Source organism: Camellia sinensis, chromosome 13 (assembly GCF_055761805.1).
Source record: "Camellia sinensis isolate YWXY chromosome 13, ASM5576180v1, whole genome shotgun sequence".
NCBI lineage: Eukaryota > Viridiplantae > Streptophyta > Magnoliopsida > Ericales > Theaceae > Camellia > Camellia sinensis.
Window position 1 is genome coordinate 3,717,711 of NC_138973.1, and position 60,948 is coordinate 3,778,658.

Below are 60,948 nucleotides of genomic sequence, written 5' to 3' on the forward strand. Positions count from 1 at the left end.
GCTCTCCCGCTGCTCTTCTCTCTCTCTTGTCGATCTCAACGATGATCTCCTTTCCTAGATTTATCTCTCTGCTCCTCTTCTCTCATCTTCGACTTTTTATCGTTGCTGCCATCTCCATCATCGCCTCAGATCGCCACCACCATCATCGCCTATGATTGCGATCGTCGTCACCATCTCCATTATTATCTCCTATTCTTTCTTCTCCAGCCACCACCAGCGTCCCTCATTGCTACTGTCGTTACCATCGCAGCTCCGCCTCTGTCACCAATAAAGAAACATAAGAGTGGTGGTGGGAACAACTATTTTAGCCAGGCGAACCTCTCTTGGCTACGCTTACGTCAATTTCGGCTCTGCCCAAGATGGTTAGACTTTGGTTCCCATTTTCAAATTTTTATTTATTATTTTTTTTTATGATTTGTTTGTTTGTTCGATTGTTTGATCGGTTAAATTTTTATTCATTTTGATTTTAGTGAAACATCAAATACATACTAAAAATGTGTTTGGATTGAATTTCTCTGGCTTGGTCTAAATTTTCTTTGATTTATCTGGTTTGAATTGAATTTTCTTTGATTTGGATTGAATTTCTCTGGTTTGGACCAAAGAAATTTTCTGCCAATTAAACAATTACTGGAGACATAATAGGCATAAGTTCATCTGCCGTTTCTTGAACCCATTTCATTCCAAAAGTTGCTCAATATTTCAACAGTCCATATGTTTCATCTTCTTCCTTGTTGTTATCTCTCCCTAATCCTATTCTTGTGAATTGCAACTTGGTATCAGAGAAGAAAGACCATTCAGTGATTTCTTACTATTGTCTATGTGACGACCCCACTACGTATAATATTTTACATTTAATTAATCAAGGTGATTTGGATTTTAGTTAGGTATCATTCTGATTTAATTGTGAAAATGATGAATATTATTGGGTTTGATTCGTATATGATTTTATAAAAGAGTTATTTTAGAATTAGAAACTGAAAGCCTAGATGGCTTAAGAAGGTGAAATAGATGAGTTAAATTAGTTTAATTTCGAGTATTGGACCATATGGGAGTTTAATTAAATATTCGATGTAGTTTTGATTCAGTTTGGTAAAATTAAGATTTGATTAATTCGGTCCAAATTGGAATTAATTAAGCTAATATGATCGTGAGGAATAGTAATTGTAATTATTATGAACTAAATTTGCTTATGAGGTATTCGATTTGAATATGTAATTTATTGATGGAGATTTTGAATTTGATTTGAAATTGAAGGCCTTAATGATTTGTGGGACCAAAATTGATGATGGAAGTAGGTTTAATTTGATATTTGGAATATTTTGGGAGTGTTTTTGTATATTAGAACATGTCATACATGAAATTTGGAACTTTGAATGTGTGTTTGAAGCTCAAATAGAATTTTGAAAATTCCAAAAATTCGACAGACCGCTCGAGCGCACATTACGAGCATCCAATACTTTTACAAACTGAGGGGTTCGCTCGAGCGACCAATGTTGCGCTCGAGCGAAGAGCCCTCTTTCAGAAAATTTTGAAAAGCTGTTTCATGTTCCGATTTCTGTTCTCTTTTATTTCTCAGCACTCTTAGGTATATATTGAGCTTTATAAATGAGTTAAAAGAGTAAGAAAGAAGCCTAAGAGAATTAAACAAGTTAAGAACGGAATGAATTGTATTGTAACCCGATTTTTATATGTATTATGAATTGTGTAGGGTCATCTACAAAGATAAACCAGGCATCTGAACACTGTGAGTAATACTTTAGTAAAGATATGTTCATATATGTTATTTTTAAATACTACTCACGTGTAAGTTTTCTAAACTTGTGATTTTACATTACGAATGAGAAATCTACTGTTTGAATCACAAATGAATTTATGAATGTTTGTCAAGCATAAACTATACAAATGGGCCTGAGGCCGTTTGATATGAATGAATTGGGCCCGAGACCCTTTGAATATTATGATGGGTCAAAGGCCGTTTTAATATTATAATGGGCCAAAGGCCGCTAGAATATTACGATGGGCCAAAGGCTGTTTGAATATGAATGCGATGGGCCAAAGGCCATTTGAATATTATAATGGAACAAAGGCCGTTTGAATATTATGTTGGGCCAAAGGCCGTTTAAATATGAATGTGATGGGCCAAAGGTTGTTTAACTGTTATGATGGGCTAAAAGTCGTTTGAATATTATGTTGGGCCAAAGGCCATTTGAATATGAATGTGATGAGCCAAAGACCGTTTGAATATTATGATGGGCTGAAAGTCGTTTGAATGTTATGTTGGGCCAAATGCCGTTTGAATATGAATGTAATGGGCCAAAGGCCATTTGAATATTATGATTGGCCAAAAGTCGTTTGAATATGAATGTGATGAGCCAAAGGTCGTTGGAATAAAAATGTGTTCATAAATATGAATATGAATATACGCCTAGATATGACTATGGAAATAATGGACCTGAAGTCGTTCTAATTTGATTTACATGTAATATGTATTAATGCGATTTACTTGATTAAGAATCTCATTCATACAACCTCTTCACTTTGGTATTATTCACTAGGCGTTAGCTCACTCTTTATATATATATATATATATATGTAGGTGAGCAATTGGAGGATTAATGTTAGAGTTTGCCCTGTAGTCTGCCTATTTTTCAAGCCACCCAAGAAGTACCTCTGTGTAGAGGTTTTATTTTATTTTGTCAGGTTTGAGTTGGTCTTTGTATTTTGTTAAAAGTCCTTCATGAAGTATGTGAGATATGTTATAAAATATGTCTTCGTACATGTATATATAAGTGTGTTAAAACTATAGTTGATCATGTACGCACAACTCAATGGATATTATTATTTTTGTTTTGCTTCCGCTTCAGGCCCCAATTATACTTGAATATTTTGAATTTTGTCTTTGAGGCCGTAGGTAATCTTTGGATTATTGGCCGGTTATGACACTAAACCTTTAGGGGCGGGTTTGGGTCGTGAGTTTATATGGCTAGAATTCATAAGAATTAGCTTACCTCCACCTCGCTAAAAACCAAATTTTTTTTTGGGTAATTTATTCTAGATTTCTTGGTGCTCTATCCCAAATTTTTGAATGTGTTCAATAATGCTTAAAATCCAATGGTTGAAATTTGGAAGAATATAAATACATGATTAGTTGGTTTCCCAAGAAATTTGTAATATTGTCATAGTGTAGACACCCTATTTTTGACCGTTCTAAAGACTTAGACGTCATCGTTTGAACACTCGATGATCATCCATGTTCATGTTCGTTTTGAGTTCCCAAAGGTCTCGGCCGCGCGCCTTGCCTCAAGATCTCTTAACTTGCCTGTTCTGTGCTTGGTTGTGGACCAAGAACTTGTTTGTTTTTGCTTCTGAGGACAGAGAATGGCTTGTTGGTCATCCCCACACCTCACCAACCATGGCTTGAGGACACCGGCCTTGTTTTGTTGCTACCGGCCATTGGTGATGGTCGGTCAGCATTGTTTTTGGTCGGCCGGCCGTTTGTTTGGTCAATCGGCCATATTTTCTGGTCGGGGCTTATTTTTTGCCTTTTTTAGGCATTGTGCATGCCAGCTAGAGCACACATACCTGTCCTCCATACACATGTATGGAGGATTTGCACCCTTTGCACCCTTTTGCTCTAACTTCTTGAGGAAGCTTGACCCCTTTGCTCTAGCTTCCTCAAGAAGCTTGAACCTTTGTCCTAGTTTCCCCAAGAAGCTTGAACCTTTGTTCTAGCTTCTTGAGGAAGCTTGACCCCTTTGTTTTAGCTTTTCCAAGAAGCTTAGGCCCTTGTTTTGTTCTATAAAAGAGGGCCTCCCTTCTCCTTTAGAGGGGTTGAGCAAATCAAAGATATATATCAGAGATATATATGACATATATATCACTCCCTCTCTATATCTTCCTCTCTCTCTCCATTTGTGTGTGGAATAGTGTTTAAAAGGTGCTTTTGTTCTTAGTTTTGCACTAAAACACCTAGTGTTACACTATACTTCGGTTACTAAGGTGTTGAGGGACTGGTTTCAGAGTTTTTAAGTTGGTTTTGATCAGAAGAAGGGGCTGGGGTTGGTGTTATTAAAGTGTTCTTCAAGGGTGAGCACTATTACTTTATATTCTCTTTTTTTGTACAAGCTTTTAACCTATCTTGCATGCTGTTTTGAGCTTTATGTATAACTGATAAAAGTTCTGATCTTTCATATTTAAGATGTTTCATTAAGGTCTCTTTTGTGTTTGAGGTTGTCCACCCCCTCTTAGGCCTTGTTTGGCCTTTTTTTTGTGCCTTACTCTTTGAGCTTTGGGACCCCTTTATTTTGACCTTCTCACCACTGAAATCTAAATGATTTTCAGTGATGGAGAAGTGGTTTTGAGGTCATGTATAGGGGAGGGACACCCCTCTCCCTTTGTGTCTCATTTGCTTGTGTTTTTGGCTCATAAAGGTAGCATGCATGCTTAGTCGATTTTGGCTCCATCTCAGTGGGTATTTAGTGATATCTTGTCATGTTATACCTCTGTTTTAAGTTGGTTTAATGGCCTCTTGCATGCATCATGTGCTTGTCTTGTAATCCCATGTTTTGGCCTAACATGCATCATATTGTAAGGTGGCATTTTAGCATGATTTTGGTTTGGTTCCAAGAACATTTTAGCTCTATTTTGCCATGCTTAAGATCTGTTTGGTGTCCTTTTGGTCATGCTTACATCGCTTTGTATAGCCACCATGCATTCTAGTTTGTTAGCCTCGGGTGTGTGAGTCATTAGCATGCATTACTTTGACCTTTCTCATGATTTGGCATCACTTGAGATCATATTTCAGTCTATGCTTCATGCTCGTATGCTTGCATTCGCCACCCTTTCAATGCTTTGAAGAATTGTTGCCTTATGCTCCATGTTTGGGCCATTGTACATGCCTCCATGTTTAGATTATTTAGCTGCCATATCCGTAGGTTTTGGGGGTTATTTGGTCATGCTTGACCTCTGATTTTAGTCCCCTTCCCCCTTTAGAACTTGCCTCATGTTAGTCTCAAGTTTTGGGCTTCGTTGTGTGCCTTACTTGCATGATTTGAGAGGCTTGGTGTAACAACCCTCGTCACTGTTTACCGATTAACCACTGATTACTGTTAAACTGAGACTGATTATGATTGGTAACTGAATTGATTGAAGTACTGAACTGATTGACTGAAATCTGAGACTGAATTGACTAAGTATATCTGTTTAATTGTATGTCTATTTGTTGACTGTTTGATTATCTGTTCATGCCTTCGTGTTTAAATTGTGAATTGAAGGCCTTATGATTTGTGATCGTTAGAATTAATGTGATTTTATGGCATATTCAGTTAAAATGTGAATTGGTACGATTAAATTAGGTTGAATATTGATAAATTACATATATTGGCTCTAATTACCATTTTGCCACATGAGTGGCCCACTACCTAGACTACATTTGAGCCTCATAACACTTTAACAAAACATTTCATCAGCCATGTTGAGTGCATAACCGGCTAGAGAGTGAGGGAGAGTGAGAGAAGTGAGTTCAACTTGTTTTCATCTTGATTTTGCTTGGAGGCTTAGGGGAATTGAAAGCTTAAGTGCATAATTGAGCCTCTAGACTTGTAATTGAGGAACCTAGGTATGAATTTCATCCTCCTTATTGTGTATTTAAGTTCCTTCTAGCATGGATCATGGTAGTTTAAAGAGTTAAGTCAAGAATTGGTTCAATAGTGTTGAATTGAAGCTTAATTATTGCATGCATGGCATACTCTTGCATTTTAGAGCTTGTTCTTCATGAATTTGCCACATGCATGTCCATGTTTTGATCATAAACCATGTTTTCACATTGTCTTTGAAAAAATTGGCTCACTAGAGCATCAAATTGAAGCTTTGAAATGATTTGGATTTCATGTATGTCTTGGATGTAGCATGTTCATGAAAAATTGGTTTGAAATTGAGTTGTTTGAAACACCCTTGGGCTTTGATTTTAGAATTGAGCTTTGGAATCATGTTAAACTATGAGTTTTGGGATGTTTTCTGGAAAATTGGCCCAAGAGGATCGAAATTTATGTTTTAAAAGTTGAATTTGAGCTTGAGGTTCAAATCTGGGAATTCCAGATTTTGAACTCACGCTCGAGTAGGGTGACTGGCGCTCGAGCGTGAAATTCGTGCTCTCAATACTTTGCACTGTTTTGAAGTCCGCTCGAGCGGAATAATTGACACTCGAGCATGACGTTGTGTCTCATGCTCGAGCGGGTGTCGAGCGCCCAATCGAGCGTGATTTTCACCTATCCAGCACTTTTGACTATTTTGCAGAACGCTTGAGCGGGTAAGTCTACGCTTGAGCGGAAACCTTTGTCTGCATGTCCGCTCGAGCGGAGTAATCTACGCTCGAGCGTGACCCCTGTTTTCTGAAAATTCTAAAAATGCTTTTAAAATACATCTTTGCATCCTCATCCCATCCTAGGCATTCTTAGGCCTAGTTTAAGACATCTTAATGAGGATATAGATGTAGAATACACCGAGGCAAATTAGGGATTAAGTTATTATCTTTCCCAACTATGTAGCTTAGTGTGTGTTCAATCTGTAACTGTGTAGGGTTGGCGACTGGGGACGCGCTCTAGCTTTACTGTAGCCCAGAACTCTGTGAGTAACAACTGTGTAAAGATATGTTCAAAATGATTATTTTCTGAACAATTGAACTGTACTGCTTTCTGAACTGATACTGTTAATTGAATGAATGTATGTCCTATATTCTAAATTGTATTGTGGCATCCTTAGCAACTACTGTTTACTGTTACTGTTACAGAGATCTCTGTCGGTTCCCTTGGAACCACTACTGTTACTGATTGATGGCCATCATTTACTGTTCGATCTCTTAAGACTTACTATTTACTGCACTGTATGCTAATGGATGTACCACATATGACTGAATGACTGATATATTGAATTAACGAACTGTTTTCATTACTGTAAGGACATTCATTCTTAACCTCTTTACGCATTACGTTGTTCACTGGGCTTTAGCTCACTGCTCATATATATATGTAGGTGTACAGGCACCGGACCGTGGTTAGAAGCATCGGGATAAGCTCCAGTTTTGTCAAGCCAACCACTATGCCTCACTGCGAGGTTCCGAGCCCGTCAAGTTATGGCTTAGGGGTGTTTTAATTTCCCCGTATGTATCTGTATCTGTTTTGTATAACTGTATAGACTGTTACCGTACTGTTTAATAGGGATTAGGTCCCTGAACTGAATGATTGTATATATGTACATACTGTTTTGTCCGACTGTATATATTTGAATAAAAAGTCTTTTTGCATACAGACTGTCACAGCTTATTGGACATTGGCTAGTTACTGTTTTGGCTTCCGCTAGGCCCCTGTACTCTGTTTTACTGTATTACTGTTAAGCAGGCCTTCGGTAATCTCAGATTACTGGCCGGTTACGGTGCTAAACCCATAGGGGCGGGTTTGGGTCGTGACACTTGGCATCATCCTTTTGCATTTTTTTAGAGTTTAACATAATTGTCTAATGTCCATGTTTGTCATCTTTTAAGTGTCCTTGAAAGTTGCCCCTTCCATGCTTAGGTGATAGGCCTATTGGCATGCTTGTTTGTGTGCACATTTACCCATCATTTCCATTGCACTTTGGCCACTGTTTTGGGATTGGCTGAGGTCTTCCCATTTCAGTTTAAGCCCATCTTTGCATATAGTTGCATGTTTGACATTTTGCATTTGTGTGTTGTTGCATGCTTGCATCATACCATGTTTGCGTGTTTATTATATTGCATGTCATTTAGCTAGTTGCATCACATAACCTTGTTGCATACTTGGTGTGTTTGTGTTACATTAGCTTAGCTTGCATGTTAGGTCGCATTGCATTGCATCTTGCATGCTTAGCACATTGTACATTTGCATGTTTAGGTTGCATTGCATTTGACATGCTTTGCTAACTTAGCCTCATATTGCATACATGAGCCATTTTGCATATTTGAGCCATATTGCATACATGCATTGCATTGTGTTTGGTTTGGGGTGTCAAACCAAACATGAGGTATGAGGTGTGTTCGTACTTAAAGTGACGAAACACGCCTCAATCCTCGATCGCCGACACTCTTGATCTCAACATGATAGAGTGTGTAGCATTCATTTGTTTTCATTGCATTCATTTTACATTGATTTGCAAACTTGGCACCTTTGGCCATCATGCATCGAAATGCGTGATTGGTGACCCGAGGACCGAGAGCCATGCTCCCTTGAGTTCATTGCATGATAGGGAGAGTGGCTATGCACACATTATCTTGAAAATACCTTGCCATGCACTGTCTGTCCTCTGCTGCAGCAAAACTAGTGTTCTGCAGGAAGTAATGGCCGGTCGGCCACTTTCAGTGCCGGCCGGCTACCAAAGTCTAGCCGGTGGTTCCACTTTTGGTCAATAACTGTATTAAAGTGGTCGGTGGACTTGCATTATGGCCGATGACATCCCATGGTGCTATGGGAGTGTTCCAAAAGCATCACAAGTATTTTCACAGTTCTCAGAGGTGCAAAACAGTGCTAACAGAGGCAACAGTGGCATGGCGACGGGTTTCCGAGCGAAGCGTATCGAGCATACATCATCCAAGCATTCCGAGGCGGGGCTGCAGCGGCCTCCCTTTGTAACTAATTTGTTAATTAATTTAGGGTTTTGTAATATTTAATTAGCTAGAGTAGTTAATTATTTATTTGTTTTGTATTATTTATTCGGACCCCTTCCGAGAGAGGGTGAATTTTGTAATAAGCGTGCGTGTGTGTGATGCATGTCTTCCAACCCACGTCTTTCTCCCTTTTACTTACTTGCTGTAACACCCTCAAAATAAACCCAAAAATCATACATTCTTGATATGCTTAGACGAAAGAAAATAAAGCATAATTTCATAAATCAGAATATTCTTCACAAAATGTATTACATGTTGACAACAAAAGTAAATGCCCTATAGGCTTACAACTTTTTAAGTCAACACTTGGTTTCAAAAGGAGAGTACTAACTCTACACAAAATAAGCCCTTGGCTTGATATACATGTAATACAACAAAATAAAACAAAAAGAGTCTTTGACTCCCACTGCCATCCAAGCTAAGGCCTCGGAGGCGACATACTACCTGTACCTGAAAATAATATCCCATATAGGGTGGTGAGCCAACGCCCAGTAGAGATATGCTAAACATAACATGAGCAATAACTAAAACATTAGCACTTGATAAATGTTTAACTTAACAAAACTCAACTTATAAACATGGCTCAGAACCTGGCCAAATAACTAAAGTAAGACTACATCTCATGCCAATAATACTACATCTTGCCATTTTACGAAAATTGCGTCCGCGGGATTCGGCACCCATGTATTTTCATTCTCTTATGGCCATTTTACGGATATTTCATCCGCAGGACTCGGCACCCATGTATAGATACATTCGGATTGCCATTTTACGGAAATTGCGTCCGCGGGATTCGGCACCCATGTATAATTATATTCAAATGGCCATTTTACGAAAATTTCGTCCGCGAGATTCGGCACCCATGTATTCAAATACACAACTTGACTAGTTTCAATTTACCTAATCATCATGCAATGTCTACAACAATCAAGATTATCCTCCACCGATAGTCCAAAGCAGTTATTTCTAAACAGATAATAAATGCCTCAACAGATATATAATTGACATTTTCAAAAGTGAGCGATTTATAAATCCAACTCCATCATTCTATCTCTTAATGATCAAATTTCATTATCCCCAATTCAATTTCATAACAAATATCATTAATTACACTAATGACCCAAATATACCCAAATATGACATTTTTCCCTTTAAACTCAATATTGACCCAAAGGTCCAAATATTATCAATAACAACAATAATCTCTTTTTAAGACCCCAAATATATATATATATATATGAGCCAAAAAGACAAAACCCCTCTTCTTCAATATAATACATTACAAACCCTAACTCCCCAAATTTAAACCATTTATACAAAAGCTCCACATTTAGGTTAAAGATCATAAAAATGAGTAGGAATCCCTACCTCAAGTTTAGAAGGGGAAGAAGGAAGAAAAACCCAAAAGTCGATGGAGGAGAAACCAAGCTTTGCTCTAATCAAAATAAAGCCCTCGACAAGCTCTACACTTTATCTCAAATGAGCAAGGTGAGTAGAGGTCTTCAAACAATTAGATCTAAGGATCTTTGAGTGGAAAGTGCCTTGAGAGAGAGAGAGAAGGTGTTTCACGGTTTAGAGAGAGGAAATGGAAGAAAAAGTGAGAGAAAATGTCAAGTGAGGGCCTTTATATAGTACTAGGTCAAAATAGATATAAGCCCCAAAATCAACTCAAAATATCTAGTCAAAATATCCCCAAAAAGTAGGTCCAAACCGTGAGAAAAATCTGGGAAAAAGTCGCAGGTGTCGACCCCTGCAACAGTGGTGTCGACACCAAAGAGGAAAAAAAAATCTGGGAAAGCTTTGACTGCACTGCAGGTGTCGACACCACCCTAGACTGGTGTCTACCCTATCTTCCAGCAACCAACACACAGACAGAAAAGGGTCGACACCACCCCAAACTGGTGTCTACCCTATCTTCCAGCAACCAATACACAGACAGAAGAGGGTCGACACCACCCCAAACTGGTGTCTACCCTATGTTCCAGCAACACCTCCAGAACTTCATCAACAAGTAAGGGTCGACCCTAGGAAGGCTGGTGTCAACCCTAGAATGGAATTTCTAAGTCTCCAAAGAACTTTTGACAAGAATAAGTGTGAACAACCAATCCCAACAAGTTTAAATCAATTTGTACCCCTCCAAAACTAAAGTGCAACAACACCAAGGGTTCCCAAAATAGAATAAAGGGTTCAAATACATTTACCAAAAGCTTTAAAAGGCACAAGTGCTACACTTGCTTTCAATGGTTAGTCTTAGGGCACGTTTCAATTAGCATACTTATGATAGCATGTTTGCATACATTCATTCGTATTGCACGCACCGGGCTCAGCGCATCATACTAATTGCGTAGTATTTCAATTTCAACTTGAATACGTGTATCGAGTTGCCACATTTCACATACCATTCTTAGAATAGCCGAGCCTATTTTAGTTGCATTTTGCATGTGTTGCATTAACCATCTTAACATGAACTAGGATCATGCATGATTCCTAACTAGTTTATTGTTTTGGCTCGGAGTACTAGGTAAGCTTTTTATGCTTTAGCATCTTGCATGAGTGTGAGTGTTGCCATGATAGAATACTTGCCATGAGGCTATCTGCTTACGTGATATAACTGCTTGAATGCCTGTGGGTGAAGGTTGGGTTGCTTGAATTAGAATAATTCGTCGAAACCCGTGTTTTAGCCTACTTGCGAGTAGCAAACTTCAAACCAGTTTAAAAAATAAATGGATATGCAATGCTTTGTTCCAACTTGGGCAATCTAGTCTATACTTGTATGTTGTGCGTATCACATAGTAATTCTAGGCTAATAACCGGAATAAGAACGCATAATGTTTTCAAAACTCGATATCATGCTTAGTACAGGCCGATCTTCTGATCGGTCGAGCGGGGGTGCTCATAACTGACCTTCCCCAATCGTACCCAAGTTCCCGAGCCGAGGCAACTTTGGTGATGACGGACGCGTGGCCTTAGGCACGAGTCAGGGTTTTCTAAATTTCCCCAAAATAAAAATATTTAGGTGATGACTCTGTATCTAGTAAAGCAGTCCATGTTTGGCACTTCTTTCTAAAAATCTATTTTTCAAAACGATTTTCCAGACTTGGACTCTTTGGTAATTTATCAATCTTGTATTGCACTTTGCGAGATTAGATTTAGAACCGTGACATCGAGTCCAAACTGTAGTGAGCCTAATGAACAAAACGGGATTCCCTTCTGGGACGTTCGGGGACGTCTACACATAGCAAATGGTAACCCTCAAGGTTAACTGTTGTTTCCCACATTTTTACTTAGTGTTCTAGGTTGTTCAGGGCAACTAATCTATAAGAAAAGATTTACAGAAGATATTTTACTCTCATATATGCAAGGATCATAATTTCATTTCGGTGTGCTGTTGTAGTCAGCTTGGAAAAAGAACTTCACATGTATGCTTCATCCAATCCTCCTAATGAAAATGAGAGGCAAAGAGTCCAACTCAAATGTTGCACTTAAACATTGCTTGATCGGTTAAATTTTATTCATATTGATCTTAGTGAAACATCAGATACATACTAGAAATGTGTTTGGATTGAATTTCTCTAGTTTGGACTAGATAAATTCTTTGGTTTGGACTAAATTTTCTCTAGTTTGGATTGAATTTCTCTGGTTTTTCAAATAGAGCACAGTGAATTGCTTTGTATTTGTAAAGTCTAGTTTCAAAATTTGATAATTTTGTTGAGAGAAATTTCAATTTTCTCTGGTTTAATTCCAAAATAATTCTCTCTGCACGTAATGAGACAAAGGAATTTCTCTGATTTGAAGAGAATTTCCCTGGTTTGGAGATAATATCTCTGTGAAGTTCACAGAAAATTATATTAGAAAAATTCTCTGTGAACCATAATTTCTCTATGAATTTCTCTGATTTGTATCTGTGATTATTGTGTAAATAGAAGGGGAAAAATTAGTCTAAAATCTAAAGTCTAAAGCAGAGTACTATCTAGAGAAGCAGAGCACTATCCCGAGAAATTTAGAATTTTCTCCGTGATTTGTTCAGAGAAATTTGGAATTTTTTCTGTGATGTGTCTAGAGAAATTCTCTGGATCAATGTTGAGGGACTTTAGATATTATGAAAATATTGAGTGTCATTTATGCTATAAAATTTTAATATTAGAAATCTTAAAAAGAAATCCCCATTAAAATATAATGGAGTGAAAGTTGATTGTTAGAAAACAAAATTGATTATACAATTTTGTCATATATTAACCTCTTACATAAGTATTTTTTATCTAAATTTTAAATAATAACTAGTAACTAAAGATTATTTTAAGAATTGATTTTTTAATTTTTTACAAAAAGATGCATAATAAAATAGAAAGAATAATTAATTTTTTTTGTAGTATTTTTTAATTTTTCAACTAAAACTTGAAGTTACCAAAATCTATAATTAAAAATAACAATCAAAATAAAATTAAAACGAAAATTTGGGGGTGAAAAATATAATTTAACAATAAAACGAAAATAAAAAAAATAAATAAATAAGGTGAAAGTCAGGGCTAGCTTGGGCAAAAAGTCTGGATACTCTGGCCTCAACTCGAAAAGATAAATATATATATATATATATATATATAGGCATTTTCTATACCTTACTCTCTATAGAACAAAATTCCCTCATTTGCACTGCTTCTGTGTTGCTATCATTAGGGCTTTGGATCGTTTCGTTCTCTTGAATCCCTCAAACTGCTTTAATTTGTCTGCGATGGCTGATCAAGGTATGGATCTGAATGCTCCTCACTCCATGGGAACAACTATCATCGGTGTTACTTACAATGGAGGTGTCGTCCTCGGTGCCGACTCTCGAACCAGCACTGGTAACTCTCTTCCTTTTTCCTTTTTATATTTTCTTTCATTTTTTCCCTCGTGTGTTTGGTTTCCGAGAAAGTGAGGAACTTCTTTGATTAAATCTTACATATTCAGGACTTAAATTGTTCCATTCAATCTAACAGAAGGTTAGTTACTGTTGATAGGGATGTATGTTGCCAATCGAGCGTCTGACAAAATCACACAGCTGACTGATAATGTCTACGTCTGCCGCTCTGGATCGGTATTTCATCTTCAATTTTTAATTTTATTCTCTGTGTTTCTGCTGATAGTAGTATTGAATTTCTGTAAAAGATTGAATTTTTGTTCCATTTACTTGTGATATGTATTGGGTTATGAATAAAAGATTAAATGACGTCTATGTATCATATAGTAACTGCAGAGATATGTGTAATTCGTCATGTCACTTTTGCTTGATAGAATTTTGGTTTGTTGTCCTGCAAATTTTTTTTTTTTCTCATTGAAAAAGGGTTTTACATGCTACTAATTTTTAATTTTTCACATTACTATTACTATTCAATACTATGTAAGCATGTATATATGTGCATACAAGAAATGCTATGAAGAATGAAATAAGTGTTCTTGTCTAGGTCATATGTATGTAATCATCTGTTTTGATCTAACCTGATCTATCAATTATTCTTGCTCATGGTTTAATGTTCTTTGATTTGTTAAGTTAAGACTTTTAATATGTTGGAGGCATAAACATTTAGACAATGGTAACTGTGAGTAGCTGTTACTCATACACCTGTACTTCAAATTTTTCATTTTAATAACTTTGATGTGCTTTTATTGTGAAATTTTAAGAGAGTTTTTAACTTGTGCAAAATAATTGATGGGTCATTTCCATGTCTATCTTTTGCAGGCTGCAGATTCTCAAGTTGTATCTGATTATGTGCGTTACTTTCTTCATCAGCACACGTGAGTGATTTTCTTTTGCTTATTTTAGCATCATTGTTGTAATTTTTAAATTTTCTAACTATTGGTTCGTGTATTCTATCAATGTCTAAGCACTTTTATAACTGTTTAATGTGTTACTCTTGCATTGAAGAAGCGAAAGTTGATGTTGAGCATTATTTTGTTCAAATACTTAGGGAGTCGCTTTGTCTAATACTATTAAAGAAATGAAAGGTAATGTTGATTCTTGGTGTGTGCTTTTTTGTCGGAACAAGAAGATTTTGCTGATGGTCACAGCAGGGTTTTAGATGGAACTTCATTTAAGGAAAGAAGAAATTTATCGTGTAAATGAAGTTTTGAAGGCCTTGGATGACTATGGGGTCTTACAGCTTGAGTGAGTGATTCCTCAAGCAGGGATGATGATAATAGTGGGTTGACGCATCAGTTTGTGAGATTGGTTTTTTATTCAAGTAGACTTTGATTCTCATGAGTCTTCAGTGAGGAAGTTCAAAATGTGTCATGTTTTACAGCCTAGGCCATGCCATGAGGAGGAGGTTCAAAATGATACCTCACCATCAATTGCATTGGCTATCATTTTCATGATGTATTTAACATATATATAATTGTTGTCCTATCCCTGCAGTTTTATGTTCTAATTGTTTGAGAATTGTGTTTGTATCCATGCCGCTTAGGGTTCATGATGTAGGTGAGGGAGGTGTTTCTGACGCAAAGCAAGTTTGGATAGTCTGGCTCTTTCTAATTTAACATTTTTTTTCTTTTTGGTGCAAGGAAATGGATAAGCTTCTTTGGGATTGTTTTCTCATATAAAAAAATGAATTCAACAACCAGTTAACTGTCTCCTGGTCCATTGTTCTTTTCACCATTCTGTGTGGGGAGTATTCCTCAAGTAGTTTTGTCGTGTTGCTCATGGTTCATAGCTTGCTTCATTGATAATTTGACATGCACTGATTTTGTGTCAAATATAAGGATATCATGTATGTCATGCTTCATATCATATGTTCTTTTTTTGATATTTTGACATGTCCGGATATTTGCATTAGAATTTATGGGTTTGTGTGATGGTATGCTGTTTTGGCTTCATTTGGTAGAAATCTTTTAAGACTATTACTAATCAAGGTCGAGCCATGTTTATTATAGTTTTACCCTTTGTGGTTTCCATAGGTTGAGTTGATCTCATATATATATTTTTTGTGGTGCAGGATACAGCTGGGGCAGCCTGCAACAGTCAAAGTTGCTGCAAACCTTGTTAGGCTTTTGTCATATAATAACAAGGTTTGAGTTCAAAAGATAGCATCTTTTAATACCGTGCATAATATTTGGCAAATCAAGCCATTTCTTTGGAAGGGTAGCGAAGGGACTACCCCTAGGAAGTAGTAGAGTGATTCCCGTGACAATTTATTGTATTTGTGTTTTGCTTCATGTCCAATGGCTTACGTTATCTATGATTTTCATCATGTCCACATATTTCTAATTAACAACACATTGGCGTAACCTTATGGTAGGAGGTGGATTAAGGTTTTGGGTGGTTGATGTTTACATCTATTTCTATCATTTGGATTTCACAGAGCATGCTGGAAACTGGTTTAATTGTTGGTGGGTGGGACAAATACGAAGGAGGCAAAATATATGGGATTCCTCTTGGTGGAACAATAATAGAGCAGCCTTTCGCCATCGGAGGTTTGGTTACATTTCAAAACTTTTTTTTTTTTTTGGTTGGCTTGAGTATGAATATATTTTTCTCCTTCCACCCTATGCTATGGTACATTACTTTATCATCTTTGTCTATTGCTAGATGACTTGTTTTGTTCCTATTAGTAAATTGTTTTCTTAAATGTAACTTATTTGGTCTGTTACTGGGGAGGCTAACTGATCTTTGCCCATCTTCCCCTGAGGTTCCCTAGTGATGTCCTTTCCCTTCCTTGGCCTAATTTAAGGGAAAGAAGGAAAGAAAAACTAAACCAAACAAAAAAAATTAATAAATAAAGGAAGAAGACAAGAGTAAGGCAGAAGTGGGAAACACATGATCCTCGAAGTGAATTTGTTTGTTCAACTTTAGGTTCGACCACTCAAATTCTTTCTAGGCTCATTTCTATAATTTGAGATGTTGCCTCAATCAAGATACACATTTGACATCTTAGTACTCATTTAAGGCAACATTCATTCAACACATGAGTACATCAATCCATTCACGTATATTCGAAGTTTATTTTTAATCACTTTTAAAGAATAAAAAAATCTTGAATTGAACAACATTCATCTAAAAGACACGTACATATATGAAATTAAGTGCACAAAAAGTAAAGAGATGAACATAAGGAATTTTATAGTGGTTTGGCTACTTGCATATGTTCACTACCTACCTCACTGGTCGGATGTGGAATAAATCCCAATAGGTTGGTCATTCTCTATGGTTAGTCGACCAAGCCTCTTGGACTTGGTTTTGTGACTTGATGGTCAACTATCAACGAGGTTGGACGACCAATCCTATGGGTTATTGTAGACCTAGCTCTCGGTACTTACCTTGGTCAACCATCCTACATGGTTTGGTCAATCATGTGACTAGACTCCAAGTATGGTCGACCAACCTCCAATGTTGGTCAACCAAGTTGAACTGACGTGGGCTGTTAACATATCGAAGCATGGTCGACCAACCCCCTTTTGTTGGTGTTTGTGGTTTGTGGTTCTTCGTTCCTGGTTCATGCCTAGTTGAAAGGAATCTTTATGACAGTGAAGCTTCCTTGCACTCATCCAACGAATCTCCAAGGCTTCTTGGTTTGTCAATATGCTTCCTCTTGGTAGCGGTTTAGGTTCCTACCTAAGGTTACACATACAACTCATGAAATTTCCGACCTGAGTGCAAAGCCTATCATTACATTATCCCCTGAATATGATCTGTTTAGCTGGATTTGGTCATAATCCTAGTATGTTTGTTACAATGGATGATGGATGTAAATAGTAATCACCATTTCAAGTTGTAATAAACCCAATCCACCAAGTTATCAGTATGTCAACATCCACACACACACACAGATTTATATATATATATATGTATGTATATATTTGAAATCTGATGTTCAACTAATTTTAATTTTAATTTACGCATACTTGATAACGGATTGATCATATTTTTTTCTCCCTTGAAGTTGTTAGCATATTGGATTGTATTGAATTTAACAACAATTCAACTCTTGAACCATCCCTATTTCATCTATTTTATTGTAGTTAGAAAAAAAAAGAAAAAGAAAACATAAAAGAATCCTGAGTCAATATGATTGTAATTACCTTCCACGTCTACATAATACACATTGTTCGTTATATATCTTCTGCTAGTGTCATAAACTTGCACGAATTAATTTTTTATTTTTAAAAAAATTCTCAATTCTCTTTAGTTTTTGATTACTCCGTTTTGTTGCTGTTGTTAATGAGAAGTATAAAATGTTTGAAATAGTATATCTGTTTTCTTTAATAGCTGTTTGGAATGCTTTGTTGTGATTGTGACTCACCAGCTATCTGCTAATAATATTCTTTATTCAACAGGATCTGGTTCTAGTTACTTGTATGGATTCTTTGATCAAGCATGGAAAGAAGGAATGACCAAGGATGAAGCCGAGGTATGTAGGACTTCATGTTTACAAGTTTGGAACTGCAAAATATAATTGGATCCATCATAGTTCGTTATTGGAACTCTGTGATTCTTGAACGTTAAATTATGTACTCTCTGTGGCCCACTCATCTAAAAAATTCTCTCTTGCGACTTGAACCCTGCACTTTTTCAAACTGGTGCAGCAAGAAACCACTTTTGCTAACAGCCGGTGGTTATTGGATTTTGAATTTCTCACTGTTTGATCAAATATTTCTGCCCATATGGCATTGATATTCTTCACTTGTTTTCCTTTGTAGCCATATAGAAGCAACTTGTTATGGTTTTTGGGGAACAAGGAACTCAAATAAACAGCATTCCTTTGTGATTATGAATATTCAGCTGCTTGTTGAGATGAGTTAAAAGATATCTAACTTCTTTTAATGTGTTGTCTTACAGCAATTGGTGGTGAAGGCTGTTTCTCTTGCCATTGCTCGGGATGGTGCCAGTGGGGGTGTTGTTCGCACTGTTATCGTAAGACTTCCTAATCTAGTTTATGTCTTTGCTTGTGCAACCGTGTGCTTTCTGTTTCGCTGGCTGAGCCTATTTCTTGTGAATGTGTTTCTTTTTTTTTCCCTGTCCAGATAAACTCTGAGGGAGTGAAAAGAAACTTCTACCAAGGTGATGCATTGCCGCTGTGGCACGAGGAGTTGGAGCCTCAGAATTCATTGCTCGACGTACTCAACTCTTCTGGTCCTGAACCAATGGCCACATAATGAAATGCTGTTCTGATCGCTGATTACTGTATCAGTGTTTTTGGGCAGTGAATGTTGATTATCAAACTGGATGTCTTACAGATTGATAGAACTGTAGTTTTAAGCAGTGTCGGGTCATTTACTGTGTACTGGGTGAAGGACAACGGGTTTTAATATCCCCTTGAATTCTCTGCTTGTTTTACAATTTCTTTTTTTCTCTATGAACTCAGATTGTTTTTTAACAATTCCATTTCCTACCTACTTCCAAGGTCCTGTTTGGTGGTTATTTTTTGATATTAAAATTAATAATTAGAAAAGTGAAGTTAAAAATATTCATTTCCTAGCTTCTACATAATTAACTTATTTAGTTTTTTTCTTTTTCTGTTTTGTCATCTGAACTGAATTAATGGAACACTTTTTTTTTTTTTAAAAAAAACTCTGAATTGGACAAATTTTTGTTTCAAAATAGATGACCAAAATTACGTTTTTGTGAAAAAAATAGCAAATTATCTAAAAAAATCCTTGAACTTTTTATTTTTCTTGATTAACCCTCTAAACTAATTAAGCTATAAATTGGTTTTTGTTATGTTATGTTTATGTTTTGCCATTAATTACATTACGTGAGATATAACTCAATGTAAATTGTTGAAGTCAATCATAAATGCATTTTTCAAGTAAAAAAATAAATATATAATCAATACCCTTTTCTTCACCAGTATGATAGCAAAAAATTGAATGAAAGACGACAGGATAGTTAAATTGAATCAGTTTGAGAAGAGAGGGTTTATTTGAATGAAAATTTAGTTTGGGGACTCAATATACAAAAGGTGCAAAGTTTAAGGACTTGGTATAATTTACTAAAAAGAATTACAATTAGAGGAGGAATTTAGAATAAATTACAAATATAATCCTATGATTTATTTAAAATATGAATTTTCTTTTATGATTTTAAAATTACATCTCTCATTTTCAAGAATCTAGTAGTATAATAAATGATATTTTTTATTAGGAAAATTCTAATATACACCCATTTAAAAAAGGATGCACCTTATGTACTCCTAATTATGTCATATTCTTCTTTAGTTATAACTTTATTATAGTTATAATTCATGAATTCTTTAGTTATACCTCATGTTGTGTTTAGTTATGATATATATATTTTAATTATGACTCAGAAAATTAAAATTATATCATTTTTTTAAATTATAAGGTGCTTACGGTGTTTTCTTTTTTATTAATAAATCATTAGTTAATTAACAATTTTTAATGATTTCAAAAATATATTTCAATTAATAATTCATATAATTTTATTGTAGAATAGACAAGTAGTTAGAAATTTTATTTATTCTATATTAAATATAAAATTTTGATAAATTTTTATTTTGTAATTTTTAAAACTATAAAAGAACATTGTATTTTAAGCAAATTTTAAGCATCTATTTGTAATTTACGTACGAATTTATGAGTTCATTTCATTTGACAACCAAACATATGTGCATGGGAATCAAAAGCGGAGCGCAAGCCACACACACACTCACTTCACCAACACAGAGAGAGAGAGAGAGAGAGCGAGAGAAGAGGAGAGAGAATGGGATCGACTTCAATGGCGACGAGCTCTAATATCGAAGGGCTTCACCAAGTCTTCGTGTACGGAAGCTTGTTGGCCGACGAGGTTGTTCGAGTTCTTCTGAAACGCGTCCCTCAGTCCTCTCCCGCTACGCTCAATGGCTTGTCAGTCTCTCTCTCTCTCTCTCAATCACTTTCTCTGCGCGATTTCTTCATCTTGTTATTGTTCTTCCATAATTTTGATCAGTTTCTTAATTTTAGTGATCGATGATGAGATCTGGTATGTATGTCTATAATTTCTTGTTTTCTCTCGTAATTGATGAACTCTGTTTGTTCTGCAATCACTGTCATGTGCTTGTTGAAGAGTACCTAATTTAATCATTGTTTAATCTCATGAATTTCCTAAATTTTTATTTTTGTGTCAAATTCTGATTTGTATACCAGGATTTTAAAGTATTAGATTGGTTTGGGTCATAACAAGGCTTAGTTTGGTAAAATAATCAATTATTAATACTACAATAAAACTACTTGACATTCAAATCTATAGAACTTGAGCAATAAGAAATGAAAATAAAAATGAAAAATGAAAACATGTAATGAAAGGAAATACGTTCTTAGATTTATTTTAAACTAGATAAGGAGTCAATCTATGTCCATGTTGTGTTTCGAGTTTTTTGGAAGAAGAATGAAAAAAAAAATTAAGAGGGCATATATATAATTTTAGAGGGGAAAATTGGATAACATTTTCAAGTTAAAATTCTTTGGCATTTTGATTCACTATATGATTGCATGGGTGTTGGTGGTTGCATTGCATGGTTTATTTATATTTATATTTATATTTACTTTTACTCACACAATTATTGTCATATTTATTTTATTGTTTTTGGATAGATAAGTCATAAGGTATATACCAAAAATATAGATATTATAGTGAGGCTTATTACACGCCCAGAGGCAAACACCCTTCGAGGAGGGAAAGAAGCAAGCCTAGCTTCTACACAACAATCTAACAAGTAGATTAACATACAAGAAGGCCAAGCATAATAAACAGACACGCTTATGATTTTATAGGAGTCTTACAACTTGATTTCTTAGACTTGATAGAGAGGCTAACCTCTTGAGAAAGTTTAAGATGGACGATTCTCTCAAGAAGCTTTTTTTTGTTTTCTACTTTTGAAGATGGGTTTGTCCATGGAACAACGAATGTTCCATCTGAAAGGGATTGAGGAGCTCCTTTGGGATGTGAAGATCGTCTACGGGCTAACCCATTTATATTACCCACGTCCCCGACAATTTCTTTCTCTTCCTTTGAAGCTTCTACATTCGGAATATCTTCATTCGCATTAAGCACACTCTTAAGATCCGCACAAAAAGAAGCCTCCTTATTGGCTACACAAGTATTGAGAATATCAAACGCATTCGATGAAGATAGAGGAGGTGTAGGAAAAATGCATAGGAGCATTAATGACGTCCTTGCCTTTTTTCTTTTTCACTTCAACCCATTCATTTGGCTTGCCTCCCTCCTTCATTTCTGCTACTTCTTTGGCCTTCCACTCTTGTTTGAGTTTACTAGGAGCTTGGGTATTCGATTTACTTGGACACAAACTTGTAGTATGACCAAATATTTTGCATTCTCCACACACTTGGGGATTCCAAGGAACTTCCACTTTGATTTCGAACGGTCCTCCATATCCTAAGTTTACAACAAAGGAGGGTGGAATCTCCTCAGTAGCTTTTATCTCAATACAAATTCTAGCAAATGTTAACCGGCAATGATTTTGAGTAAATTCATCAAGGTACAGCAGATTACCGATAAAACTTGTTATGTAACTCAATCCCTCCTCAGTCTAAAGTTCAAGCAGCACATTGAAAAATTTTATCCATATTAGCACACTTCAGAAGACATTTTTAGTAAGGGTCATACCAGGGTGCCATTTCATGATAACAATCAATTTGCTCCCAATATAATAAGGCCCCTCATCAAGAATGGACTTTGAAGCTTCTTCATCTTTAATCTTGAATACAAAGTAGTCATTATCTAAGGTTATAACATCTTCAAGATTTTCCTTCCACAACTTGTAGGCCCAAGTCTTCACTTGGAAGAAAGACAATTTTCTATCAATAAAATAATCCACAAAAGCATGTTCCCATTGCTTAAACCCAATTTTAGAGATTTCCAATGGGATTTGAAGTCGATCGTTCTCATAACCCACCGAGTATCTCTTGAGGCTTTTGACTACTTTCTTCTTAGCAATCTTAGATTTAATAAAACACTCTATGGCATAGAGATAACACTATGGGAAGAAGACTTATCCAAACCATTGGAACTATGGCTTTGGACTATTTCTGCTTAGTCTGAGAGTCCGTAAAGGCCACATCCACCAAACCCTCTACACATGACATTCGAACTTGAGCATGTCATTTTACCTCATTGTAGTCCTGCATATTTGTGGTTGGGATACTTCCCTTTGTTGCTATCTCAATAGCCCCCATTGGTTCAGGGATGGTTATTTTGCCTAGGCCTTGTTCAGAAGAGCCATGGCAAACGCTAGAACCCACCATGGCATTGTAAGCTTAAGGGGAATCATAATAAGTCTCTTCAATGTCAAAATCATCATGTTCAAACTCAAGTTCTAATTGCCTTTGCGTATAGTTTATATTATTCTGGTTTTTATCATTTGTTTGATTTGAACTATTAGGGCCCAATTTCTTAATTTCTTACCCATTTTCAGCAAACAGATTGGGGGGGAAAATGGAGAGGTCACAACGTAATAGTTATCAAGGATAAATCAATAACAATGGAAAGATTTGAAACCTGTAACTTGCTTTGGCTTCTGAGTTGGAGTTAGAGTCGGAGTCGGAATTGGAATCAGAAGCGGAAGCTTGACTCAACGAGCGACCATGGCGATCACCACCACTGCGTCCACTCTTCCCAACACTCTCTCTCTTCCCACGCCCCACAGTCTCATCTTACTCAAAACCTCCGGGATGACTCGCCAATGCCCCGTTCGCCTTGCCGACTCAGTCTCCCTAACTCAAAAAAAATTATAATAAAAAATTTACTAATTATTGTCATATGCACAAGTAGAACTCACTATACACGAAAAATAACCATGTTACTCATCACAAGTCTACCTTTTTAAGGATTTTTCCTTCACCCTCTCTTTTCCTCCCTTTCTATTTCCTGTTTTTTATTTTTTATTTTTTTATTAAATTGCAATCCTTATTTTTCAAAAGTTTTTATTTATATACTAGTCAATCAATAGTTATATTCAATGTCATTTCTTGGTGTGATTGGCTTGCATTCTTGATGTTAATTATTGTGAAACCAATTTTGCTTGAACTATTGATTATGATTAGAACATCATAACGCCAAAGTGCAATTACACCTTGATATCATTTATAGAATTGTTTGTTCCCTATGAATACTCAATTGGGAAAATAAAATATGCTCGAAGTATCAAATTAAACTAAATAGATGTATATTCTAGATTTTATTTATTAAAATTGTTGTTATACCATTTCAAGTCAAAGCTTTCATAGCCATTTTTTTGTCTCTGATGCACATTTGAATGGCTTCTGTTTCTTGTAGCCATAGATTTAGCATCAAAGGACGCGTTTATCCTGCTATTCTACCTGTGGAGAAAAAGAAAGTTATTGGGAGGGTTTGTTCATCCAACTATTTTTTTTTTTTTTTTTATTTTATGCAAAGAACAAATATGTTGAATTTCATCTCTTTTTTGTTTCCACTCTGCCACAAGTGCTTGTAGTTTTCAGTTACTTCAATGAAATCACTTGTGCTTCTGTCTGTGTTGGTGGAGATGCGAAGTTACTTTTCATTGGGTGCCAGACCAGTTTTCAAGATGTTTTGTCAGACTAGAGAGTATTGGGAGGCTTTGGCTGTTAAGTAATGCAATTAAAGATACATATCTTTCTCGCAAGTGCTCACATTATAAATTGAACTATGTTGCTTCCTTCAATAATGTTCACAGAAATATTACGAGTTCCATTGTTTCTATTGTTCATTTAACTTTTTTAACATACTAAAGTTTTGATGTCTAAATTAGCAGTTTGTTTTTCTTGTGACACTAAATCAAGTTCACCTGATTACGTCATTTGCCACATAAAAACAGGATGGTTAGCTTTATTCATGCAATGCAAGCTTGATAGGTTTCATTTGACATCATTTCATAATAAACAAAAATTGTATTTCATTTCTGTGTGTTATAACAAACTTTTTCCACAGGTATTATCTGGTATCACACCTCTTGAATTACATATATTTGACATCTTTGAGGATGTTGAGTATAAGAGGTGCACTGTTGAGGTTTCTTTGATGGTATGTATGGCTGAAATCATCTTAAATTTTTTTGTATGGATAATTGGTGCACTTATATTACCACTTTCAAACTGGGATGTATGAAATGGAGATTCACGTTGAAAGCATACAGTTTCCTGATCGCTGAGAAAAACTGGTCAACTTTTTTTTATTACTGAAATTCTTTGATGGCTAGCTTACTTAACATGGAGAAGGGGACGTAACAATGAGTTTTGAGATGGTAATGCTGTAACTAAACTGGAATATTTAACAAATTTTGATTATATGACCAATTTTAAAAAGGATTCCAATTTGGTATTGTTAAAATTTAATCTGTCTCTCTAGTTATTGCTTGGTTTATAGTTTTTTGACGGTACTAAAAGGAGAATAGCATGGGGGTTTTCTGCAGGATGGCTCTCAGAAGTCACAGGCTCATGCATATGTTTGGGCAAACAGTGGTGATCCAAACTTATATGGTGATTGGATTTTTGAGGTAAAATTTCTTTTCTTTTTTTTAATCCCCCTTCAACTTCATTTCTCTTTTCCGTTTCCTTCCTTTGTGCATTTCACTTCGTTTTTTGCAAAGGTAGTTTGAATATTCATGAAACTAATTGCACATCTAACCATTTGCTTTCCATGTTTTCATTTAAAAAAAAAAAACAAAAAAATGCCAGTTTAGTTTCCATTGGAGGGAGGCTTTATATTTTTTTGCAACCCCCCCCCCCCCCCCCCCCCCCCCCCTATCTTTGTTTCTTTTTCGTATCTTTTTATTTCTCATTTTCTTTTGTTTTTTTGATTTTCTGCTTCACTGTTACAAGGAATGGAGACAAGCACAAATGAAAGATTTCATCAAGATGACCATGAGGTTTATGGAAGAACTTGAGCAACCTGAATCAAAAGCAAGAGTGGAAACCTATGAATCTTTCTACCAGCCGAGTGGTTGACAATTCACCACATGTCTTTATATTATTCTTTATGATCTTCTCAATTGGCAACCATTGTTGCTACATAAATAATACATTATGCATTCCAGAATAAAGATTACTGAACATTGGACGTGTGTGTTAGATTACCAGTTGTCTCAAAACCTTGAACTATTAAGAAATAGGTCTAACAATGTATATCAATCTGTGCAATATTGTGAACATCATTTTGAGAAAGCCTTTTGCACCAAGCTAAGGGTGGACATTTAAAAGACAATTATTCTACCTTGAATGATTTACTAGGATTTTTCACAAGAGATTGACGATTTCTCACCTACTTCTATGTCCCTATTTGGCGAAAACAGAAGTTAAAAACATTCATTTCCTAGTTTCCATGATGGAACACTTATTTTTCTTACTCTGAATTGGACAAATTTTTGTTTCAAATAGAATGCCAAAATTATATTTTTTGTAAAAAAAAAAAATCTTAAAAAACCCTAAACTTTTATTTTTCTTGATTAAAGTAAGCTCTAACTTTCTAAATTGGTTTTTGTTATGTTTCGTTTATTTTTAACCATTAAATACATTATGTGGGATATTAACTAAATGGTAAATTGGTAAAGTCGATCATAAATTCATTAGAAAAGCTAGAGGGTTTACTTGAATGAAAATTTAGTTTGGGTACTTGAATATACAAAAGGTGCAAAGTTTAAGGACTAGGTATAATTTACTAAAAAAATAAAAATAAAAAAGTAAATTTTAGGGTAAATTACACTGATATAGATTCCTCATTCACATTTAAAAAATTATACTTATCCCTCCATTAGATTAAAATGACATATTTGCCTTTTAATTTTTATACATACAAAATAATAAAATAATATTAATATTTTGTATATGTCTAGATATATTTAAGAAATATAATATTTTGTGATATTTTGTTTTTAAATTTACCAAATACAAAAATTTAGTAATATTGTAATAAATGTGGATGACGGTATTTAATACTGTAATAAATGTGGGTGAATAGACGAGAAAGAAAAATGATTGTGGAAATAAAAATGAAAAATATTATTTATATAAAAAAATTTATACAAAAAATACCATAAAAATGTTGTGATAGTAATATTGTAAATATAAATAATGTTTATGGGGGTTTTTTTTTTTGTTTTAAAGTGAAAGGTCACCATTAAGTTATATCATTATGTTTGAAAATTTTATATAAAATTTATATTTATATATCATCAAGAATATGTTCAGGTAGAATTTAATAATGAAAAGTTATAAAATGTAGTCATGATGATAGAAAAAAGAAATGGTAGGAAAAAAAAAGAGACAAAATAGTCATTTAAAATTTTTTAAGGTATGTAAAGAAATAATTTATAATGAGATTACAAATTTTTAAGAGAAAAATATAACTTTTTAAAGGATTATTTACCAATAAATCCTACTTCACAAATTGTTATACCAAATAATCCCACTTTTATTCTATTGTACTCGTTAGTCCTGCTGGTGTGTAGATTTGATCCTTTTTGTTTTTATTTTCCATTTTTGGTATCACTGTGTGGATGTTTATGCCCTTGGGTTAATTTGGTAGTGTTTTGCGGGGTCAGGTCTTTTTTGGAAACGTTGTTGATTCGGGTTTGGCTAATTTTGATCATACATTCAAATACATTTCAGCCATTGGCAGGTAGGGTTTTGGGAATTTGAATGTGTGTCTTCTTGCTGATGGCTGTGTGACACTCTGTCAGTTGTTCGTATACCTGCCGTGGACACAATATTCTTTACCTGGTATGCTTACTTTTCCTTGGTTCGTTTACCTTTGATATGGATCGTAGTCATTTACATTTTGCTCTGTGTTTTTTTCATGTTTTTCACCTATATGGTTGGTTTGTGTGTGGTGGCCGATCATGGTTTTCCAGTGCGGCAGATGTATTGGGTGTGGGTGTCACGTTGTTTTGTGTGGGGAATAGAGGGACATGCGTTTAGAGCGTCGATTTTAATGGTGTGTGGTGTGCCAGTGGTGTTATTGTTTTTCAATTCTTTTGGGTGTTAACCCAAGTTCTGAAGTGCCACGTCTTCTCGATGGGATGCGCTCTGTGTCGGGAACAGGAGGACATGTGTTTCGCTATAGGTGGGTAGACATCATTTTGATTATGTGTGGTGCCCCGTTCGTAGTGTTTTTTAATTTTTTTTTTTTTTTTGTTCCCCGTCATGAATCATATGTTAACATTCGCAGGAGGATGGACAATGAAATTATGCTAATATGTTGTTACGACAATGTGAATGTCGCTATTAATCTGCAAGTTCCGTTTCGATTTGACGATGTGGTCAGTGGTGTGTGTGAAAAGTTTGATGGGCTCACACCTGCCGATGTATGTTTCTACTTCAAGATGCCTGGTTATAATAATTTCATATTACAGAACGATGTTGATGTGGTGAACATGGTGTGTCTTGCACGATCTTTTCAATTGCAATGCATTGATGTATTAATTGAAGTACGATATGCACCAGACAGTGACAATGCTAACAGCCAATTGCAGGCAGCTCATTGTCACCCGACTGATGTGTTTGACGAGTCAGACCTGGATGATGAAGATGATTTATTGGCAAAATTCTGCCCTCATGTTGACAAGGTGTTTTTGTCTGCCCAATGGGCTAACGAGATTTAACGTATTGGCCAGAGTTTTGAAGGTGGAGCAGATGAATTCCGAAGTGTTCTTCGCAAGTATCCCGTCAAATGTGGCTACCGTTTTAAATATGTCAAAAACGATTCTGTGCAGATCACAGTTGTATGCATGATAAGGGAATTGAAGGGATGCATGTGGTCGGTGCATGCACGTGTTTTGCATGCTAACGGATTTTTCTACCTTCGCAAGTAAAATAAGGAGCACATTTGTGGCGTAGCTGTTCGGACCCCGAAAAACCCTAGAGCTGGTTTAGATTTAGTGTCTGATGTTATTTCTGATCGGGTACGTGACAAGCCACTCACGCAGCCCACCGATGTTGTCTACGACCTAAAAAAAGATTACGGATTAGAGGTTAGCTACTGGGTTGCATGGTTAGGTGTTGAAAAAGCTCAGGGGGAGATGTTTGGTGCACACTCTATATTGTTCGACCAATTACAGTGGTACAATTCTGTTGTCATTGAAAACAACCCTGGAAGTTACGTCAATATTGAATACGATGAACACAACAACCATTTCATAAGGTATTTCATATCATTCAAAGCATGTATCGATGGGTTCAATCATTGTCGGCCATTGCTATTCTTGGATGAAACTTTTCTGAAGGGAAAATTCAAGGGGCACATGTTAGCCGCTACTGCGAATGATGACAATCAAGGTACTGTTATAATGTTGACACAAATCATTTTCGTTGCACAATAATAATTTCATTATTTGTTACCAGCACAATGTTTCAGTGTACATTGCCTCACACACATGTTATCTGATCTCAACAAAACACCACCAATAAATCTGCAAAACTAACTCACAACAACCCTTTCTAGGTCTCTTCCTTTTAGCCATTGCAATTGTTGATTCAGAAAACACCACAAACTGGGCCTGGTTCTTAGGACATCTCGCAAATGTTGTCAACAATCACAGGAACCTTACGTTCGTATCTGACCGACATACGGGCTTATCGAAATCAATACCCATCATATTCCCCACAGCCCATCATGTATTTTGCCTACAACATTTGCAACGTAACTTGGAACATAAGTTGGGATATGTTAACACTTCATATAGAGCTGGAATGTTGACTAAATTTCGTGCTTGTGCTTACGTATCCACTGTGGCTTCATTTACCTAATGTGTTGAAGAATTTACCATATGTGGACGGAAGGTTGTTCTCGCATTCTTAAAAGACTTATCCCTTCAATATTGGGCTAATGCTTACTTCCGGTATGTATTTCAGTCTTTACTTTTTATTTTTACTTAAATTCCACGTCACAATTGCTTGTGTGTCATATTTTTTTGTCATTTGTCTACGCTTTCACACATATTGTATTTTTGCAACACCAGTGGTTCACGGTACGATGAGATGAGTTCTAACGCCATTGAATTGTTCAACTCGTGGATACGGAAAGCACACCACCTACTAATAACTCAACTGGTTGATAGCGTTCGATTGAAGATTATGCGTCAGATTGCGAAACGCCGAATAAAAGCACAAGCGTGGCCTGGTGTTATTTGCCCAAAAATGGAAGCTCGGTTGGTCAAAACGTACAATAAAGGCAGATCATGGCTTGTAAGCCAATCTAGCGACACAGTCTTCAAGGTCCACTCTTTCCCATTCGTCATGGTTGATGTTGACAAACGTACATGTTCCTATTTCAAGTGGCAAATCAATGGATTTCCATGCTCTCACGCAGTTGTTGCTATTCAAAATAGCGGACTCAACCTATACGAGTTAGTTGTTGAATTTTTACCATGTCGCTACTTACCGCAACTCATACCAACAAAACATAAAACCCATTCCAACTGTTGAGAAACCACCATTCAGTCCTGACGATTTTGTCATACAACCATCATCGGTCAAATGACCACCACGCCGACCCAAAAAAAAAAGAATTCTTTCCAAAGGTGAAGAAGTGCAACAAATTCGATGCGGCCGGTGTCAACGAATGGGTAACCACAACCGCACAACATGCAATGAACCAATTTAGCTTCACACGCACAATCCTACATTTCCAATTTTCAAACCTTGTTTTATTGTAATTGCTGTCGCTTCAAATAATTGGGTATGCCACACCCATGTCCTAGTCTTGTATGACAGACACGTTTACTACAAACAAATTACAGCTTCCAGATTATAAGTACCAGGTGAACAATTTATACCCCATTACCATGAAAGTTATTTAATATTATGACAATATTTTTGTCCTAAAATTATGTGGTTTTTTTATGAAACTTATTGTGTGTATGTTGTTAACATGTAAAACTATTTAACATGTCATACGTAAATTATTATCTTGAAGGGGTACAACTTCAATAACCGCATATTTTGTCAACAGTCCATGATTTCCATCACATTACTGGCACACCCACAGCATACGAACCCACCATTGCCACACATTCACTTCCCACACCTAAAACACATTACACATTTAAGGGTATTTACGTATCCGCAATTTAAGGGTATTTACGTATCCGCAATCCATGCATGGACCTGTTTCTCAAAACGAAATAGTGCATCTTACCATCCCACCTACTCACCGTACTTGCATGATACTTTCCACTATGTTCTTATCAACAACATACATAACATGCACAATTGCACAAAATATGCTGAAAAAATCCCATTTGTAAACAAAATATTTTCACGAATCAAATAAAACCATACGTTTCCCACAAAAAAAATATTATGCAACACCATTTTAATTACATTTCAAAAACCCACACTCCAACATGTACCATAGTGGTGTCAGCCAAAAAAATTAATGACCCAAAAAACAGTCGAATAGGGAACGGTATTCGTACCCAGCTAATTAAACATCATGATTTTGTTCCGATCATGTCCCAAAAAAAAAAACCTACATCGCATACTTCTACTATTTCAAACCACGTGATGGATCGTTCACAAATGTGTTAACCATATTTACACGTAGTACGATGCAATTAGTTCCTTGTAGCGAACGTTCCACGTCGCAGCGATGCACATACTGTCGCATAATAGCGCACACAATGACCCCACAATCGAGCCTGCAAAAACAAAAGTTGTTACATGTCATTAGCCAAACGTGCGCTAACCATAATATTACAAAATACAGTCTCCCCAACAAAACGCAAACACAATTAACTTACGTCTCCAGTTTTTATTGCGGACACTTGGTCACAGATTCCAGCGGGCTGCTAAAATTTGCCAAAATGCTTTGCTCATCTAACCCGAAATCACGCAAAGTCTGTTTCATCACATTCATCACACGTTCTTTCTGCCATAATTCACAAAAACCAATGAAACAATCTTAAAAAACATAACCCACATAACTCTCACAGAATCACAAAACAAATGCAAAATATTACTCTCACAAATCATACCAGTAGAGTTGCTACATTGTGATGTACATCGGCTTTGTCTTCACTCAGTCTAATCGGATTGTAATGTTTCCAACTCCCGTCTTCCATATCATACACTACAAGTGTCCAATGACCATCGTGACATATTGGGAAGTGGATGAATCGACACTCGCTCGCAACAAACACATTCGTACGAACAAACTTCTCTATTGCTCGTACATTATCATGTTTCACCATATCCTGCAGAACATACATATCATCATCACAACACACAGGCACACAAATCAGACAATATACACTACATAATTACACAACTCACAAAACACACACTACTAAAGAAGTACGACTTGTCAACCAACTCACTGTCCTCATACATCCTCAAATGATCGCTTTTAAGCAACTTAACATATGTATCAATCACCTACCAATAAACAAAAATAAATAAATAACTTACATTCACAGAACACCTACGCCTCGTATGTTATTCCATAAAACTTCATTCCCTAATACGTGGACGAATATCACATTTTAATGCAAAACATTTACAGTCTCACATTTCCACGAATGCTATTCTGGCGTATGAGGTTCTTCACATCACTGAAGTACACCACCACACTAGCTGCACCATCCTCCCACATGACTGCCCTAGACACACCAACATTTATCAGTTCCTACAAAAATTTACATGCCAACAAGTTTTAACAAATCCAAATAAAATACATACGTACCGATCACCATGTCTATCATAACCTTGCGTGATCCTAGAGTTTTCTTCCACTGTCATCATTTTCTACACACCCAACCTGTTGTTTATATCAAATCCGGACCACTTCTTGCCAATTACAACCATTGCGTCTACATCAATAACTCTGTCATTCTTAACATAGTCATCATCTCGCACCACAATGCAACTGTCTGTGACTAACTTCTTATTACACCCATCTAAGAGGGGGTACTCGAAATCTGGCAATTTCCGTGCCTGTCTAATTTTGGTTTTAATGTTACGGACAAACGATGTTTGCAACCCAGTAACAATTACACCCTCATCCACGTCAGACACCCCTACATTCACAATACCAGCAACAATTCTCCCACACTGCCCACCACCTGAGTCAACAACTTCGCATCCGGCCTTTGCACCCATAGCCTCGTCACACATAGGCGTACCCCTTATCGGCCCTAATCGGCGACACATTATATACCACTTCACCTCCAAGCCTAACCCCTGCATCACTACCTCCGGCGCTGTCACGCCGCACCTCCACGTCCCGAAAAACTTACGCCACCTCGTGCACATCATGATCAGCGAGCTGATCCTTAAGTACCAATACACTCCTTTGCAATTCCATATTCTCTTTCTTCAACTTATCCACCTCATCATTCTTAATTTCCAACACACACTCAAAACCCCCTACAATGTTCACAGCTTGCGCCTTTAGTTTCCTTTTCAGACCAGCAACTTCTTCCTCAAGCAATGCAATCATTTCATCTTTTTTTTTTTATTCTTCGATTCCAGGATTGCGATTGCACTGACAGCTTCATTAAGTTTACTGTCATTCACCCCCTCATTGCCTTTTCCATCTGTGGAACCATGTAACGCGTCTGTTCCATTTCCCCCAACTGTCAAGTCCGGTTGGTGCCCTTCCCATGAACTGCACTCTTCACGTCCATTGGCAAATCCAAATTCCAAGTTGTCTGCATGCATCACAGCCTTAGTGTGTCTGCCATCGCCCTTAAATTCATCCACAAAAGCCTCATCACCTCCAGCACAATCAAACACATCTGACTCAACATTTTCAAACACAATAACATCCGCTCCCATTAATTCACGTTCATATTCGAACGACCTAAGTCAGTCAACTTTAACCTGTGCAAACGCAAACATAACACCGTCACGAATGACAACAAACTCAACACAAGTTCCACAGTAAAATACAAGCCTTCACATAGCCACCAAACCCATCACACATACCTGAAAATTAACCGGACTGGAGAGATCGACCCCCTGAGCTTTACTCAGCAATTTCCCAATGTCCCATTTCATGAATCTGGGGAACATGTTGTCCATTTGCGGCTCAAGTATTGTCGAATGTTCACATATCCAATACTAAACATAACAAGAAAATAAAATATCAGCCTATTAATATATCTTCCACAAGTATGTGTTACAACAACTACTTAAATTGAACATTCACATACCAATAAAGCGACCACGTATCCCGTCACCTTCCACGACATACGATGAAACTCTTTCACTGGGCCATCAGTGCTGTCATTAATGCTCCAGTCCAGTCGTACATCCTCACAGTGTTCAAGTCATTCATACACCGACCAAATGCCCAACTTATTGTTTCACCTGAATTTGCAAAAAAAAGCTTGCCACACATATACAACACCAAAAGCTTTGCTACATCTTGCTCATCTTGCTTGGTCCGCCCTTTAACAGCTTCGAGAAACAAACTTTTAACGAGTTTTGATGTTAATCGCACCGTGTCACGGCATCTACGCTGAATGAAGTCAGACACCGATTGCTAACCCGAAGATAAATCCAAACGTCTATTCCCGCATTGCAGACCAAAAATTAGTCTCACATCGCTACTACCAAATTTCACACTGGACCCTTCAATATGAAACGCATTATCCCGCGGATCATACGTTCTTATAATCTTCGAAATCAGATCATTACACTTCCTGAATTCATTGTGGTTCAAATTGTTGACGTGGATCGCCTCGATCATAATCCAAAACGGCGTTCCCCTTCGTTGTTTCAGATGTGCCTCCCTCAGTTTTGCTGAGCTAACAAGTTTGATTATACCAGCAACGTTTGACCGATAATTAATCCTCGTGTGTGCCTGCCGCTGTTAGTATCCAGTACCCTTATTCACATTACGTCCCACTGCATTGTTCACAACTTTTGTTTGTTTGAAAAGGATGCGACCCTCCATTTTTACACCCACTTTGTGTGCCTTCGACCTAGATGCTTCTGTAGCCCGTCGCTTCTCACACGATCGAGTCCACGGACTACGTACCGTACTGCAATCTGCAACATCACACACAAACCATTTCAAAAAAAATTACAACAACCACAGATACAACTACACAAAAAAAATACCCCACACAAAAAATAACCACCAATAACACCACATATTCACTCAACCAAAACAAACCAGTGAACAACACACCCTACCACATTACCACACCACAACAGAAACCAACATGAAAAACAAAAACCCCAACACACAGCCACATACCCCAAGGATACATTGCCACACCATGTCACACAAAACACAAAAAACCCACCACAAAAAACAAACAACAAAACCCACACAAGTCAAACCCTCACCACAAAAAGCAAAACCTCCCCCACAAACAAAACCCCACCCCAAATCATTGTTCACCACCATATGTGGCCTACACCATCAATGCCCACATCCAATTGTTCTTTCCACCTTATTCCCCACACAAACAACCAACCAAACCACACCACACACCACCTCACAACTCCAACCACACAAGATCCTAAAAAAAGTATATACACCACCCTTAAATTGTCAAACTATGGCCCACGACCTCCACAATAGTACCATAACACACACACACAAACCTCATACATACCCCCCTACCATGCAGTGCAAACAATATTTTAAACCAATCCACATATACACACAAACACCCAAACTCCACAAACAAACCATTGTTTTTACCAATACGTGTGGTCCCAAACATCATTGTCCCCCTGACACACTTTCTTCCACCCCTTACCTCCAGAAACACAACCAACCACCCGACAACACCCAACAACAAACACACACACAAAAACCTAAAAAAAATACTAAAACACAATACTCAACAACATACTTGAATGACTCATAACCATTATTAAATAAAACGAACGAAATCGATAGGGAAACTACATAAATCCAATGTACTACATTGACAAACACAAATACCAAGACACAATGTTACGAAACATACCCATCCCGTCCATGAAAGAACTGTTTCAGAGCAACGACGGAGGACTATGCGAACTAGGGTTTCGTTATCGTCAACTGTTTGCAACGTCACATCGTTCGATTGACAAACAAAACACAACAATAGCAATACCAATCCAATCAACCTCCCAAACGTAGTCCTTTCTACACTCGAATAAGGCAACGGTATATTTGGTCAAACAAAATTTCGAATTTGCTGGCAATCACACATCTAGGGTTTTCAACAATACAAAATGGAGAACCACAATGATTGTGTGGATATGAATGCACAAAACGGGTTAACCTTTCACGGGGTGGGTATTTGGGTGTCGAATCCATTACAATTAGAAACCCTTATATATTGGGTTGAGGGCCTTGTGTCAACCACCAAACACACCAATCCAGGCCAAAAACCTCCTTATGCGGTTTGGCATTCTGTGACACCCTCACAATGTATCATATGCAACACACCACACATCCCTTTAGTACTTATCCGCGTGAGCCACACATGCGCCAAACCCAAAACGCGCCAAACCCAAAACACGCCTTAACCAGTAGTAATGTATCTAATAACATCTAAATGAGGGTATTAAGGCCCCTTAAAATATCCCAAGACTAAACGATTTATTAAAAAAAAATTGAACCATCATAAGTTTAAAATTTAAAATTTATTGGTAAAATTTTAAATTTATTGATAAATCTCCCCTTTTTAAATGTGACGAAGGAATTTGTATTAAATAGAAACATAAGGATTTCAGTGTAATTTGTCCTAAAATTTTATTAGTCAAATCATTTGACAACCATCACCAGTCATGTATGTGCAGCATGAGAATCAAAAGCAGAGAGCAAACGACACACACACACACTCACAAACACAGAGACAGGGAGAGAGAGAAAGAGAAAAGAGAATGGGATCGACTTCAATGGCGACGAGCTCTAATCCGCAAGGGCTTCACCAAGTCTTCGTGTACGGAAGCCTGTTGTCCGACGAAGTTGTTCGAGTTCTACTGAAGCGCGTCCCTCAGTCTTGTCCTGCAATTCTCGATGGCTTGTCAGTCTCTCTCTCTCTCTCTCTCTCTGTTCATTGGACGCTCAATTTCTTCTTCCATTAATTTTTGATAAAGTTTCTTAATTTTGGTGATTGATGGATGTCCAGAATTTTCTCTCATGATTAATGAACTGTGTCTGTTCTGTAATCGCTTTCATATGCTTGTTCAGGACTATCTAATTTAATCATTGTTTCATCTCCTGGATTTCTTTTCTTTTTTTCTAATTTTTTTTGTCCTAAACTTTTTGTGGTAAATTCTGAGCTGTATCTATCTTATATACAGTGACAGAGCCAGGAATTTAGCTGAGGGCAAATAGTAAGCCAAATTATTGGATTGGTTTGGGATGTAAGGCTCAGTTTGGTAAAATAATCAATTGTTAATATTTTGAAATTATTCCAATATTGTACATTTCACCACATAAGACCATTTAATATTTACAACTATAGAATTCTCAAGCAATAAGAAATGAAAAACAAATACATAGAATTATTTTCAAAGTGGATATAAGGAGTCGGTCTATGTCCATGTTTCAATCAATGGTGTGTCGAGTCAAGTTTGTAGGACAAAGAATGAAAAAAAAATTAAGAGGGCATATATTTTTGTGGGGAAAATTGGATAACATTTTCAAGTTAAAATTCTATGGCATTTTGATTCACTAGATGATTGCATGTGTGTGTCTGTGGCTTTGTTTGCTGAGAGATAGATAAGAAGAATAAGGGGAATGGTTCTTCTTCCTCTATGTTTTGTATCTTTTTTCCTATAACTACACTAATTGGTGATTTACACATGATTTGGTAAGAGGGCTACTATATATTATTGCTAGATGAAGTGCAATTACACCTTGATCTCATTTATAGAACTCTTTGTTCCATGTGAATACTCAATTAGGAAAATAAAATATGCTCAAAGTATCAAATTAAATGAAATGGATGTATATCCTAGATTTCTATTTGTTAAAATTGTTGTTATACCTTTTCAAGTCAAAACTTTCATAGCCATTTCTCATCTCTGATGCACATTTGAATGTCTTTTCTTTCTTTGTAGCCATATATTTAGCATCAAAGAATGCGTTTATCCTGCTATTATACCTGTGGAGAATAAGAAAGTTACTGGGAAGGTTTGTTCACCCGACATTTTGATTTCGACTCAACACCTTTTTTTTGTTCATGCAAGCAACATAGTTCAATAATGTAACTTTTTTTTTTTTTAATATGAAAAAAAACAAGAACAAATATGTTAAATTTCATCTCTTTTCTATTTCCACTCTACCATAAGTGCTTGCAGTTTTCAATTACTTCATTGAAATCACTTGTGCTTCTGTCTTTCTTGGTGGAGATGCAAAGTTATCTTTCATTGGGTACCAGACTAGTTTTCAAGCTGTTTTGTCAGACTAGAGAGTATCGGGAGGCTTTGGCTGTTAAGTAATGCGATTAAAGATACATATCTTTTCTTGCAAGTGCTCACATTATAAATTAAACTATGTTGCTTCCTTCAATAATGTTCATGAAAATCTTGTAATTGTTTATATTGTTCATTTAACTTTTTTAACATACTAATGTTTTGATGTCTAAATTAACTGTTCTTTTTTCTTATGACACTACACTCTGTGGAGAGGTTTGCTCAGTAGGTGTATGTACTGCTTGAGTATTCATGGTTGTCTAAGCATGTTGCATATTAAAAATCAAGCCCACTTGATTATGTCATTTGCCACATAAAAAGAGGACGGTTAGTCTTGTGGCTTTATTCATGCCAGCTTGACAGGTTTCATTTGACACCATTTCACAATAAACACAAATTGTATTTCATTTTCTGTGTTATAACAAACTTTTTCCACAGGTATTATTGGGTATCACACTTCCTGAATTAGATATATTGGACACTTTTGAGGATGTTGAGTATAATAGGTGCACTGTTGAGGTTTCTTTGATGGTATGTATGGCTGAAATCATCTTAAAATTTTTTGTATGGATCATTGGTGCACTTATATTACCATTTCAAACTGGGAGGCATAAAATGGATCTTCATGTAGGAAGCATATAGTTTCCTGATCACTGAGAAAAACTGTTCATCTTTTTTTTATTACTGAAATTCTTTGATGACTAGCTTACTTAGCATAGAGAAGGTGACGTAACAATGAGTTTTCAGAGGGTAATACTGTAACTAAACTGGAATATTTAATGAATTTTGATTATATGACCAATTTTAAAGAGGATTCCAATTTGGTCTTGTTAAAATTTAATGTCTCTAGCTGCTTAGTTGGTTTATAGTTTTCCGATGGTACTAAAAGGAGAATAGCATGGGGGGTTTTCTGCAGGATGGCTCTCAGAAGTTACAGGCTCATACATATGTTTGGGCAAACAGTAGTGATCCAAACTTATATGGTGATTGGAGTTTTGAGGTAAAATTTCTTGTTTTTATTGGGTTCTATCTTGTATCCCCCTTCAATTTCATTTCTTTTTTCCATTTAGCTTCTACTTCATTTCTCTTTTCCGTTTCCTTCTTTTTGTGCATTTCACTTTGTTTTTTGCGGAGGTAGTTCGAATGTTCATGAAACTGATTGCACATCTAGGTATTTACTTTCCATGTTTTCATTTAAAAAAAGAAGGAACGCAAGTTTAGTTTCCATTGGATGGAGGCTGTCCATGTTTTCATTTCGTATAGATATTTCCCTTCCCTCTAGTGTTTGTTTGACATGATTTCTTTGTTTGTTTCTCGTATCTTCCTTTTCTTTTGTCATTTTCTTTGTTTCTAGATTTTTGTTTATGATTTTCTGCCTTACTATTACAAGGAATGGAGACAAGCACACATTAAAGACTACATAAAGATGACCATGGGGTTCATGGAAGAACTTGAGCAACCTGAATCAAAACCATGAGTGGAAACCTGAATCTTTCTACCAGCAGATTGGTTGGCAATTCAACCATGCCTTTATATTCTTCTTTATGATCTTCTCAATTCTTTAAATATATATATATATATATGTTTGCTTTGTGGTAATCATTGTTGCCACATACACAAGACATTATGCATTCCAGATTCCTGAACTTTGGATATATGTATGAGATCACCAATTGTCCCAAAAGCTTAAATAATTAGGAAATGGACCTAACAATGTGGTATCATTGTATTCAACATTGTGGACATCATTTTGAGAAATATTGACTTTTTGGGGAATCATCTTTGCTTCCAGATTTACAAAAATACCAACCCTTATTACCCTATAGCTCATTTGTTCTTATTAACAAGTTTTTTTTTCTGTGATTGGGAGAAGAACGGCTTGTCTCTAGTTCAAGGGTTTGAACTAAACTGAGCACTTTGATCTTCGAGATTGTGACATCCACATACTCACACGCCCAATGTTGGGTCTATAATGTGGGTGATTGGGCTGCTCAATCCTCACCCACTCACACGGCCAATGTTGGGTCTATAATATGCGTGATTGGACTGCTCAATCCTGTTTAAATTCGAATGGGAGACATATATATTGAAGGAGATGAATGGAAGATAGTGGAAAGATATTAAGGTACTGTTTGACAATATCACTTTTTAGTTTAAAAGTTAAAAAGTCACTAAAAAAATTAAAAAATCAACAATCTACACTAGAATGTCAAATATTTCATTTTTTTTCTATTTTTTACACATCTTTTTATAAAAAAAATCATTTCAAGCATATTAATTTTTTTTACATCATATTTTAATCAAAAAGTCAAAAGTTATTAAAAAAATATGTTCCCAAGCGAGGCCTAAGTTACTGTTTGGTACATTAATATTCGAAGATAATTTCATATATAAGCATTATTATGGAACCCCCCCCCCCCCCCAAAAAAAAAAGAAATAGTGTCAAAAAGCAGCAGATGGCTACAATGATTAGTGAAGATTAACATATTATCAGAGTAGAGAGACAGAGAGAGAGAGTAATGTTTATTTTATTGAAAAAAGTGGGCTCAAAAAAAGTGCTTCCAAACATTTGAGTTGCGTGTTCCACAATGGTTTCACAATTGGACGTAAAAGTAGAACACAAATAATGAATAATTTTATTATTCTCTTATGTGAAACAATTATAATAATTATTATTTTTGAATTAGTTCACTATTGTAGTTTGGGAGGGTTGCGACGACGGATTCTCAGATACCCAAACTTTCCTGCACCCGGAGACGAACCTTCGAAAAGAAACGGCAAGTAGCCTGTGGCAGCTTTGTATCTCTGCTGAATCTGGATATTCAAACACAAAAGATATGCCATTATTTCCAGCACAATCTATAAATTCAGTATACATAACAATCATATTAATAAAGTCCTCCAGTTGTAAATTGAGCTACAATGGACTACGAGATAAATCGTCAAGATATGAAAGGAATAAGTATGAAAACTCAAACCAAGTAGCAGCCTAAAATTAAGTATATGGTGCTGAAGACTACCTTAAAAAAAATAATGATTTACAAACAGAAAAGGTTTACATATATGAACTACAGAATGATGTGGCTGAATTTATACTTGTTATTTCAAAACAAAGAATCCATCAAAATGGTTTTTAATTACAAAACTACAAGTCTACAACTGTCACATCATTATGGAGGAGAATTCTGTATAAAAATTCTAAAAGGATAGAGCTGAAAGGACTTTAAGGAGAATTTGGTGTCTTTTGGTCAATAATGGAAATAATCGTCCCTAAATTGTAAAATAAGAGCACCTGGCTCTGCCCATTTACAAGGACTCACTACCTATCATGTTAATACGAAAACAAGAACTATCTGGATCTTTTTTATCTTGAGCATTATGTCGGTTTCATAGAGAAACGAAAATGCCAGTGCTTCATAGCAATTGGACTTTCAATCATCATAGGGTGTAATACACATCAGAGTAACATATCTTTAGTTATTCTTTTCAAGTAAAGGAGTAAATTTACCTCGAGAATGTGTTGGCTGCTCCGCAGACAATTCCTGCCAATGACGCAAATTGTCCCACCTGATCCACCACCGGTAATCTTTGCTCCATATAAAGTCCTGTCTTCAGTGTTATACATTTTATTGTGCTGCATTTCTTGCACCAATTGCACAAGCCTCTCTGTCCCATTCGAGCCAAGTCCACAAGCACTGTAACTGTAATGGCACTGCAGAACAAGGTAGCGTATCAGCAACTACAATCCATTTTGCCTTCCTTGTTTTACTTCAGTATTTCCGAAAGCATTGCAGTCCTTGGTTCTCAATTGATAAATGTGAAAGACAATTGATGCAGAACTGTCACAAACATGTGCTCATAAAACACAAAACAGTCTCTTACTTGAGACATGATAGCCGAACAAGCTTTTGATTATAAGTGATAAAAACTCAGTATTGATCATCCAAAGAAACAAAGTATTGTAAGTGGGAAACACCACCAATGAAATTTTTTAATCCAGGAGGAAGCCTGCATGACCAGAAATATGCAAGTACCTGATACATTAATTCTCCAAGAGCCGTGAGTTGCTCATCTGATGCAGCAGAAGTTAACAGAGCTTTGAAGGCCTACACATCAAATATCATAGAAGGGGAACTCAGTTATTAAAATTATACGTACATAATCCACATCAAGAGGTAGATGATTCTATCTTTTATGCATTTAGAGGGTTCTTAATAGTGTGCTGGAAGCTGAATGGCTTTATACTTTTTTGAGGGTATCAATGGTTGGTAATCCATGATATGTGATGCCCACAGTGCCTTCTACCCTAAGCACGGATACGGACACATTGACACGTTAATTTTTTAAAAAAATGGAGGACACAATACGTGGGGGGGACCCGAACAAAGATTCTGCCATGAAACAAACCCAATGCCCCAATAATCAAATAGGTTGTCAAATTAAAGTTACAAACCTTCACTCGGAAATTCTCATACATAGGATGTCTTGCAGCTGCTCTAACTCCATAACTACGCTTGTGGTCAATGATTGTGACTGGATCATCGTGATCAACATACTGCTCCAAAAATTTCTCACCTAGCATAGAATCTGGAAGCTGCTTACAGTAAAGAGCTTCATATCTACATAAACAAAAACAAACAAAAATTAAATACAATTAGAGGAGCTTTAACTCGCTTTAATGGAAGCATCATTCTTTCCACGTACTTTATTTCTAAATTATCGGCACAAGCTGAAAATGTATACAGAGGTAAAAAATAATATCAGAATAAAAAAGAAAAGGTGTGGGGACAGGGAGACAGCTCACGAAAACTGATACATCAGACTGACCAAATATACCACAAGATTAACTAGGTACATTACTCTACATATAAGATGCTCGTGCAATTAACAATACCTGTGAGGCAACAGGTTGCACAAGTAATCTAATGAAGCCTCAGCTCGGAGTAGCTCAACACCATCCTCATTCAATTCATCAATGTTCCCATTTGCACTTGACAATGATTGGGACAACATTGTAGACGCAATAGACTTTATCATCTTTCGACCAATAAAGGCCCCCACTCTTACAGATCCATAGTCTGCACCGCCAATGCTGGAAAAAAAAAATATCAAAATTGTCATTGAAGTTGAGGAAACATTTTTCCAATTTTCCTTTTTGTGGTGTAGGAACAGGGGGTTGGCAGACAGGAGTGCATGATTTTCTTGCACGGCATGGGGAAGGGAATATGTTTTAAGTGATCAATGGCCCTCCCCTCTGAAGCAAACTATAGAGTTATGTTCTAAACAAAATTCCTTTTTGTCGTTAAAATAAAACTAATGCATTATGAGACTTCAAGATCTTGCAAAACCGGAAGATGCGAACAAAAATGAAAAACAGGAATATATACGCACGTGAATTATGTTGTGTGTTCAGGGTTGATCTATGCCAGCCAGGTGTTTGTAACAAGAGGTCCATGTAAAAGAACAAGAATAGAGAGAGTTCCCCAATAATAAACTAGCAAAGAAGGATTAATATGATCCATGTAAGAACACAATTGGTGCCTTAAATAGCACAATTTAGGTAAGCTCTAGTTTGAATAATCATCCATAAAAAAATTAAGCATCATTAATTACTAAACGGCCCATCACTAACTCACAAAGAAATATTAAAACAAAGCATGAAAGACCTTGTACCTGTGTCTTATTCCTGAATCAATTCCCCAAAACCGTATATGACTAGGAATAGCCACAAGCCCTATTACCTCAGCAGGCTGCATAATTACAAGCACAACTTTTAGCCAGAGTCCTTACATAAAAAATAATTTTAGCAGAGTTGTTTTCTAGACTACTAATGACACATACCTGACAAATCATAGCAAGAAGTTTGTTGGCTTCACCACACGCTGAAGTCATCTGGTCCATCACACCACATGGAGCTCCAACTACATGATTCTCTACCTATCAAATAATTTCTACGTAAGCTTAGACAAGAACTTTGCATATGGGATGTCAGAATTACACATACTAGGGGTAGAAGTGAATAAAAATTATCTAAAGGGAACGTCAAAGGTCAAACCTTTTGGCAGAGCAAAGCAAGATCCCTGGGGCTGATGTCTAAACCTGCAGAAAGTAGATGGAAGTAAAACTCAATTAATTCTTTAGTTCAAATAAATTTAAATTTGTGATAGGCTCAAAATGAATTGAAATGATTCCACATGAGAACTAGGTAACAAAGTTTTCTTTCTTTTTCTCTTGTACATTGTTCCCCTCAACTAGATGACCAAGTCAAAGAACCAGTAACACATATTCAACCTCACCACATAACAGACTATAACATTAAAATCACCGCTACACACCAACTACGAAAGTGTAACCCAAATAAATCCACTAGTTTCTCCCACAAATCATTTCTCAACCTAGGATTATTGGGACCATATCCTTCTGTTAACCACCACTCACTATTGTGCAAAGATCTATATTTTTGAATCGCGTATTGTATATGTAAAAATATATGTATTATTGATTGATATTAATTGATTTTCTATCTATTACAAATGGTTCCTTATATAGATGTAGGTGTAGTGGATGGTGTGTAGTGGATGGTGATAGTGGTGTAGTGGGTTAGGTTTAGTGGAGTAGGTGAGGTGGTAGTGGTGTAGTGGATTAGGTTTAGTGGAGTAGGTGAGGTGGTAGTGGTGGTAGGTGATGGTAAATTCTAACAGCCCCCCGCAAACTCAAGGAGGATAGAAACTAACCAACTTGAGTTTGAAGAGAGGAACAAAACAAGAAAATACATAAAAATAAAAAAGGATAGGAGACACTGTATGGTCGTGTCAGACCGTTGGTGAAGACACTGTATGGTGGTGTCATAACATTGTAGAGGACACTGGATGGTTGTGTCAGACCGATGTAGAAGACAGTTTATGGGGTCATGTCGGACCGTTGTAGAAGACAGTTTATTTGGGTCATGTCGGACCGCTGTAGAAGACAGTTTATTTGGGTCATGTCGGACCGGTGTAGAAGACAGTTTACGGGGTCATGTCGGACCGTTGTAGAAGACAGTTTATTTGGGTCATGTCGGACCGGTGTAGAAGACAGTTTATTTGGGTCATGTCGGACCGCTGTAGAAGACAGTTTATTTGGGTCATGTCGGACCGTTGTAGAAGACAGTTTATTTGGGTCATGTCGGACCGGTGTAGAAGACAATGTTGTGACAGTAGTTGTGACAGTTTACGGAGTCTTGTTGGACCCTTGTAGAAACTAACCGGAATCAATGTCGGGACAGTTTACAGAGTCTTGTCGGACCTATAAAGGAGCTAACCGGAATCAATGTCGGGACAGTTTACAGAGTCTTGTCGGACCCTTGTAGAAACTAACCGGAATCTATGTCGGGACAGTTTACAGAGTCTTGTCGGACCCATAAAGGAACTAACCGAAATTAATGTCGGGACAGTTTACAGAGTCTTGTCGGACCCATAAAGGAGCTAACCGGAATCAATGTCGGGACAGTTTACAGAGTCTTGTCGGACCCCTAAAAAGTCGCACCCTCAAAAGGTGTGCCCAATTTTTCAAAAAAGGCGTGCCATCAAAAGGCGTGCCCAATCCATAAAAAGGTGTGCCATCAAAAGGCGCGCCCACTTCATCAAAAGACGTGCCCGACAGAAAGCGTCGCGCCATCAAAAGGAGCGCCTGACACGCGGCGATGCACGTGATTGACAGAGCGCGGGTCGGCCTCGTCGTCTCTGTCTTTATAAACCAAAGCGAAGTCTGAGGCTGAGGCAGAAGTTGAGACAAAAAAACTGAGAGAAACCTTTGAAAAAACTCTTCCTTTGCTGAGAGAGAAACTCTGTAAGACGCTGTAACCAACCCGTCTCTGAAACACTCAGCAACATGGCCTCTTCTTCCCGTCCAGCTACCCAGAACATGGCCTCCTCTTCCCGTGGTCTGCTCACGCTCTTTCCAGAACTGAACGAGTCCACAAGAGAAATAACTAGTGCGGTGGCCAGTGAACCTCAACCAAACACCTCTGTGTTTGCTCCGTTGAACTTTCCGATGCGGTCGGTGGAGCAAAAAATGGCGGTGCAAACTGATATTGAGGCCAATCAGTATACTCTGAAGTCCTGTGTGGAGACGATGACGGCTGTCACAAATTTGTCAAACCGGCTGCAGAGTAGGACAAATGAGGTGCAGCATTTAAACGCCCAACTGGCTCTGCTCCAACGCATGTATAAGGATGCGCGAGCAGAGATAAGTGTGCTGAAAGCAGAAAATAAGGAGCTGAAGCGGAAGGCCACCGTGATGTTCCGATTTGGAGGTCCACCATATGCTGTAGTGGAGGAGCAGGGAGGAGGCAACTTGCTTGGTGGTCTAGGAAGCACGGAGGCTACACCGTCAAGGGCCGCCCAGGACGGAGGCAAGAAGAAAAGACCGGCGGCAGAGTAGAGAAAAAATCCCACTGTGGGTGTGGTTGTTGTGTTGGTGGTTTTTTTTTTTATTTTTTATTTTATTTTTTTTTTTTTTTTATGATGTAAAATTGTGATCGGTGAAAAGAATAAAAGATGGTTTGGTGTGCAAAGCTATATGGATATGAATGGAATTGAAAAAAGATTAAAAATAATGTGAAAGAAAAATAAAGAAAGAAATAATAAAAATAGATTTGAATAATGAAAAATATATTAAAAAATATATATATACAATAACGAAAGTGGGGAACAAGGAGTGCACCATAAATTTTATAAAAAAAAAGTTTGGGCGGTGGATGCAAAGTGAGGAGAGAGAGTGTTGGGCGGTGTGGGTGGAGAATAAGGAAAAGAATCATACAGCTGTGTGTGTATTGTATGGCAGACAAAACTGAAATTCAGTCCACCAATGTAGAAAACCAGCCACCATATTGATCTGCCCCACGTGCTAATCGGCTCAAGTTTAAAACAAAACAATAAATAACCTCTTGGAGACACTAGCAACTGTGGGCCCATGTGTTTGAAAACACATACATAATATATAAATATAAGAAACTCATATATATATATATATATAAAAAACAAACCAGCCCATGTGCATAAACTTTGAACCACGCTGTCAATCATATCAAAACTTAACCCAATTTTTGAGTTTCCCTCCATGCTACTACCATGTGCCGAACCAAAAAAAAAACTGCACAAGTACCAAACAACCCCTCCTGCAGTAGCCAGCTCTACAAAGACTTGAATGGTACACTCAACCAAACCTCAAAACCAGCCCACGGTTTACTACGAAACCACCCACAACTCAGATTAAAATAATTAAGAGAAGTGGGGACTGGAGGCCGGCTGGAAATCTGGCTCAGGAGTTCCTGAAGCAAAAGCTTGATGAAAATGATGAAAGCTATGCAAAACCTGTGCTTGAAACAGAAGTGGCCAGCAAGCAAGAGGTTTATGCAGGAGCAAGCAAGCGGGCACTCCCTGAAAATGGCATTTTGATTAGTGGCTGCCAAACCGATCAAACTTCTGCTGATGCTAGCCCATCTGGCAATGCTGATGAAGCTTACGGAGCTCTCAGCAATGCAATTCAGATGATAATTGCTGAAACAGATGGTACTGTTAACAATCAGGAGCTTGTATTGAGGGCCCGGGAATTGCTGAAAAGTCAGACATTTCTGCTGCTGCTGCTGGAGCACAAGTGGATGAGAAAGAGAAAGAGATTGACGAGACTGGGGTGGAGCCACGTGACATTGATTTGGTGATGACACAGGTAGGTGTATCAAGGGGTCAAGCTGTCAAGGCTCTCAAGACTCACAATGGAGACATAGTCTGAAAGTATTTGGGCAATGATGGGAAGGTATGTGTAGAAAATAAACGGAATAGGTTGAGGTCCGGCGGGCGGCCAAAGTGAGGCTGCCACCCGCCGGTGAAGCGGAATTACTAGGTTATCAACCTTGCTCTGATACCATGTAAAAATATATGTATTATTGATTGATATTAATTGATTTTCTATCTATTACAAATGGTTCCTTATATAGATGTAGGTGTAGTGGATGGTGTGTAGTGGATGGTGATAGTGGTGTAGTGGGTTAGGTTTAGTGGAGTAGGTGAGGTGGTAGTGGTGTAGTGGGTTAGGTTTAGTGGAGTAGGTGAGGTGGTAGTGGTGGTAGGTGATGGTAAATTCTAACAGTATAGAAAGATTTTCTTAACATCTTTAAAAAAAAAAAAATGTAGTAGTAGAAAAAACAAATATATTGTGGGAACAAAACACTAAACAATGTAATATCCACCACTCATCGGGTGCAGGTCGCAAACAAATCATATAAGCACAAACTGGGTAGAATATGAGACACCCACAAGAAGTAAGAATGATTGAATAAGGTCAAAGAGAATATTCATGCCTGATGAACCTTGCTGAGAACACTAAACTTCTAACAGGCTCTACAAAACATTACTCATCTAAGCTAAATAACATTTGATTAGGTTCGAATTTGTGAATGTGGCTGAAGTTCAAAACTTTTCTTATTTGTCTTAAACACAATATACATCCCAAAAAGGAAAAAAAAAAAAAAAAAGGAAAAAAAAACGAAAGAAAGAAAGCGGACGATGCTAAAGTAATAATCAAATTTGTCAAAGCTAACTTAACAGTGCAATTTAACATGACAGTATTTAAAATCTGTGTAGTGAAAATATTGTAATCACCATGAGCAGCAGCAATGGCAGACATGCTAGCAACCTCCACAGAAGCAGAAGAAGATACACCTTTGCCTTCTGGGACAGCAGAAGAAACCTGAATTCACAAGAGAGAACTGTTTATACCAAATGTTTTTAATGTCCTGTGTGAACTGAAAACATGGAAACGGTTACATCTATTCAAAACTAGATAACTAGCCATATTAAGCTCATATGAAAGAACTTGAAATTTTATCAAAGCATGAAAAAGTCTCCCTCTGCTGAAAATGAAAAAAAGTTGGGGGAAAAAAACAATCAAAATACACTTCAAGCACAAAGGGAGAGACTTGTACCAGCATGCTGATACTATTCTTGAAGCGCACGCCTAGTTCCGTCATTAAAACCAGAATTACCCCTGCAACATATGCTGCCCATCTAAAGTAGAAATTATTTAAGTAGAGGATATGAAGTCAGATAAATTCGAAAGATCAAATGCATAGAAGTGACCCACCTCTGGGATGGATCTCGAGCAAAATATTCTTTTGCCTTTTGATAAGATATTGGCTGCTCTCCATCCATAAAATCGGATAAATCCATGTCAAATGTTGGACTACGATTGCTTAATTCTGACCCATACGACACCTGATAAGGCCACAACATGCTGATGAAGAAAGAGATTGACTAGCGTAGCAATAAACAAACATATGCACATGCATACTTTGCATATTTGGGCAGCTATTATGCTGACTCCAAGAACTTGAAGCTACTCCTTGTAATGTGATGTTCTAAATTTAAAATTAGTAGAAAATAATATACACTCTCCATTCTCCCAAAGAACATGAGGAGAATCCTACTTTGCATGGACTTGGGTATAACTATGGGGTGCAAAACTTTCTAGGTGTATGATCTCCCCAAACCCCAAATCTTAGGATATAGGGATATGTATCTAAAAGTTGAGTTTGGGTCGGTAGACACATCTGTAATATTTAAGTAAATTGTATTTTGAACAGCCATGTAATGTAGGATGCTGTTCTTACCTGGGGATAGTCAGCAATATACTTGAAATTAAATGGGATTCAGCAAAAGAGGAGTCCTATCTCGCTATCTATGTAAGAAACAAGAAACCATTCTTGACTATCAAATATGAGCTTCTTCTTATTTCTTAGGCCATCAGATATTATAGGGGTTTCAGTGTCTAATTCTCAAATGGGGGTTGGACGCACCCCATACCCTTACCTTTGTCATATCATGCTGATGTGGGTACCGTGGTATAAAGTCCATGTAACACGGAGAATCATCTATATTTTTCTAGGTGGATTTATTTTCTTACTGAAATGATCAAACATGTACTGAAGAGATAACATGCACTTAAATGCCCTGTACGTACAATTTGCAGCACAGGTGTTGAACCTTGTCCTTTAGCATTCTGCCGAGACTGGGCATGTTTCCAGAGCCTCTGTTTACTTGGATCATTTCTTTGCACAGCCACGTGGCAGGCTTCTCTGATAGGCATCTGTGAGATATTTAATACAAAATTATAATTATAATAATGAAAAAAAGAAAAGTAAAAAGGCAATTTAAAACTGCTCAAAAACATCAGAACTATTACAGATTTCTTTTCTAAATGTTTCATTATTGAGAATATTAATACTTGGGCTATATCTAATCCATTACATTCAAGGATGGATGGCTAATGGACAGATTGTGTTTAGAGAACAAGCAATCACAAATATGGAACTAATTTCTAGTTCTATAACTGAAAATTAATTAGAAGCACAACTGAATTAATTTGGGTCAGGTCAGAAGATGAGCAAAAGGAGATATCTAAGACCAAGGGTGGACCATAAGTATGGCCAATTATTATTCCATTCAGGCTCATCAATACACCAGTACCGCTGTGTAAATCAAGAATGTATATTTTTACCAGAAATATCTCACCTGTAAGACAAGGCTTCCAGAATAGTCTGCAATTCCTCCGACTACATCCAATCTTCCAGGTGCTCTTGCCACAAAAATCTCTTCCTGTATAAGTAAATATTTAACAGTGAAATCGTTGAAACAGCTAAGAAGCACGGACACTTCTAAGAAGGTGACGTATTCATGTCGTATCCGTGTCGGACACCGATACTCTTTGGACACTCTCAGGACACGTGTCCGACACTCTTCAAAACGTGTCCTATTTTTTAAATTGTTTTAAAGACTTGGACACTCTTTGGACACTTGAAGGACATACGTGTCCATCGCTTAAATACAAGTGTCTAACGATTAGACATATGTGAAATTAATTATAAGTTTGAACAAAACAACTTAAGATACAATAATAAAACAAAAACTATATAAATTTATAGGAATTAGTATCATATTGTATTTTTTATTATCTTTTTAATGATATATTCATATATGTAACATATAATAAATATATAAAATTACATATTTCATGCGTGTCCCTCACGTGTCATGTTCTACATTTTTTGAAAATTAACGTGTCAGCGTGTCCGTGTCGTACTCGTGTCGTGTCACGTGTCCGTGTCCATGCTTCTTAGTGAAACAGCTAGAAATCTACAAGTAGTCAAGAACACTGTACTCCCTATTATTTCATAAATAAAATAAGCTGCAGCAGTCATTCATAGAGTAAAATTTTTAAAAAATAAAAAATCAATAGTTGTAAGACTGAATCATATTTTGTGGCCAAACATTATATGATGTTTTTTTTTTGGGTAAGTAACATTATATGATGTTGCTCAGAAAATATTAAAATAAAATAAATTCATGACTGAAAGTGAATCCTGAGTCACCCTTCCCCTCCACACACACTCACTCAAAGTGGGAGTTCAACAAATGAGAATTGAAGAAAAACATAAAAGGAGAACAGAAGAAACGAACATCTAGCATCAAAGAAAAAAAAATCTTAGTAGGACTACACACTTTAATGTCTAGCAATTTGCTTAACCTCATGTGTATTACTTTAGACCAATGGCCTCACATGCAAACAAATGAGCACCCATTTGGTGTAGCAAAGACAAGACAGCGATAGGTCATCCTGATATTACTGTTTGGAGCGACAAAAAAGTAAAAAATACAGACTGACGACTGAATTTTACTGTCAACTAGTAAAGTGCTACCAGCACTGCCCAATCAATGGTAAGTAAGAAAATGCAGTGAGTTTTAGCGGAATGAAAAAGACCTCCCAATTGAAGATACCAGCAGCAGCCATGCGTTCCCGCATCCAGGGCTTCTCTGTATTCTTTCCAGAATCATTGACAGCATCAAGTTCTGCCAAGCTATTCAAGAAATTCATTGTATCCTGAAGCCCTTGAAGATCTCCATGAAGAATTTCAAAGTCTTCAGTGTAACTATGTGGGGAGAGAGGTCAAAATCAGCATTCAATCGACTGTTTTCTCTAGTTAAGACTATTTAAGAAGCAGTGAAGATAAGAAACTCACTTCATATGGAAGCTATTCTCAGTCATGTTAGCAGTAGGTGATCCAGTACGACGACCAAGTTCATTTTCAGCATTTGCATACCAATCCGGAATGCAAAGATCTCTTCCAGGGACTCTTTGCAATTGGTACCCAAGAACTATGGCATCCCGCAATCTCCTTGCTCCACTAAGCTATAATCCAAGGCAAGAGAAGAAAAATGATTAAGAAGGAACAAAATGCATGGAATAACAATTTTCACATAGGTAATCCGTGTTGTTTTCTTTCTACAAATGATTGTATATGTAAACTATTTTCAAGAATTTGGACAGATTATTTTGCATAGAATATCAGTGAGCATTCTTTTACAATCTGAACTGCAAGCAATGCCCCCTGCATGAGTACCCAAATCAGCTGACAATCCAAATTTACAGCCCCACTGATCCTACTTTTAACTTAAATTGAGGAAGATAACTAAATTTTACCATCATTTGAAAACACTTCAAAAAAAAGAAAAAGAAGAACCACCGTTTTGGTTAGGCCATACCATCAGAACAATTTTATAACTAATCCAAGTTAAAGTTGACAAGCGTAGTTAAGTCATTTACTCAATTTAAATTGCTTCGATTCATCATAAACCTACTGTCACATAATGTAATACTAAAGAGTAGAGCTGAAGAAAGTCAAAACTAGAGCAAAGAGACAATGGAAAAGATGCAACAAGATACATAAATTTGTTCACCTTATCTGAAGCATAGTTCTTTCCAACAGCTGTATCCTGCAAAATTCGAGCTGCAACCTGATTTGTTTATTTTTGATGAGCAACAAAGAAAATTGTATTAGAGAACGTTCCGAGGGGGCAAACCCTCACACAATCAAGAAAAACAAAAAATAAGAAAAAGAAATGTACAACAGAACTATGCTTGAATTGTGAGTTCAGCCAACTTCAGGTTGTGAGTTCAGCCAACTAGACGCAGTTAGCTTACAACCATGAAATGATGAAGGCAATGCTAAAACATGGACTTCAAGGTGTCATTATAATATTTAATCACGTAAATTGGAAGGGTTTTTTTATTTTTATTTTTATTTTTATTTTTAAAGTAATATATGTCAATTCAAAGTTTTGAACCCTTCCCTTTCAAATTAAGAATATGATTATACCTAAATATGAATACAATTATATAATGCTATATTAATCATTATGTTTAACCGCAAGGGGTTGGCTTGGTGGTCAAGGCCTGCGGCGTGGGGGTGCTCCCACCATGGTCTCAAGTTCGAAACCTCCTAGGTGCAAATAATTTTTCGGGGCCAGTCCATACATGGCTTTGACCCTACTTTAATTGGGGGCCCCATTAGTGGAAAATGGGATTGGTCCCCCGGATTTGTCAGTCCAGTGGGCCGAATACCAAGTAATAAAAAAATATTAATCATTATGCTTCATAATATTCAAGGGATGTGGCGGAACTAACTCCTTTCTTTGTGGCCTTTATGCTGTGTTTGGTTGGGGAATTTGGGAAGGGATTTGGAAAAAGAAAGGGAAAAGATAGGTGAAATGTGAATAAAATATACCTATATTTCACCTAGTTTCACACACCTTTTCCCTTTCTATTTCTAAATCCCCTCCCAAATCTCCCAACCAAACACAGTATTAGTGTGTCCAACACGCTTGTTGAACACCTTCCAATATTCTATGTATGTGCAAAGCATAATTTTCACTTCATAATTTCTTCAAGTTTAATCGAAGGGGAAAAAAAATGTTTGCATCTTGATCAGATTTTTCATTCTTCATTGTGGCTCCCAAAATAAACAGCAAATAATTAAGAGGCACAACAAACAATAAATTCAACAGAATCTTTTATCATTTTAACCATAAACGTGCAAGAATAAAGTGTTTTATTCATCATGAATCACAAGAAAATACCTCACCACCATTAATGCCTCCCTCATAGCATGGCTTCAAACTAACTGCACGTTCAAGGTAAGGTTTCCACTGCCCAGTTAGTAAATCTCTCCTAATCATCTCAACACCACCTTGAAAATACTGTTCAAAAATTTATATTTCATGACAGCTATCAGATGCTTATCAACCAAATGAAAGAATGAACCATGAAAAAGAAGGGCAGCATTCAGTTGTACCTCCAGCATATTTCTTAAAAATGGTTCTTCATTGAAATAATCTCTACGTACAAAGATAAATGGTAACTTGTATGCCAGAGCTTCACTGACAGTGCCATACCCAATTTTTCCTGAAACAATAAGCTAATCATAAGGATGCTACATTGCTTGCTTTCATTCAATGACTTCAGATTAGCTAAAAACTCTCATACTGACCAAGCATACAGTCAGATGCTGCTATGACATCAGGAGTATACACATCTCTTGCTAGCTTTATGAAATTCGGAGGAAGCTCCGTGTTATCAGAAGCACCACAAACCTGAATGACAGAATAAAAAGAACTTTTAACCAAACCATCCATTATATCTCCAACTACTTAAGCACATAAGAACCCAAATCTAAAACATATGCCATAAAACATACCAGGCAGAGCCAACCAGAAGGCAAGTACTCCTCTTTTAACTTCCAACCTGCTGGCTGCAAATGGTAGATAGCAGAATAAAAAACAATTAAAATCCACCAAGGAGATTAACATCCAAACAGATGTAACTTATGAACAATGGGTGTTCAGATTTACACTAAAAATTATTCAAAATTTAAAAAGGAAATCGTTCACTGGAAACAGAGTAACAAATCATTCACTGGTCAACTAAAGCAGCAACTAATCAATATGCAATGCAATGTACACCTTGCTATAGCAAGATTTTGATCCATGAGATCAAACAGCTTATATCATAGGCAGTTGAACTCATGTACTGACGCAGTAATATGCTAAGATACATATTGTACTCAAGTCAAGTGCCAGCATGATCAGGTGGTAAAGATCCTGACAACAGGTCTTGCTACATTAAAAAAAACATATTTCACTAAGAGATTAGTATAACAAGTACAATAAAGCAAGCAGTTACTCAGGCATGGCACAAGAAAGTGACAAATCAGTAACACACCTGACCACCAAAGTTCAGGATAACAAGTTTCACATCTTCTCCGATCCCAAGCTCCTTCCTTGCCTGGATTACCAAAAGTAAGCAAAAAATTAAAACATGAACAAATAACCTACATTTTAAATTATCCCTACCATGGAAAAGACAAAATTAATGATCCAAACCTCCTTGCGAGATTTGTGAAACCTCCTCACAACTAAAGGTACATCAATCGCATCACGAAAAGCAGGCACTGAAATATTAAGGACACAAATTGGGGAATAAAGACCATTCAAAATTTACGACACCAGATGCAAGGAGAAATAATGAATAAAAGAAAGAAATTTAGTATCTGGTCAATTTGCTAGAGCAACATACTTGGGCAGTATCCTGGAAGGCGGATTAAGAACTCACAGTGAGAATAATCCTCTGCAATCTGCATCAACCAACCAACAAAAGAAACTTACTATTTCACCAAAAAGGAAAGAACAAAAAGAACAAGAATTAAAAACAACACCAAAAGCAAAAAAATAGTTGCACATAGACACAAGAAATGCCAAAAGACAGTAAACTTTTAACAATAGAACAAGTTCCACATGATTGAAAAAAAAATAAAAAATTATAAGGGAACATTAATAGAAAATTATATAAATAGAATTATGTATTATAATTTATATATTATAAAAGTATTTATGTATATGTATTGTTGGACAACCTATTGCACCAAATGTTGAAGCTATATTTAAGAATGGGATCTACAATGTACATCAACCTCTCAAAACATTGACTCCTCCCCCACATTGACCCCATCTAGCACATCAAGATACAAAATTTCAAACAAACCAAACCAAGCCTTCAAAATTTCAAACAATTTAAACAAAATGATGTGCAATATCCAAACTGATCTCCCATCCAAAACCTCCACCCTAATCTATATCAGAATAGCCCACAACAATATAGACTTTTTCTTGAAGCACCCTTAAGATACCGCAAGATACGACACAATATCTCAATGTCCTTGCCTTAGACTTTGCATAAATCAGCAAACAAAAACAACAAATGCAGTATTTGGACTAGTCGTGGTTACATGTGTAAGCTTTCCAACCAGTATTCCAGGTGTACCACCATGCATAATCTTTCCCACCAATAGTCTAAGTTTACCATGACCACCAACTAATTTTCCCTCTCCCCTCCCCAATATTACATTAGAAGTCCATGAGGTTTTCAACTGGTTCTGGTTAAGGTCGGTTTCAAGATCAGGAAATACCTTTTGCATCATTACCGGGAACAAGAATGTTATCAACTGAAACAGGATGAATGTAATTCCACTATGCATCTTTCACTCGAATGATAAATAATTAGATAGTTCAATTCCAAAGATTTAATTACTACAATAAATTTACAAAACCAAGCTCAAGAGATCATTTAATCCCATTCATAGCTTTCTTCAGCATACCCCCACTTATGTAACCCTCCTTAAGCAAGATATATATAGAAGATTCCTCGATATGCATGTCCTCTTCCAAAGTCTATTAGCCTTTTTTAACCATTTCCATTGATGTGCCCATAATGCATTGCACCAATTCATGTTAGAAGTATGCAAGTAACTAGTGTCATCATAAGCATATTCATCTTCCTAAACTTTATCAATCCAAAAACTAAGCAACACTGACTAATGTGCCAAAAATATCACCTAATTCACCCAATATGCATCATACAAGGTGGACACATTGACCTCATACTGATAAAAAGAAAAAGCTAACCAAGGAAAGAAATGTATTTGGAAATAGATTTGCTATCACTAGGCCCACCGAAAAACTAGATAACCAAAACTGCACAAAAAAGATAAAGCAAAGGATCACCTGCCAAACTATCGACCGATGATGGTTGCCAGCTGCCATCACGTACTCTGCATAGATGAAGTCCCAACTGCAGGGGAAAAATATTTATTTGACTGATAAAGAAGATAAATATTAATTTGACTGATTAGGACAAGAGTAGGTAAGCAAAATAATTTTTCCAAATACCATTGACATTTAAAAAATTTAGTTTAGGTGAAAATGAGTTGGAAATTGGAACCAAAAAACATTGGTGGAACCAAATATAGAATCCATAAATTGCTTAAGCATTGGTGGAACCATATATGATTATTACAGGAGAGAACATAGCCCAAAAAACAAGGAAAAAATATTAGGAAAACTAAGAACGCAATATTGTTTCTTGTAAAACTTGGCCTATATTGCAAATAACAAGGACCTCTCATGTTCGTGGAAAATCAGAATTTCTAACAATATGACTTAGTACTAGTGAGATCTTAGCAAAAGAAACTTGTAGATATAAATTATGTACAAATGTGCTTGATCATTGGTGTGTCCGTATACAGGACATGTTTTGGAAAATCAGTAGTGCACAGTGCGTTCGAATGCAATTGGTGTTCATTCATACGCAAGACATATTTTGGAAAATAAATTACAATGTGTTCACGGTTCGAATGCAAGACAAGTTGGTTCATGTGAGAACGGGTTTCAAAGTCATAAAATTTATTTTTCTAAGCAGTGTTTGGCTTGTTCTTATGCATGTCATATCCATTAGAATGCATTAGCGTGTTTTCATCTTGGCTTGCACGCTAGAAACAAACGTAATTAACAAAAGAAAAAAGTAGATAATTTAAGTAAAAAGAATGTCAACAATGACAAGCTACCTGAAGTTGGTGACACAAACAGACCGAATACCAGCATCAGCTGCTGCACGGCATGCAACTGGAACAACATCTGAAACCTGTTTCCATGAAAGTACTTACTAATATCATATAAGATCCTACCTTCAAATGGGACAACTATCTCAACACAACTCCAGTTTTATAAAGAAATACTTCACTCCAGCAGAAAATTACACTCTGATATCACATTTAACTATGTATTGAAGTATCCCTTTCCAAGTACCCACTCAAAATAATCAAAAGACATATCCAAATACAAGGAAAAAAACAAAAAGCAGAATTACCACTAAGTCAGCCTTTATGGAGTTCAACCACTCTACTTCCGTTGCCAGAATGGAATCACGAGGCTTTACAGCTGTCTCGGAATACTAGTTTAACCAAATAAAACAAAATAGATATAATTAGTAATGCAAGCAGGCACGTACAAGCATAAATCAAAGAATAACCCTACCCTCCAAAAAAAATGCATCAGAATGTGTGAAACAAAAACAATGAAAAGTTAGGAAACACCCATCCTATTTCATTTTTGTGTGAAAAAAGATTTTGAAAATACAAAGAAAAAAAATTAGGAGTTTTTCAATAAAATATTCCAAAAAGAGTTTACCAAACAAGTTTTCTATATTAGTTTTCATTTTTATTTTTATTTTCAATTTAAGAGAACCAAAAAAAAAAAAAACAGAAAACACAAATGATACCAAACACGTCCTAATTAACTCTGATAAATGTATACACATTTTTGTAGCTCTTATCATAGGTAATCAGCCATACCTTCTCCAAGGAAGCAAGGCGATCCACCGTCAAAGCGTCTGCTTGAACTGCTCCACAGTCTAGCACTAGCTGTTTCCCACATATTAATTATTATAAATGGAAAGGCTTACACAAATAAGTGTTTGTGTGTGTGTGTGTGAGAGAGAGAGAGAGAGACTGTGTGTGTTTGTATGTGTACATACACAGTTTCAGGTTAACAGTATCAAGATTTACAAGGTCACTGAAGTGCATTGGAAAAAAAAAAAAAAGTGAGATAAAGAACCTTAAAAAAATAGAATAAGTGTTGTATCATAGGTTAAGACTCAAAAAAGAAAAAGGAAAAGAAAAAAAAGAGTAGGAACAGAAATAACTATAGCAGAGATGCTTCCAACATGCAGCAATTTTTATAAATGGACAGACCTTGCGAAGAAAGAGTCGAGGAGACTGTATTTCGGTTGTGAAAACAAAGTCGGGGGCACCAGTGACTACGTGAACATCATGTCCAGCAAGAATGAGGTGTCGAACCACCTACACAACACAAGAGCTAAAACAGTAAACAACTAATAGAAAGTAACAGAATTCAATTAGCTAGCCAAACCTAAAGTAATAATCACTTAGCCCTCTGTTTTGTTGCCTAGAAAAAACTGAACAAAAGGAAAACAAATCATGGCCTCATTATCAATTTTTCTTTTTCTTTCTTTCTGAGGAAACAAAACTAACTAAAGTTTGAAACTTGATTCATTCAATCTCATTCATATTCCAATTTCTTGAAAAATCAACAAGAAAAAATTGGAATCATGGGTATTGAATTCTCTTTTCAATTAGCTGAGCAACAAAACCAAAAAAACCGCAAACCGGTCCGATCCAAACCAAATCAGTTTGGTTTGGTTTTCTCAATGCACGGTTTGGTCCTAGTTCTTGAAATAAGCAAACCATATGGTTCGGTCCATGGTTTATAGTTATGGAACCGTATGGAACCAAACCAGACCAGTTAGATATATATATATATATAATTTATTACTTATCATAAACACTGAAGTACCTAATTAGTACCGTATTTTTATACATAAATTGTCAATGTTCTATCCTTGCAAACTTGTTATTGTATAGTAATAGAACTAGTTCTACACTATTATGGTTTATAAATAATGGCGTATTGCTTCATATTTGAGTAGATTGTGAGTAATATTTTGTGACCATGTTATAAATGACAAGGTTTCATAAAACCGTGGTTTCAGACCAAAAACCAAACCAAACCAAACCAAACCAAACTGCATTTTACTGGTTCAGTTTGGTTTGGTTGCGAGAATTTTATGGTTTGGTATGGTTCCAAATTTCTTGGAACCGTAAGTGGTGATTTGGTCTTGGTTCCAAATTTCTTGGAACCGTAGGTGGTGATTTGGTCTTGGTTTACTCCTAAACCGAACCAGGATCACCCCATCAATTCTATATGTTTCTCGTCAATTAGAGGATTAGTATTCTTCATCATCCACCATTACTGAACCAGCCAGATTAGCACACTATTATCTACAACTAAATCTACAAAATTGAAGCAAATTGAGGAAGTAAAGAACCATGCAATAATACAACTACCAAATTTTATGGGTTATTATAATAAAAACAATTCTTTTACCATAACCATGGTCCTTATAAGTATCATCATGATCAAATTTGATTGTAAATATGAAATTTGAAAGGGAAAAGAAAAATAAATAAATAAATAAAATTTAACAACCCAGTATGGAAAAATTAATCAAAAACCCTAAAAATTAAAAACCCAGTATTCCCAATCCCCAAAAAAAGCTGTATATCAGAGAGAGAGAGAGAGAGAGAGAGGAAAAAAAAATGGAGGAAGCTATAGAGTGGACCTCAACAACACGAGTGGCGTGACCAAAGCCATGGCCAGTGACATAGTAGGCAAATACAAGGTGCTTCGTCGATGCAGACACTTGATCACTCCCGTCTTCTATCCTCATTCTCTCTCTCTCTCTCTCTCTCTAGACACAGACTCAATTGGAATGGGGAAGGTCGAACATACGGGTGGGGGAAGCTTAAGTAGTCTGCGCGGAGTGGTGACGTCGTGTGATCGTGTCACTCTTATCTTTTGTTTCTTACTCGGTTTTTTTTTTTTTTTTTTTTTTTGAACTGGTCTTTTTCTTACTTTGGAGTTTGTTTTTGTTTTTGTTTTGTTTGTGTCGAACTTATTTCGCATGTGCGAGAGCACGTTATTTTAACATATTATTTTATTTAGATCTTAATTATTTAGAAATTGTTTGAGATGTTGTAAGTTAATATATTTTTTGACTTTTTATAAAATATGAGTTATGTTTGAAGTGATGTGGTAGAGAAATAATATGACTTTAAATAAGATGATGTGATTTAAATAGGA

The 60,948-nt window shown here is 36.5% G+C and overlaps 4 protein-coding genes across 11 annotated transcripts; 3 read left to right on the plus strand and 1 right to left on the minus strand.

The window, feature by feature from the left end:
* The first annotated feature begins 13,184 nt into the window (after positions 1–13,184).
* On the plus strand, positions 13,185–19,039 carry PBA1 (N-terminal nucleophile aminohydrolases (Ntn hydrolases) superfamily protein). Its single transcript, XM_028257343.2, has 8 exons — positions 13,185–13,515; positions 13,672–13,748; positions 14,391–14,446; positions 15,643–15,715; positions 16,009–16,120; positions 17,981–18,054; positions 18,483–18,557; positions 18,668–19,039. The coding sequence occupies exons 1-8, from the start codon at positions 13,404–13,406 to the stop codon at positions 18,797–18,799; spliced, it is 711 nt and encodes a 236-aa protein (XP_028113144.1). The 5' UTR covers positions 13,185–13,403; the 3' UTR covers positions 18,800–19,039.
* Positions 19,040–20,246: 1,207 nt separating this feature from the next.
* On the plus strand, positions 20,247–25,870 carry LOC114311233 (AIG2-like protein D). 6 transcript variants are annotated; one of them, XM_028257334.2, is made up of 6 exons: positions 20,277–20,509; positions 23,937–24,009; positions 24,115–24,246; positions 24,591–24,683; positions 25,054–25,155; positions 25,481–25,734. In XM_028257334.2, exons 1-6 carry the CDS (start codon positions 20,367–20,369, stop codon positions 25,604–25,606), a joined length of 669 nt encoding a protein of 222 aa, XP_028113135.2. In that variant the 5' UTR covers positions 20,277–20,366; the 3' UTR covers positions 25,607–25,734. The 6 variants fall into 6 exon arrangements, with proteins under 6 accessions (XP_028113139.2, XP_028113135.2, XP_082758980.1 ...); XM_082902854.1 differs by having other exon boundaries at positions 20,280–20,509; positions 25,072–25,155; positions 25,481–25,870; XM_028257333.2 differs by having other exon boundaries at positions 20,315–20,624; positions 25,072–25,155; positions 25,481–25,870.
* Positions 25,871–36,345: 10,475 nt separating this feature from the next.
* On the plus strand, positions 36,346–39,829 carry LOC114311234 (AIG2-like protein D). Of its 3 annotated transcripts, none has more exons than XM_028257339.2 (5): positions 36,346–36,630; positions 37,673–37,745; positions 38,465–38,557; positions 38,943–39,026; positions 39,417–39,829. In XM_028257339.2, the coding sequence occupies exons 1-5, from the start codon at positions 36,392–36,394 to the stop codon at positions 39,501–39,503; spliced, it is 576 nt and encodes a 191-aa protein (XP_028113140.1). In that variant the 5' UTR covers positions 36,346–36,391; the 3' UTR covers positions 39,504–39,829. The 3 variants fall into 3 exon arrangements, with proteins under 3 accessions (XP_028113140.1, XP_028113141.1, XP_028113143.1); XM_028257342.2 differs by having other exon boundaries at positions 36,371–36,630; positions 38,924–39,026; XM_028257340.2 differs by lacking the exon at positions 38,465–38,557 and having other exon boundaries at positions 36,359–36,630.
* A 709-nt stretch (positions 39,830–40,538) lies between these two features.
* On the minus strand, positions 40,539–60,735 carry LOC114311232 (L-arabinokinase). Its single transcript, XM_028257330.2, has 29 exons — positions 60,428–60,735; positions 58,980–59,087; positions 58,581–58,649; positions 58,097–58,180; positions 57,795–57,871; positions 56,956–57,022; positions 55,472–55,529; positions 55,279–55,346; positions 55,118–55,180; positions 54,594–54,647; positions 54,387–54,489; positions 54,192–54,301; positions 53,977–54,096; positions 52,798–52,854; positions 52,080–52,249; positions 51,821–51,989; positions 50,575–50,658; positions 50,024–50,149; positions 49,148–49,278; positions 48,990–49,071; positions 48,667–48,754; positions 44,082–44,125; positions 43,868–43,963; positions 43,700–43,776; positions 42,921–43,118; positions 42,480–42,645; positions 42,061–42,132; positions 41,535–41,738; positions 40,539–40,840 (listed from the first exon to the last, which is right to left on the minus strand). Exons 1-29 carry the CDS (start codon positions 60,533–60,535, stop codon positions 40,718–40,720), a joined length of 2,976 nt encoding a protein of 991 aa, XP_028113131.1. The 5' UTR covers positions 60,536–60,735; the 3' UTR covers positions 40,539–40,717.
* Positions 60,736–60,948: the final 213 nt, after the last annotated feature.

What these genes read in the sequence shown, in the direction of transcription:
- LOC114311234 (XM_028257339.2), top strand. Translation starts at nt 36,392, where the DNA reads ATGTATGTGCAGCATGAGAATCAAAAGCAGAGAGCAAACGACACACAC. An exon ending in CCTGCAATTCTCGATGGCTT is followed by an intron (nt 36,631 to 37,672) that starts GTCAGTCTCTCT and finishes CTTTCTTTGTAG; the next exon opens with CCATATATTTAGCATCAAAG. An exon ending in ATGGTGATTGGAGTTTTGAG is followed by an intron (nt 39,027 to 39,416) that starts GTAAAATTTCTT and finishes TACTATTACAAG; the next exon opens with GAATGGAGACAAGCACACAT.
- PBA1 (XM_028257343.2), top strand. Translation starts at nt 13,404, where the DNA reads ATGGCTGATCAAGGTATGGATCTGAATGCTCCTCACTCCATGGGAACA. An exon ending in ACGTCTGCCGCTCTGGATCG is followed by an intron (nt 13,749 to 14,390) that starts GTATTTCATCTT and finishes TATCTTTTGCAG; the next exon opens with GCTGCAGATTCTCAAGTTGT. An exon ending in TGACCAAGGATGAAGCCGAG is followed by an intron (nt 18,055 to 18,482) that starts GTATGTAGGACT and finishes GTTGTCTTACAG; the next exon opens with CAATTGGTGGTGAAGGCTGT.
- LOC114311233 (XM_028257334.2), top strand. Translation starts at nt 20,367, where the DNA reads ATGGGATCGACTTCAATGGCGACGAGCTCTAATATCGAAGGGCTTCAC. An exon ending in AGTATTGGGAGGCTTTGGCT is followed by an intron (nt 24,247 to 24,590) that starts GTTAAGTAATGC and finishes CTTTTTCCACAG; the next exon opens with GTATTATCTGGTATCACACC. An exon ending in CTGTTGAGGTTTCTTTGATG is followed by an intron (nt 24,684 to 25,053) that starts GTATGTATGGCT and finishes AAAGGAGAATAG; the next exon opens with CATGGGGGTTTTCTGCAGGA.
- LOC114311232 (XM_028257330.2), bottom strand. Translation starts at nt 60,535, where the DNA reads ATGAGGATAGAAGACGGGAGTGATCAAGTGTCTGCATCGACGAAGCAC. An exon ending in GCCTTGCTTCCTTGGAGAAG is followed by an intron (nt 58,181 to 58,580) that starts GTATGGCTGATT and finishes TGGTTAAACTAG; the next exon opens with TATTCCGAGACAGCTGTAAA. An exon ending in AGCATCTGACTGTATGCTTG is followed by an intron (nt 54,302 to 54,386) that starts GTCAGTATGAGA and finishes TTATTGTTTCAG; the next exon opens with GAAAAATTGGGTATGGCACT.